At 39.7% G+C, this 63,140-nt stretch overlaps 5 protein-coding genes across 14 annotated transcripts; 3 read left to right on the top strand and 2 right to left on the bottom strand.

The window, feature by feature from the left end:
• Positions 1-3,548: 3,548 nt before the first annotated feature.
• On the top strand, positions 3,549-3,851 carry RB195_017265 (uncharacterized protein; the record flags this gene model as incomplete). Its single annotated transcript, XM_064184194.1, has 1 exon — positions 3,549-3,851. One exon carries the CDS (start codon positions 3,549-3,551, stop codon positions 3,849-3,851), a length of 303 nt encoding a protein of 100 aa, XP_064040075.1.
• Positions 3,852-4,616: 765 nt separating this feature from the next.
• Positions 4,617-15,807, top strand: RB195_017264 (uncharacterized protein; the record flags this gene model as incomplete). 3 transcript variants are annotated; one of them, XM_064184191.1, is made up of 6 exons in its annotated part: positions 4,617-4,663; positions 4,746-4,950; positions 5,010-5,186; positions 11,983-12,159; positions 13,936-14,028; positions 14,455-14,541. In XM_064184191.1, the coding sequence occupies 6 exons, from the start codon at positions 4,617-4,619 to the stop codon at positions 14,539-14,541; spliced, it is 786 nt and encodes a 261-aa protein (XP_064040073.1). The 3 variants fall into 3 exon arrangements, with proteins under 3 accessions (XP_064040073.1, XP_064040072.1, XP_064040074.1); XM_064184193.1 differs by lacking the exons at positions 4,617-4,663; positions 4,746-4,950; positions 5,010-5,186; positions 14,455-14,541 and adding an exon at positions 15,799-15,807 and having other exon boundaries at positions 12,049-12,159; XM_064184192.1 differs by lacking the exons at positions 4,617-4,663; positions 4,746-4,950; positions 5,010-5,186 and having other exon boundaries at positions 12,049-12,159.
• Positions 15,808-16,968: 1,161 nt separating this feature from the next.
• Positions 16,969-17,347, bottom strand: RB195_017263 (uncharacterized protein; the record flags this gene model as incomplete). The annotated part of the gene is made up of 2 exons (XM_064184190.1): positions 16,969-17,192; positions 17,293-17,347. 2 exons carry the CDS (start codon positions 17,345-17,347, stop codon positions 16,969-16,971), a joined length of 279 nt encoding a protein of 92 aa, XP_064040071.1.
• A 703-nt stretch (positions 17,348-18,050) lies between these two features.
• RB195_017262 (uncharacterized protein) lies at positions 18,051-29,183 on the top strand (the record flags this gene model as incomplete). 2 transcript variants are annotated; one of them, XM_064184188.1, is made up of 6 exons in its annotated part: positions 24,746-24,829; positions 26,163-26,267; positions 27,602-27,658; positions 27,722-27,793; positions 28,327-28,382; positions 29,066-29,183. In XM_064184188.1, the coding sequence occupies 6 exons, from the start codon at positions 24,746-24,748 to the stop codon at positions 29,181-29,183; spliced, it is 492 nt and encodes a 163-aa protein (XP_064040069.1). The 2 variants fall into 2 exon arrangements, with proteins under 2 accessions (XP_064040070.1, XP_064040069.1); XM_064184189.1 differs by lacking the exons at positions 24,746-24,829; positions 29,066-29,183 and adding an exon at positions 18,051-18,077 and having other exon boundaries at positions 28,327-28,386.
• A 1,319-nt stretch (positions 29,184-30,502) lies between these two features.
• RB195_017261 (uncharacterized protein) lies at positions 30,503-62,511 on the bottom strand (the record flags this gene model as incomplete). Of its 7 annotated transcripts, none has more annotated exons than XM_064184183.1 (39): positions 30,503-30,665; positions 30,818-30,958; positions 31,181-31,322; positions 31,553-31,656; positions 31,722-31,900; positions 34,681-34,839; positions 36,341-36,475; positions 36,663-36,719; positions 37,380-37,452; positions 39,867-39,992; positions 40,083-40,181; positions 40,252-40,348; positions 42,561-42,622; positions 44,345-44,425; positions 45,185-45,285; positions 45,349-45,476; positions 45,535-45,680; positions 45,747-45,887; positions 46,020-46,108; positions 46,256-46,393; positions 46,460-46,544; positions 46,610-46,751; positions 46,863-46,959; positions 48,359-48,466; positions 48,540-48,612; positions 48,789-48,865; positions 48,936-49,018; positions 49,237-49,349; positions 49,443-49,515; positions 49,590-49,696; positions 49,757-49,873; positions 50,002-50,160; positions 50,764-50,870; positions 57,214-57,297; positions 57,737-57,825; positions 58,677-58,800; positions 58,875-59,006; positions 61,318-61,422; positions 62,506-62,511. In XM_064184183.1, 39 exons carry the CDS (start codon positions 62,509-62,511, stop codon positions 30,503-30,505), a joined length of 4,242 nt encoding a protein of 1,413 aa, XP_064040062.1. The 7 variants fall into 7 exon arrangements, with proteins under 7 accessions (XP_064040062.1, XP_064040064.1, XP_064040065.1 ...); XM_064184181.1 differs by lacking the exon at positions 62,506-62,511 and adding an exon at positions 62,300-62,368; XM_064184186.1 differs by lacking the exons at positions 57,214-57,297; positions 57,737-57,825; positions 58,677-58,800; ... (1 more) ...; positions 61,318-61,422; positions 62,506-62,511 and adding an exon at positions 51,680-51,685 and having other exon boundaries at positions 46,610-46,757.
• Between the last annotated feature and the right edge of the window lie 629 nt (positions 62,512-63,140).

Here is a 63,140-nt window from a genome sequence, read left to right as displayed (position 1 = left end):
TATTTATCTATTTATTTACTACAAACAATAATGTGCTAAAAAGATCACTACTAATTGTTCTAAAAATGTGAGAGTAATATGGTGAGGGCAGAAATAAACGAATACAGTAATTAGAAAGTAAGCAAGCAATATTTTTTGACAATCATTCTATGCAATTTCTGGTTTCTTCATTTTCAATTTTTTTTTCAATTTTTCATATATCAGATGCAAAAAAGAATATCTCTCTCTGTGTACGTGGACTCGTTGCAACATGGCCGAATTTTCTACGATCTTTCAGTGTCGAACTCGTTCTGTTTCCCTTCAAAGTAGATTCCGATCTCTAAGGGGACGTTTATATTTCGTAGCTATCGCTCTTAAGCAGACTACATGCGACCGCTTTACAGTACTGAATGATGAGGGGCAGCAGAAGCTAAGGTGACATTATGATCGGATTATTTTAAACTGCCTTATTAATAAAGAAAAAAAGGCTTACTTCACTTTATTTGAAGAAATACTGCAACGAGACGTAAGGTACTGTATATGTAGCTATTGAGAATGTTGAAATTGTTGGCCTAAATAGCACCGAGTAAAGAAGACGTTACGCTTATGAAGGAAATTCTATTCACTAGCCATTTTCATGAGGACCAAAAATTATTTGCCTGCATTACACGTATTTAATTACACGTATGACGATTGGAAATGCGTAATCGCAGGATGTCGACTAAATACCCATCCATAGGCAGATAATATTGCATCACTTATCGCAACTTACGGCTCATTTTATATATGGAATCATACATCGACGAGGAATAGGCAGTCCTCTTCTTCTCATATGACAACACGGCTGAATCCCGCTGGACGATTTTATCTATTTGAATTCTTCAATCTTGGATGAATGAGATGAATGTAAACATAATATTATGAAGGATATTTTGTACTGATTTCCGTGGAAATAAGTGAATTTCACATAACTGTTCACTATGAATCGCTTTTTTTCGTGTCATTAAGGCTTTTCAATTCCATTGAATCTCCAACAAGTAAGGAAGCTCCTTCAGTGATTTAAAAATTGATCACCTGTAGAAGAAAGAAAAATGATATGGGACAAAGCGTGATGAAAAGTGTTGTGGCTAGACTCAAATGGACATTACAGAGCTCTCTTTCGAAACATTTTGCCGGTACGGATTGGTAAGCAAGTAAATGGCTAATTGTTAACTCAAATAAGCTCTAAAAAATAAAAGGGAAGAAAATAGAGGAAGAGGAGAGGCGAAAATTTGAGGTGGCAATCAGGCCTTTTGTTCTACATAATTTAAAATCGCCACCTTTATTTTTTCAGCATTTAGATCAACGAATGCGCAATAAAATTGCAAATCCTGGAAATCTTGCAAAGAAATAACTATCTGCCTGCAGAATCTGCTTTCAATCGAAATGATGTAGAACTACCGCTAGGTTACGCCAACATAATAGCCATTCTATTTTTCCGCAATTTTTGCATCTTCAACATTTTAAAGGCATCACCTCACGAATCTAAGGTGGTACGGATTTCAGGTAAAGTATTCGTAACTCCCACTCCATAACCTACTATCACGTATACGAATACTCCACTTGAAATCCGTACCACCTCAGATTTGTGGGGTGATGCCTTCAACTCAACGATTTCTCCATGCTTCATTTTGACGAAACTGGGCAAACAAACAACAGACATAACGATATAGCTTGATGTTTGCTGTAAAAAGTGATTTACCTTTAATTAGTGTTCGATTTTTCCGAGTGCATTGGCATGACAGTACCTTCCTTGTTAACCTAATATTGTTTGTTTATGTCGTTTTGTCACGATTTATATTATCCATGGTGTGTGATCTGAATCAAGTGCGGTTAACAATGAAGCATCCCAGATACGTTGACGTGGAACCTTTTTCGCAACATCAATCCTGCATTCAGACGATGGTCGACGCCTTTTTTGTGATAGTTGAAATTGTATACAGTATATCTCTTATCGTCAATCTGCTTCTTTTTTTCGCATATTCCCGTATGCGTCTCAGAATCAACACAACGAAGTATTTCATTCCATTTACTGTTATTCAGAACATTATCTATGGTTTGTGTGGCATGCTAGTTGTCCCTGTAAGTTTGTTTGTGTAATTTCAGTTAATAATGGCTGTCGTGGCCTGGATCTGCTTCCGAGGGAGCACAAAGCATAGAAGGTCGTACTCCTGTCACCATTGCGTAGAACCAGAGGACCTTGCGCTGCGTTCAGGAACCAATGACTGCTCAGCCTCTCTGGACCATATTAGCGCCAATGCAGAGGTCAGGAGTCTCTTGCGAGCCTCGTTTTTGAAACTAAAAGAAACCTCGTCTTCTTTTATCGCTGCAGAGTGCAGTGGATTCCGTACAATATGCCGCCGACGATGTGGATTTATAGAGATAATCCTCACTACAACAGGGCAACTTCAAATCTATACAACAATACCACTGGTAATACAAATGTATCACTACTACCAACTAAATACTGCACGACAATAGTACACACATTTGTAAGATTTTGTTGCTACATATACAATGTATGTTTAAGAACAATACACTAGCAGAACATTACCTTAATGAACAGACAAGGTTTAAAAGGTGCCGTCTCGGGAAAGGTTTATGATCAGCATGGTTTTACGTGGTGGCAGCTTGCATGGCTTAAAGGCGTCACCCCACAAATCTGAGGTGGTACGGATTTCAGGTGGAGTATTCGTATACGGGATCGTAGATTAGGGAGAGGAGAAGGGTTTCTCCGCTCATTTCTTGCCAACTGGCACAAAAAAACGGCCCGGAAGATGCGGCGTGTGCACACGGCTGGCGCGCTCCAATAGGACTCGTTGTAGAAAATAGCGCGCCGTAACGCTCGAACCCGTATCTTTCGTGCCGTTTTTTACGGCAATTAGAAAGAAATGCGTGGAATCACCCCCCTCTCCTTAATCTACGATCCCGTATAGGAATACTCCACCTGAAATCCGTACCATCTCAGACTCGTGGGGTGATGCCTTTGAAGCCAGCGAAAACGGTCTAGTGCTCGGCACAGTAGCGTAGGCTGACCGCTCTTGAAGCAGTGCTGTGAGCTAGCGGCTGGAATCTAATTTAGACCATCGCAATCTTCATTCGGACTCCAGCGCTGAGTGATACTGGGAAGGATCCCTTTCGATGCCTACAACAATGCTCTACTGCGGCGTTTTGAGAGCAGTTACTCACTTATGTAACTGCATATAGCTTCAAATCGTTCTGATCCAACTGTATTTAGGCTATTTCAAAGCCTGATATATCTGCAGAACCCAAAAAACGAGCAAGATAAAAGTAGAGCCAGTCTAGAAAGCTAAGCGAAGAGAACGAGAATCGTCATTCGGAACATGTTTAGTGCGGCCGTAAGGATGACATCTGATGTCCAGGAGCGGATCGACGCGGTAACCTAGCGCAGCGGATCGCAACTTCTAATGGTTACTTTGTTGATTTGTCTCGGAGGCCAAGTCTTCTTACGCAGTGAGATTATACCACAGTAGATGACTTAAAAAAAGATCAATTTCTGCTTACCTTTTATGGCCGACGACCTGAGCAAGGCGAAAAGGCCCAGTCTGGTTAGGTGTGGTCTCTATGATCAGGTAAGAGTTTTGAAAGTGCCTCCCACAAATCTCAAGGAGCAGTTTGTTCGAAAAAGAATGTACGATCGTATTTGCCCGCCTCCAATCCGTATAATATGCCCAACATGGGGCGAACAATACGTTGGCGAAACACTGCGACTTCTTTGTAATCGTATCAAAAAATATCTAGATGGGATAGAATATTCAACCCCTCCTCGAGCTCATCCAGCAAATATCATGAAAGTGCTCCTTTCTGCATAGCCACATCCCATTGTACCAGCCCGAAATTGTGGCTCATAGAACTTTGGAGGGATTTTGGATAAACGTTAAAAATCCAAAAATGAATAGAAAGGAAGAGTGCCTAGCCGTGACCAAAGAGTTGGCTCTGTATCGAGAACTTCGCGTTTTTTTATCTACGTGGTCCTATGCGGGTCGCATCCTAATTAGTATTAGCGAAGCGATATTATCACGCGGAGGTCCGCAAATATCACGGCAACGCGCTTTCCAGGCTCTGACGGAGGCGAAGACGCCGAAACGTTAGCCGTAATAAAGTTTGTTAACAATGAGCAGGCTAATCCCAGGAAAACGAATTCATCGAGAAAAGGACGGTTCTGGAATCAATGGTGTTTCAAAATGGAGCTTTTTTAAACTTTAACATAAAAACCTCCTCACATCTCCTAGTATGTGCCCTAAACCCATCAAGTACCCTAAACCTAGTACCTAAATCTAGTACCCTAAACCCATCAACTTGCTTTGTCTAACGCGATCCGCATATGTACACCTTTAAAACCCCACTTTTTTACAGTTCCAAAGAAAAAAGATGTAGAACTGCCTCGAAAAGCCATCAAATATTTTTATCAATGCGTTTGTGTTCAAATAATAAATTGCGATTGTGCTGCTCCTTAATTTCAGAGGTCTTATGCACTGAACTTTTGCTGGGTGATGACCACTTCCGGCCCGGTAATATCGAAACCGTATACTATGGCTTCATTGATCATACTTTTCATTATTTTCATTACCTCTTCAATGACAATTTCAAATATTTTCCTACACAAGTACTTGCAGATATGTAGGTGAGCACATCCCCAGATTCTTTCTAGCAATCTCCTCTTTTCATAATTCATTTATACATTATTGGCTTATATTACATTTCAGGCCCCAATATTATCGAGTATATTCGACGTCACGAGGAATGTTGATCGTCCTCACGCTGAATGGTTTCATTTTCGCGAACTGGGCAGCCTATATCTACTTCGGGATCTGGCCCAATACTCAGCTTGTGGAGCATTTTTGGTCACCAATGCTGAAGACATTTAACATCGATTTGAGAACCATTGGTATATTAGGGATCTGTTTGAAAGTACGTGCTTTGCTGGGACATCTATACTCTTTTAAGGTTATTAAATAAGGTTATTTTAGCCCAATTTAAATTGGTCAGCACTACTTTTCACTACCGAATCGATGCTGATTATGTTAACGTTGGCAGCAGCTGGAATATTCTGGGCGGTGCAAATAAACAAAAAGTTGAAGTCATCTTCACTGAGCAATCAGACGAGAATTAAGCAACGTCGTTTGAACAATTTACTAGCGTTACAGGTCGGCAGCCTTCACATATACGAACAGCCTATGAAAGTTTTCCACCGAATACCCTAATACCATAGATACAACTACTTTTTTTTAAAGAATTTCTGATGGCTATCAGAAAACTGGAAAATTCTCTTCTATTTGAACAATTTCAGCAGGAGCTGACAAACATTGGATAGGCCTATGAGTCTGCGTGACTCCCTCATTTCATCGTTCTATGAAAACACAGAAAGGCAGAGATAGAATGTCAATCACACAAATAAGTTCGCGATAATGCAACCAGACGAAGGAACCATATTAAGCATTACGTGGTTTTTATAATTGTAACACTATGATCAGGATCCCATGTCCGAGTTTCTAAAGGTTTGCAGAGAACTGATAAAAGTAGATTTCGAACAGAAAAGAGCAGCAACACCGGCAGAATTGGAAGAGACACAATGAGCGCTAATCGAGTCTGAAAATAGACCCCCAGACTCCAGATAGAAAATCTACAACATCAAGAAAGCGGATAGGGAAAGTCATTCAAGACTTTTACTTCTCTTCTACAGTCATGTCCACTTGCTTCATCTCAAGGAAAATGGGCAGGTCACAACGTCGTTTTGGAACGGAAGACATGATGACACGGTGACAGGTCACCATGTCATCATGTCTTCCGTTCCAAAATTTGGCATGCCACTTTTTCGGTGAAAAATCTTATTTAAGCTTTTGGATAGTCTTTTATAGAACCTTATTTCACGCTGCCCAAACATGATCAAATCTGAACACCTAAACGCATCCGCCAGTCTTTGTCGGCGCACTGGCCATGCTCCTCGCTCGTTGGCTGTCGGAGTGCATGGTTCCTAAACAATGAAAGGCCAGAGAGATAGCGTTACTGCATAAGAGGAGGACCCACACCATGTTGACAACTATCGCCAAATCCTATCATCTGTCATCTCTTCACAAAAGCTTCTAAAGAGAATTCAAAGTACATTAGACGAAAGACAACAATGCGAGCAAACAGTGCCTCGAAAAGGGTTCGACACAACCGGCCATATATACATCTTTTCAAAACTTATACAAATATTGCGTATATCAAGTGTGAAAGTATGTGTCTCACTTCCGTCGCGGCGGAGAATGCGTTCGGTTCAGTTGAGCGAGAACTTTGGACAACTAAAACGTCCCTACTCCCTATTTAAAGGAAGTTTGTAACTTATTGAACAACTTCACTATCGAAACTTCCTCATTCGGCAATAGCATCACAATCGACGTGGAGACGGGTTCAACAGCGAAAAGTAGAATGGGATGGCATGGAATTGAAAGTTTATGGCTGGCAATTTCACCATAGTCGTCTAGCTAATGACGTAGTTCTGACAACGTCAAGCATCAGTCAAGCGGTGTCAACAAGATACAGATGTGAAATCAATCTTGCATTCTCTCCAAATTTAGCACTGAAAAGTTCTTAGGAAGTAAACTATCTTCATTCCATGAATGATATATATATGCAATGAGAAACCCGTAGTTAGGAAATATACAAATTAAATTCTACGAGCAAAGTCACTACCTTTAGTTTCTATCAATCGGCAAAGGCAGGGTTAGCGAGGACTACAAGAAGTCAGATGTACGTCGTCAGATGCAGGACGTTCAGACCAGTATTACTATATTTTATTGACGTTGGGAATGGCCTAACCTCTGAGAGTTACACGGGAGGTAGCGAGCAGCTTGGGAAGCATATAAGAGCATGGAGGATTTCATGGGGAAGACCATGAACATTCGACTCCGTGCACACCACCAACATCCATCATCACCGTTCCTTCTGCTTTGACCCACATTTTAGAAGACTGGCCATTCTGGTGGAAAAAAAAACAACAAGAAGAAGTGATGAGCCTAATAGAGTGCTCGACTGAAAAAGTGATGCTACAGCATCACGTTTTACGCTGACTGAAAGAGAACTGAAATGGTGATGTGAAGTGCAGTCTTATCTATATTCTAGATTATTTTTCTAATATTCAGCTATATACTAATCTATTTTTCTATTATTTTACTGCATTAGACTACTATTATGTCAACGATTGGAGATTAGAGACGCCGCCGCATATGCCAAGGAAGGTGAACTAGGAGTGCTCCGTTTGTGATCCGTTCCAACTACAATAGTTAGACCAGAGCTGTCAACAATATAACACCACATGATATCAAGCGTACTGCAAGAGGAACTTCGACCGAATGGTAAGACCTCTCTACAAAGTGCCTTGTTGAGAAAAGGAGAAAAGGAGAAAAGAAGAAATCAATTTGCTACATTTGCTGGGAATTGAGAGAAATGGAAGTATTAACGGCGCCAGCTCGAGCAAATAGACAAATATGACAAATATAACATCTTATATAAACGTATACAATGTGGCCAAAATTATCAGAGTAAAAAGCAAATTTTCATATATTAAATTAGATTTTCTGATTAAGTACTACTCTCCAAGTCGCAATACCTTATCATATTTAAAAAAATGAGAATCTTTCGATAAAATTTTCAAAGAACCATATCTTTTTCAGACAGCCTGCCCTGTCCTATTCCTACATCTGCCCGCTCTAACGCAGTATGTTATGATGTATTCAGGGAGCAGTAGTGGTTCTGTTTTATTATATGTGAGCCTGTTGTGGCTATTCTTCCCAGTCTCAAGCCCACTAATCGTATTTATTTTCCTTAAAGAATACCGCAACTTTTTTCTCAACAAAATCAGTTTCACAAAATTCTACGGACGCACGCGCATTTCATCGCTTACCAATAATACGGTCGTCTTCATTCGTACAATGGATAACGATCGCAGTTTTCTCAGAAACTGAATGCAAAGAAGACTTGTCAGGTTTACAGAGGAGTCAACACCTTCCAGAAAAAACGTGTGTGTGTGTGCAAAGCTTTTGTTTTTTATCATGTTTATTTGTTGATTGTTCATTTTTGAGTGAAATTTGAATGAATAAACAAATTTACGAATGAATCTTCTTATCCACACTTGGATACATATAAAGCTCATATGAAACATCAGCAAAACAGAAAAAATCATGCTCTACACAGTAAGAATAACTGCAAAATTTTGCACTTATGGCTGACTTTAAGATGTTGAATTTCGAGCAGAATTCCTATATTTTCAAAAAGATAGACACCCCAAATGTCGTCTCGAACATTTACGTCTCCGCTTTTTCGATTTGTACCATATACATGCGCACTTCTATTCCGTTGACATCGCTAATAGAGAAGTCCGTTGAAAGAAGCAACGTATCGCGGAACGTCCGCGAGTTTTTTATCGCAGAGCCCGCAACCCAATGATATCCAAAGACCTCCGGACACTACGCCCTTTAACTTTTCTCCTCAAGAACCACTCTTATTTAGATTCTCAGAAGAAAAACGAAGATAAGCCCACCAGCTTTCTTAAGCCTTTTGTATTCCTTTTTATGTTGTTCCTTTTTCCTTACTTAGTATTTCTTCACTCTGTTCATTCTTTTGTTTATCATTACTTTTGGTTTAATTACCCAAGTTTGAAGTGTTGCACATAAAACGTTTTATCAACTGGTGTCGTATGTAACCCGAAGGAACACAGAGAATTGTCGCAGTACACTGAACCAACAGCGACAGCCTTTCCGCACACGACGTTCTCGCACGTAATTAACTGTTTTTATAATATCATCCACATTAACATTAGCTTTTCCAGCTAATTACATATAGATAGTAGATGCAACACAATAAACAAATACACATAAATGATTAAGGCACAGGTGATGCAACATAGTACTCATAACATTTGGTACAAAAAAAATCAAAAACTATCGGATACTGTTTAATTGAATGGAGACTGAAACATAATTAGAGACTTGCTGACTTCATAGCTGCCAATTAGCACCATCACATGTCACGCAGCTCGTTTAATCTGCATAATTTCGTAGATGGAGGAAAACTCGTCTAGCACTTCTTTTTCTTTTCGTCTGTTCCCAGGAAATTGCTTGTAAATCTAGATAAAGGCAACTGTTAGGACTTCTGGAGGAATGGTCTCCCAGTATCACCACTATTGGCTACTTAGCCAGAGATCTGTCAAGTTGTCGCTAATGTTCATGCATTCTATTTATTTTGCGACAAAAGAAATGTTTTCATTTCAGCGCTTCACTCGGCATCGTCAGGAAGAGCTACTTTTAGAACCTCTGCGAGCAAAGATAACGAGCGGTTCAAATTCTCAATAGCACTATAGCACCTGGCCAACATAATTCATTTCTAATTCAGATTTAGAGAGGCAGCTGCCAAGATAACCATTTGGCCGTCCGGCCGTTCTAGTTATCATCACTGTAAGGACGGAACATGTCAAATTTAAGGAAGGAAAAGATCAGACGGTAAGTTGTCTGACTGTTTACATATTCTTGCATAAAATGGATCTATTTAGATCATAATGGAACCGCTGTTCGTGATAGTTGAAGTCGTATACAGTTTCGCTTTGCTTTTTAATATGCTTCTTTTGTTCGTATAATGCCACGTGTCTCTTAAAACCAACAGCTCAAACTACTTCATTCCACTCTCAGCTTTCCAGAACATCATCTACGCTTTGTGTGGTATGCTCATCCAACCAGTAAGTCCACATAGCATTTGCAGCACAATTACAACAATAGTAGGCCTGTATTGTTCCGGTGAACAGATAATCATCACACTTACATAGACTCTACAAACACTAACAACATATCGATTATCCATGTGAAGCAAGAGCCAGGGTTGTTAGAACTCTCTGAAACGGCTAACGTTTCAGCGTCGTCGTCTTTGTCGGAGCCTGAAAAGTCAGAACATTTGTAACATATCATCTCAAATACCCCATCCAAAGCAGCTCGTTATCATCTAAGATATTACAGCCGGAACCAAGAACTAAAAGAGCCCAAATCGTTGTGCCTACCTCAGTCATGATAGAATCGCTGTCTGCGTTTTAGAATCGCTTTGCTAATGCTTACTAGAATGCGACCCCCATATAAAACCGTAGATAGAAAACAGCAAACTCCCTCGTTGGTCACAGCTATGCACTCTTTCTTTCTATTCATTTTTAGACATTTGACTTTTGACTTTTGTTCAAAACAAAACACCTGCAAAGTTCTACGAGCCACAATTTTGGGTCTGCACGATAGAAATGTGGCAGCTATGTAGAAAGGAGCATTTCTATGACATTGCCTACATTGAGCTCCAAGATAAGCCGCTGCGTTTGAGTGTTCCATCCCATTCAGATGTTCGTTAATACGAACAAAAAGTTGTCGGCCTGTTTCACAGGTGTAAATTTTACGCTTCTACAACATAATAAACAAGTATTTGAAGCCAATCCGTCATCGTCTGAAACAGTTTGATCCGGAATCTCTAACAGTGCAATGTATTGGATAATAAATAGAACGATGGCACTCAGTAACTGCTATGGGGCAGATGGAGCCGCTCCTACTCCTCATTTGTTCCGTGCGTTTTATCACATAAAAAGGAAAAGTTACAAAGAGCTTTTTCAAACGATGTTTCCCGAATACGAAAAGGGAATTGAGCGTGGCAACGCTGGAACTCATGTACTACATCTCTGTGACTATCTATACGTGGAAATATCTTAACGTAGCCAAATTCCTGATAGGCTGCCTCTGGTGTGAAGTATTCTTGTAAATGTGTTTTCGAATTACTTGAATTCTGGTGAAATGCTATGCGTTCCACAGCCATAAAATGGCTCTAGACGCTCCGTCACTTTGCGACGAACTAATTTTTATTACCGCACGTTTCAAGTGCACAAGGAACCCAGCTGATCCCAATTTTCTACGCCAATTATTGAATGCGGGGCCCGTCCCACTCAATTTCCTGGTTTCTGGCGCCGGTGCACTAATTTCACGCCGTGAGATTCCTCTCACACTTTATTGCTACTCTTCGACGCCGCGGGACCCAATTCACTCCATCTTTCTGCCTTCTGGTGTCGGCGAACCAATTCAATACTATAAAACTTGTTCCATATCATGTTACTGCTTTCTGGCACCGGCGTACAAATCCGATGCCGTGAGATCCGCCTCTACGCAAAAAGCGGGGTGGAAATCTCCTCGCTGAATGAAGTATTTTCGTGGCACACCGAAAAAGAAACAAACGAAAGCACATATTAAAGGATAAAATTATTTTAAAACATACGCACATTTACACATATGCTATTACCTAGGATGATTTTGGAGTTCAAACCTGTAATCAACAAAGATCATCATGTAATTTTCAAATCTCTAAAAACAGGTGTTGCAGAATCCGTAATCGAATTTGCATCGACCCTTAATTTCAGAGAGTCTACATTTGGAACTTTTGTTGGCTGATGATCACTTCTGGGCCGTTGCCCTCAAAAGCTTGGACTATGGTTATTCTGACCACATTGCTTCTTATTTACATCACTTCTGTAATGACAATTACAAATAGTTTTTTACATAAATATTTTCAGATATGTAGGTGAGTAACTTTTCCTAAGGGTCAGGGAATTCCCACGATTCAGACCTTGCCTTTATCCTTGAGGTATCGACATTCCCATGTATATTCGTCGAAATGCGGGATAATAATGCTTTTCGTAGTGAATAGCGCAATTTTCATTAATTGGGCAGCCTACATCTATTTTGGAGCTTGGCCCAACACCCGTCTGGTGGAATATTTGCGCGTATCGATGTTTACAGCGCTAGGGATCGATATGGGAACCGTCGCTTTCTTTGGGATCTGCTTAAATGTACGTTATTCGTTAGAATTACAGAGTTCATATCGATACATTATCACATCCGTGGTATCAAGTATAAAACTGTTCGCTGACAGGTAGAACAAAAATTTGTTTAGGGGGATTTAGATTGGCGTGCATTAATTTTCACAGCTGAATCAATGGCGGTCGTGTCAGCGCTAGGTATGGCTGAGATGTATTGGGCGATCCAAATCAACAAAATGCTGAAGGCACCGTCAATGAGCCGCCAGACGAGAGTTATCCAGCGTCGAGTGAATATCGTGCTAGTGTTACAGGTGTGTTTGTATAAAAAAAAAACACTTCTTCCATCTGATAAGAAACGACCTCGAAAATTGCGCCATTGAAAAAGAACACTAAAGAATATGGATTTCATAGAATAGAAATATGCACTTCAGGCGGTGACGTCTCTCCGAGTCTCAGTGAATTGGATTTTCGCCTGGTGCTAGTAATGAATCCTATTTATTTAGAGGCATCACCCCACGAATCTGAGGTGGTGCGGAGTACAGGTGGAATATTCGTATACGGGATCGTAGATTATGGAGAGAAGGGTGATTCCGTCCATTTCTTCCTAATTGCCGTAAAAAACGGCACAGAAGATGCGGCGTGTGCACAAGGCTGGCGCGCTCCAGTCGAACTCCTTGTAGAAAACAGGGCGCCAGAACGCCCAAAGCCGTATCTTGCGAGGCGTTTTTACCGCATTTAGGAAGAAGTGGACAAAATCACCCTCTCTCCATAATCTACTATCCCGTATACGAATACTCCACCTGAAATCCGTACCACCTCAGATTCGCGGAGTGATGCCTTTAATAGGAGAAAATCAACCGGTAACTCGATAATGGAAATAGATCTGAACTACACTCTAACACTTAATTCCTATTTTTTTTATCTGTCTTCTCTTCTAGATAACTTCAAGCAACTTCCAGTAAAAAAGGGTTAAAATCTCTGTGTTTTCAAATGATTTCAGCGAGAATAAATTAGTAAATTAGTGGAATGAACGGATTGTGGATCTGCAGTCGTCGTCGGATAAATTGTCAGGTGACAAGTGGACCCGACGCGCCACGTCCTGGACTGTCATTGGTACAACCTCATGCGTCGATATTAAAGGCATCACCCAACGAATCTGGGATGGTGCGAGTTTCAGGTGGGTTATGAATAGACGGAATCGTAGATGGATGGAGAGAAAGGTGATTCCGTCTATTTCTTCCTAATTACTGTAGAAAGGCGGTCTGGAAGATACTGCTTCGAGTGTTCCGGGGCGCTATTTTCTGCAACGAGTTCGATTGGAGCGCTCCAGCCTTGTGCACGCGCCGCCTCTTTCGGGCTGTTTCTACGGCATTTAGGAAGAAATGGACGGGATCGCCCTCCTCTCCATAATCTGCGACCCCGTATAGAAACTCTCCACCTGAAATCCGCACCACGCCAGATTCGTGAGGTGATGCCTTTAAGGATAAAGTGGACAAAGTGCACGGCGTTGATCAAGCTCTGCGTGATTGTAGCTATGCGTACGACTTCAACTTCGACTCAGATTTCGCTTGAGCTTTGTGAACAGCTTTGTGAGCTTTGTGAACCTTACAATGACTTTTTGACCATAATTGGCACTACGGCAGATTCGAACCTCCAATCGATCGTGCAGAAACATCGGGACCTCTCATCGACTTCATTACGCTACTCCATATGTTAGATATATTTTGAAAAAAAAAAAAGGATTCGACAGTGACTACCACCATGAAGTTATCCTAGTCATGTATTATTATAAGAAGAAGGATGAGAAATGTCAAGAAAGAGAGAAACAGCTGCGATAAGTTAGTAAGCTGATGAGCTAACGTCTTATCGATTATCGTCCCATCGATCAGCGAGATCAATGTCCGCCGTTGATAGAGATGTCAAGCTGGCACAACGCATTCAGCAAAAACTGTACATCTGTCAACCACAGAGAAGAACTGTCATCAGAAAATTCATGTTAATAACCACTTAGAGCAAAGAAAAAGCTATTGCAATCTTATTATGTGAAATTATTCCACCAACGCATAAGAAAATTTATTTTTTTTCAGACAGCCTGTTCAGCCCTATTCCTACAACTGCCTCCGTTAGCGCAGTATATCATGATGTTTACCGGAATCGACAGTGGAAACGTTATGGCAAACGTTAGCGCAGTGTGCACATTATTTCCTTTGTCAAGCCCACTTATCATCCTAATATTCTTTAATGAATATAGGAATTTTCTCCTTAAAAGAATTATTTCTATTAAAATTTACAAAGGTACACGCATGTCCTCTCTAATCAGTCAAAAAGTTACCTTCATCAATATTGGATAACGATTCCGGCTCCCCCAAAAGTCGATAGTGAAAAATAATTAACTTTTTTTGACAAAATTTCTGGAGCATCCGCATTTTTTTTTTTTTTTTTTTTTTAAAAAACCCCCCCCCCCCTTTAATTAAAATTAAATTTTTTTTTTTTTTTCTTATTCTTCTAGGGGTACCCGTAAGTAACCGTAAGTAATCAATAATTTCAGGATTTACTTGCACTTGATTTTGTTTTTAATCGATTATGTAATGTCCGTCGTTATTCAGCACCTTTTGCTATCTTGCTGGTGGAGTTTTAATACCCTGTACTCACGAATACCCACGAAATTTCCTTTCCTTCAAAGAAAAATATGATTCTAGGTGAGAGCCCGCATGTCATCAATATTTTTGGAATATTTGTCCATTAGAGAACTTTCCACCGATCGGAATGAACGAAAATCAGATGGTGCTATGTCTAGAGAACATAGGGAATGTAGCAAAACCATCCCACTTCAGCTGCCTTATTTTTTCCTGAGTTAATCTTGCTGTATGCCGCTTGGCATTACCATGCTGGAATTTTCTCCCTTTTCTGTTCACCAGAACATGCCGTTTTACCAATTTCTTGAAGATGTCTTCGGAGTGTTGGACAAGCAGCCTGAAAAGTGTCTGCCATTTCCTGAATCCTCAGTTTGGGATCTGTCTCAACCATTGATTTTAAAGCGTCATTATCGAACTCAACAGGGAGTCCATTTCGATCGCCATCAGACAAACCAAAATCACAACCGGAAAATTTTGTAAAACAGCGTTAGCACTTATTGACCTTCAATACGTCTCCATACGCATAATAAATTTTCTTACTTGCAACTGTCGCATTAATCGAAAATGAAATTGCATGCGATGATGTAAACGTCCCTCAGTTGGTTGATTTTCCGCAATTTTACAAAGGTGTAATAAAAATTTTGAATTTTTAATAATTGTCACAAAAGTCAAGTCGACGTGTTGTATAGCCGGGACAAAACGATATAAAGCAGTATGAAGCGTACAGTTACGTAACTGGCTGCGCTCGAAGCAGAGCGGTGGAGCGCAGCGGTAAGGATCGAATGGGTAATTTCTGCTTTTAACTGATTTCCTTGAGCTGTAGCCAAGATTGGTATCGATCTTTATTAAACAGCCGCTGTTTAATAAAGATCGATACCAATCTTGGCTACAGCTCAAGGAAATCAGTTAAAACTACGTTTCAAAATGCCGAGATTTAAAGACAGTCGAACATGGGCAATTTCTGCTTTCACCGTTCATTGATGCAGTTTGCGATGGTCCCACCTCGATTCCAACCGCAATCTCCACCACGCCGCTTCGAACGCAACGGCTTACGCACGTGCACCGTGCTTTATGTCGTTTTGACTCTACTATAGTATTGGCATATAAAACACGTTTTTATACATTCACGCCCTGAACTAGACTGAAGCAAATATTCCACACTAATAGTAATTGATTACCTACGAGAATCCATGATAAGATATACTTTTTCGAGTCAGAATTATGCTACTGCAGGTATGATTTTTTTTGAGATGTGAGCTCTTGAAACTTAGTCTTTCTTCAACTTATAATTTTTTTCTAATCGAAGCGCTTCAGACATATTGAAGATTGAAGAGACTGAAGACAAAAAATGTCACAATGGGTCTAAATTCAACTCCTAATCTACTACCTATGTTATTAGTTCAGAAAAAAAAACCCCAGCTCACGGCATCTTTTTCATTTTATTTTAAAGTTTGTATCGAACTCTATTGCGTTTCCTATTTGTTGTTATTTTTACGACTTTGTTGTTCGTTTGTTCACATAAGCTAACTCATGTAATGATTTCGCATGTAAAAATTCAGATTCAATTCCAATTAGACTAATCTTCAGTCTCTTCGAGCATTTAGGACCGTTCCTACAGCTGGACAAATTTTCTTAACTGCCAAGCATCATTTGGGCCGAGCAGTCTCAGAAAAAAATGCAATTTCTTCGCCTTTTCTGGGAACTGAACATAGTTGAAATAAGATCAAGACTGGAGCCCTTAAAAACTCCCATCTCTATTAATATGACTGCGCTGAATTATTCGACGGTTGTGTCGTTCTTCTTTTATTTTTCTTGTGATGACAGTTGAATGAATAAATCGATGTATCCTTCCTCAAAAGATCGCGTTGTTCCGCTGCCGCTGATAATGACGATCGACATGATGATGTTTATGTATATTTGCATGATTTTAGATTCAGTATTGACTGTAGTTGAAGACATCACCGCACGAATCTGAGGTGGTACGGATTTCAGCTGGAGTATCCGTGTACGAGGTCGTAGGTAATGGAGACCGGGGCGGTTCCGCTCATCTCCCCTGAATCACTGCAAGCACCGGGCCCCTGAATGATGTTTGGTACGATCCCTTCTACTGCAGCGCGCCACCCTTGCACGCGTAGCGTCCCTTACTGCCTATCGGGGCACTCCGAATTGATTTTCGACGAATCGCAGGGCGGAGGCGGCGCAAGGGGTGGGACGTTGCAATAGATGGCGTCGTACAAAACAGCAATCTGGAGGTGGCTGTCTTCGGTGATGCAGGGAGAGATGAGCGGAACTACCCCCGTCTCCATAATCTACGACCCCGTGTACGAATACTCCACCTGAACACACCATCCCAGATTCGTGGTATGCTGCGTTTAAGCGAGACTAATGAGTAGGCTGCTGAGAGGACCGTGACCTGCAGAAAGGGACGTAATCTACCGTACCTCGTCGGAACAAACGCCATTCCTATGCCGTTTTTTACGATGATTAGGGGAGTTGAACGGAGCCACGGTGAGTTCCGTAATCTACAACCCGAACTCTACGGGTTCCCTGAGGTTTTCGTACAACGTCAATTTCGTGATACGTGATGTCTTCAAGTGAAAACTGGCCTTCTGATATGAAAAGCAGAGAAGCATTCGAGGCTCGACAGGTCTTTACTGGAAGGCTCGACAGGTCTTTACTGGAAGAGGATAGCTGAGTCAGTCCCGGGCCTAAAACCTAAGCTAAGCATTATTCCTCAAGGATCCATAACGTATAGGCTAAAGCTACTAAGAAAAAAGGAAGACAAAGCTGGAACTTTGTATGCTTTACCTTTGTCAAACTCTCCAAATAGGTTCACTAGAAGTGAATAGCTGAAGCATATCATGTACTACTTTCCACGAAACCGAGAATGGCACGAGAAATGGCTCCTAAGCAATCGGCGTTTGACAGTCAAGAATGATTGTTGTGCCCTATGGACGTTTTTTTTCCCGAAGTCAAAGTACAAGTAGAAGTGAGCGCCGCGGTTGAGCGCCCTCCAAACTACATCAGCAGGGGATTTTTAGGTGTACAGTAAGAAATGCAATCTTGACGGTCTATCCGCTCTTCACACAGACAACCCTGTTTCACATCCTGAACATTAGTTCAGGTTAAAGGCATCACTCCACGAATCTGAGGTGGTACGGATTTCAGGTGGAGTATTCGTATACGGGATGGGAGACTATGGAGAGGGGGGTGATCCCGCCCATTTCTTCCTAATTGCCGTAAAAAACGGCCCGAAAGATACGGCTTCAGGCGTTCTGGCGCACTATTTTACTCATTTTTATTTCACTCATTGTGCACTGAACAGATATTTTCACTGTTGTTGATTTACAAGGCGTTTTTATACCAAAATCCCCACTGATAATTGTTTCTGGTGCATATGTATAGAAGCGTGGAGCAGAGCACTATAAAAGCCCCAACAGTAACTACACAACACTCAACGTAATTCTCCGTAATGGGACTTTTGCTACCTAACAATCTACAGATTACCTAATCACGAGTAACACGCCCACAAGTATAACCAGCCTACTCTTAGTTCCTCCGTTGCCATGACTATACGCGAGCCATCTGATGTGGTAAGAAAATTTTTGAAATATTTGATTTCTTGTTTTTTTTTTCTTTCTCAAATGAACACCCAAGCTGTGTCATAGTTCACTGATAAAAAAACGTCCCTCCGAGAGGTTACTTCCTTCAATTCTAGGACTCACGGCTCCTTACCCTCTCTCTCACGGTGCTTTACTAGTTGATGAAAATTTTATAGGAGAATCCCAATATGTTGAAACGTTTTCACCTCCGCATCCTAAGAAAAGTCAAATCTATTCGGTTCAAATAACCTAAAGTTCAAGAATCCCCTCATTTCTCGAACTCCATGAATATCGATGAAATACTTTGGTTTCAATCGCAAAAATAATCCTTTTTTCCAATCAGAAGTACTAGTTTCCGAGATATTTTCCATTAAATGTCGAAAGTACCGAAGAAAGAAGTTTGCGGTGAATTTCTGTCGATCGTCGATCACCATTAAATACATTGCTACGATTGAAGCGAGACCTCCTCATTTCATAAGGTTATGAGATAGAAATGGCAGCAAAGTTCACTATTGAGTATAGTAGGGTCAAAACGACATCAAGCACGTACGCAATCACGTACACGGCTTCTCTCGAGCCGCTTTGGTGGAGCGCAACCACTAGGAGCGCAGCGAAACCCTTTCTGGCACCACCCGTCGCTGCACTTTGCGCCGGTCCCATCTCGGTCCCAACTGTTGCCTCCACCGCGCAGTTTCGAGCGCGTACGCAAATGCTCCGCAATTACACTCGTGATTCACGTCGTGTTGACTCGACTATAGACTCACTTCTACACGAATACTACTAATAATAATATATAATACAATAGTGTATAATATGATAATAATACAATAAAATGATAAAATAATAACTAGTACATAAAGAAGCTATTAATGATTTTTTCTCTGATATATGAAACTTGTTAAACTTCAAGCAAAGAAACATACAATACAAGATGTTAATTTATGGAAAACATAAGAACACTCTTACTCAGTGACCCAATAACAACATTTGTTCCCGAAAATAGTGAAAAAAGAAAGCAGAACGATTTCTTTTCCTATTAATTAAAAAAAAAAACGGATGTAGCACAGGTTCACTTTTCATCAACGTAACTTAGCGCAGCGACATCATCCTCAGGAGGAGAGTCGCGGCTGGGCGAGGGGAGGATTCCTGTTAGCAAACCCATTCATTTAACAATCAAAAGAGATGACGATTCGAGAAATTTGGGTGAAAATAATTATAATTTATTCTTTCAATAGCAAATGATAGCAAGTGGGTAAGTTGCCATCAAATACATACAAATTCAACTTCATTTCACCTTTTTTTTCTCCTTTTTCATATTAATTCTTGACTGTAAAGTCATAACATCAAGAAATGTTACTTAATATTATCACTTATTAATTATCATGAATTTTTGGTGCTCAGATTGAGCAGTTAAAAAACATTAAGGAATTGGTACTCATGTTTGCCAAAAAAAAACGTTGGTCACACATTTTAAGCTCCTGACCAAACTTCCAAAAAAAAAAAGAGTAGCAGTAACATGATTAGTAAGAGTAGATAATAAGTGAAAAAAATCGCTAATTAGCAAATTCTTGATAAGGTCTTTTTCTGTCTTGATAAGGTCTTTTTCAAAGTTCGTCTTTGTGTTTGTTTCTTATTCCCTACTAAAGGTGGGAAAATTCAAGGATAACAAAGTTTCTGAGGCCTTCTGCTTGAGGTCCACTACGCATTCGCCCGGGACTCCAGACGGACTCTGCTTGGATTCCGTTCGGGGTTAAGTTGGTCACTCAAACCCTGGTACCTTTCGCTCCTGTGTAGGGTTCAGGATTCTGTGTAGGTAAAGGATCTCGCGCGAGGATTTCTTAACCTTAAGAGCAGAAGAATGACCTGTCAACTAACCACCCAGTGATCTAAAAAGGTTAATCGTTGATGTGTAAAACTTAAGCAAAATTCTAGTCAGCTCTGTTATTTCTTGTTTCCGTTTTATGGCACACCTGAGAATGTTTTTAAATTAACAAAAAAAATTCACGTAGTAGAATAAAAGAAGAAAAATCACCAAAGTTAGGCTTTATGAAGTTTGTATCATATAGTTATTAGAACAAAAAGAAACAAAAAACAAAAAAAAAAAACAACACAAAAGAAAACTACTTCGAATATAATCGGGTCAAAACTAAGCAAAGCTCCAACCATTCTGTAAGCGGTTGCGCTCGAAGCGGAGCGATTAGCCCGCTCGTGCAGCCGTAAACTCTGCGGTCAGCCACAGGCGATTCGAGAGGAGAGCCTTGTTAGCTCCAGTCATCGCTCGTCATCAGTCCGAGTCGCTTACAACCGCGCTGCCTCGAACGCAGCCGCTTACGCAACAGCATGTAACATTACGTCGTTTTGACTGGAATGTACCTCCGTAGAAATTCCAAGCAGAGAAGAAAAATATTGATGACACCGACAACATCTAGCATTCAACATAACAGATATTGTAGTCAATAATTTAAGAGGGAAAAAAGCGGGACGTTTGGGTTAAGAGGAAAAAAACATTGTGAAGTAAACGGTTTTTACCGTCTCTTTATAGAGTTCTGATTGGTTCCCAGCTATGAGTAATTTACAAGATCACAATCCACATTTGCAGTATTTTTACCTCATCAGAAAGTCATTGTATCTACTATTTCATAGTAAAGAGAATTGTAAAGATTTTATGCGCAATTGAGAACTTTGGAATTTTTTCCCACAAAACGCAGAAAACGTAGTTCTACGCGAGAAAATACCTAACTTTTCCCACGCTTGCTATTCCACAGAGTCAGCACGGGGTAAAGCGTCGTTGGGGGTGGCGGCGCTCAGTCTCACTCTTATTTTTCGAAGTAAATAATCAAATCAATTGGGGCCCTAAAGCCTAAGCATTCGTCCTAGAGGATCTGTTACATGTAAACTTAAATTACTAAGAGAAAAAAAAAGTAAGTTAGAGCTTTGGAAAATGAGAGCGCCACTGAGTGCCCTTCCACGACACCTTACCCGTCGGCACGTACGCAATTGCGTACCTGCTTCACGTCGTTTGACCCTACTATATACCATGCACACAAATTGTCATTATATTATCGTCGCAATAAAAACTCTTCACTGACCAGATTTGGTCGGTGTTAATTTACAAAACAAGTTGTATTTCTCCATTTTCAAGACAGGTTCTTACAATTTCCCCAACCGCCACCTTTAGAATCTGTTCCTACAATTATCGAGAGCGCTGCTAGCCGGTACATAAACGTAAGCAAACCATGAAACACTTGTTCAAAAAAAAAGAAAGAAAAGAGAGAGGAAGTGGAATCTAAGAAGACCGATGAAGATTGGTGAAGAGTGTAGTAAGAAAGTTATACGAGAGAATTTGAGTAACGCTAGTTTCTTCATTTCTCAATACCATTCCTACTTCAGAACTAAAACTGGGCTGTATCATAGACCCACTCCACACGAACACAAAAAACAGATCAAGAAAAGTTGAGAGTGAGCTGGCAGTTTATTCAACCCTTATTAAGTCTAAGCTTAGGCTTATTTAGCTTGAGCTGAGCCCGTCACTCTAGAGATTGCGTTTTTCTGCCTGGTTTGGGTCCCCAGAAAACTTTCAAATCCCAAACCCACAGCGCACTCAATCAGAATTTAAAAACATAGGAGAAACAACATGTATTGTGCGTTCAAATATTTAAGCATCTTGATCTATTGTTTGTGTCGAAGTAGGTCGATATCGACTAGAAATGCTCACAACCTCAAACGTGACTACACCTGACTACACCGCTGAACTCACCAGTGCATAGTAGAGTCTAAACGGCATGAGCCCGCAATTGCGTACGCGAGTTCTCTCGAGGCGCTTCGATGGACCGTAGCAGCTAGGAGCATGGTGAAACCCTTGCTGGCACCACCCATCGCTGCATTTTGCCACGGTCCCACCTCCGTTCCAACTTCTATCTCCACCGCTCCGTGTCGAGCACGTACGCAAATGCACCGCAACTACACTCGTGATTCATGTCTTGACCCGACTATATGGTAGGGTCAAAACGACATGGAGCACTGTTGCGCGGTTGCGTATGTGGCTACGCTCGAAGCGGTGCGTTGGAGATAGTGATGGGAATCTAGGTGGGGCCATCGCGAACTACAGTGGAGAATGGTGTCAACAAGAGCCCTCTTAGATTCTAACCGCTGCGCCCCGCCGCACCGCTTGTGCTATTGCATCGTGCTTCGTTTTTGACCCTACTATGCATCCTGTTCTTTCGACGAGACTATTTCTATATTGCTTACGTACATGATGTGTATGCGTATATGTGTATGCACCACAGTTACGCATATATGCATATCTATGCTTTTAGTAACTGTTAAATGTGTTTAGTCGTAACGCATGATCGATTAGTGCACTGCAGAGAAAAGAGAGAGAGAGTGTGTGCTGAGCAGAGTGAGGTAGTGCGTTGCGGTAGCGTCATGCGCCAGCCCTGTTGAACACATTCGACAGCAACTGCATGTTAATTAGAATATTTCGATATTTGCTAAGAACGACCGCGTTTTACATCTCATTAAATCAGCGCCTCATTTCTAGATATCAGGATTTTTCGACGATTCCCAAGATGGCTGTACACAAAAAGTCCTAGTATCTTTCAAAAACTTATAAACGTAAACTTTTCATTTATTTAAATTGACTTTTCAGATTGTTATTTGCACCTGTTTCTGGTTTTACTTTGTTAGTGACAGTTTGCATGCATAATGCTCAATTGGTCTACAGCGAACAGCCTTTTAAATGCAGCTGATTCAATTTACCTGTTGTCATGACTACGGGAAATATAGCTTTGCTAACACATTCGTTGGAGCTTACGTCCTAGTAAGCGGTAATCGAAAAAAGGAGGGATTGAGAATGACTAGTATCCTTCTACATTCTACAACGAAGGATTTATTCCCTTCTTTCATCCTCAGAAATTCTGAGATTGATAGAGAGCTGCACTCGGGGAGAGTTCCTAGATATAATTCTGAAATTGTACTGCCATTGACAAATTAAATACGGTCGTGTCAATGTCACGGCATGAAGCTCGGTTCAGTTGCAAAACCGGCTGCGCTTAAGACGGGACGGTGGAACCAGTGGTTGGGATCGAGGTGAGAACCACATTGAAGACTGATGCTAGGAAGGGTTCCCCTCGATAATAACCGCTACACTCCACTGCGCCGCTTCGGTTACGAAGCTGGTTACGCACCTCCACCGGACCACATCTCGTTTTGACCCGGCTACACAACAGGATCGAACAGTAGGGGGATTCGGTCCCCGTACAATACAATGGGGCATCGTGAAAAGCTCGCTTGAAAGTATCGTTTCCAGAATTTTCGATGCTTTTCTCTCCCCGCTAATAGGAGATGACGTTCGTGACGTTGTTTTTCAAAAAATTGTTCGAAGGTCTCAGGTCACTCGACAGAACTTTTTACACCTTTAAAAGTGATGAAATCGTGCGGGTGTGAAACGTTGTTCTGGGGAATATCCTGACTTGTCTTTAAAAATGGTTTCTGAGCAGTGTTGATCCATTTACTGATTCATATTAACTAAGACTTCCGGCTAAGAATAAAATGCCGTTATGAATGTGAGCACCTCCTGGCTTTCCATATATATGCGCAGAAGTGAATACACCGCTAATCACGCGCTGTGTGCAAATATGAACGAAAATATTGACTCCTTCGTAGATGTATTGCAGACGGACCTGTCGCTTTTAGATTTCAATATGCTGCTTTTAAAGATCAATTAAAGATAAAAAACAAACTGAGGAAGTCAAGTCAGAACTAAACTCAATGTGAGAGGAACAGAACAACAAGCGCAACTCTCGAGTATTGTCACCAGCCAAAAAGACGCCGGGCTGCTGCGAGCTGGAGGTGATCGGTGTTCTCAAGATTGCCCGACAGTGTGGAGCACACGTTCTCCTGTTCGGGCTCTGCCCATACGTCCTAAGATTTATACTTGAACAACCCGTAGTGAAAGGCTAAGCGGAGATGAAGACTGAGTTACTATGTGTGCAGTCAAGCACATAGGTATCACAAGGGAATGGCCAGATCCATACATCTACGCCACACAGCTGTGGGGGGCGGCGACCTTTGGGCGACGTCGACGTCGAGCAAGTAGCGGAGTTCACTGCAGATGAGAAGAAACGAAAAGTACGGCCTAGCACAACGGTGGTTCACGGCCTTTAGGTATAGTGATCCCGCTATTCGGAGCGTTAACCATTGCTGCACACGCAAGTCTAGATGCCTACAGTCTCCTTGTGCGGAAATCGTTCTGTTCCCGCACACACTCATGCGTACCATTAGGGTAATTGGTTTCCAGTGCAAGTTCCTAGGATCCACACTTTAAAGGCATCACCCAACGAATCTGAGGTGGTGTGGATTTCAGGTGAAGTATTCGTATACGGGACCGAAGATTATGAAGAGAGGGGTGATCCCGTACATTTCTTCCTAACTGCCGTAAAAAACGGCACGGAAAATACGACTTCGACCGTTCCGGCGTGCTATTTTCTACGAGGAGGTCGATTGGAGCGCGCCAGCCTTGTGCATGCGCCGCATGTTCCTGGCAGTTTTTTTTGCGGCAATTAGGAAGAAATGGACGGAATCATCCTCCTCTCCATCATTTACTATCCCGTATAAGAATACTCCACTTGAAATCCGTACCACCTCAAATTCGTAGGGTGATGCCTTTAATGCGTATCGGAACAGGACCTAGATGTAAACCATCCAGGGAAGCGACATCACAGATGCAGGAGAAAGAGAAAAAGGTTCAATTCTTGTATACTGAAATCTTTGTAAGTGATGCACTGGAATCAGGAGAAACTTTACCACCAGCCGAAAGAGATTTTATAGCATCGTTGCTACGAAGGATGCCGGCAACTGCAACTGCGACGATCAGGACTATCAAAGAATAGAAATCGATTCTCTACAAATCAACATGTTAGAGAGCCTCAGAGAGCAAAACAAAACTAATATCAAATGTTTTGCACGTCACTCTACCCACTTATACAATAAAAAATGAAAAACCAAAAGAATAGAAGGGAGAGGAGGTCCAGAAAATTTTCTGCCAAGTGTAGAGAGAGAGAGCTCGCCTACTCCGAAGACAAGTGGCGTTAAAGCGATACATCTCCGCAACCGCGTGTTCACAATCATTTTTTTCTCGAAACATTGCACAACGTTACTCTAATTGTAGTATAATTTGCGCTTCATTTCTGCATTATTTCATACACCAGCCCCTATAATGCCCTCGAAACGCAGCAGAAATGAGGGCCTCTTGGTGTTTACCTAGATAACAGTAGCACCGCTGTTGCCCCGTATGCAGAGAGGGTGCCACTTTCCCTGTTAGTATAGGAAAAATATGTTGACTTCGTATATTCTTCAAAAGAGAGAAGTAAATAAATTACCTTTTAAGTAGAAATTTCTATCGTTTTCAAACTAAGCGAAGAAATCGAACGCGGGACTTATTATCTACAGATGCATATGAAATCATTTTTTTTGTTTTTTTTCTATTGCAAAAATTTCCTTGAAATTCCTGAACTTAAAAAGCTATGACAACTAGAATTTGCTAAAGATGCTCACTGTTTGCTAACTTTGGTAATAATATTCTTTTCAGGATCATTCATTATTCTTTCGTAAAATAGTGTATATAGTGTGGATTACATAGATCTGGAGAGTCTTTTTCCACTAGTATTGACTTTGTGTTTGATTTCAGTGTACCAATTTTTTACACGATTTTCATCTTCGCGGTTGTAGTAGGTGAAAAAACACTTTTTCGCCGGTACAGAAATTTGATTCAAGGGTATCTCTTCAAAAATTTCAGCAAGCAGAAGTAGATTTTTTTTGCGCTTCACACTTCTGGGATGTTTAGTGTATAATTGGTCTCCTTCTGGAACGGATTTTGGGATTTTATTATTAGTACAAAGTGAGATCTTTGAGGCGTCCTGAGACAAAGGCGCCGGCACATCATTTGGATGGCATGGAAACCGTCTTACGGATTTCAGGAATTTCATTACACATACATAATTGATAGAAAAAACCTGTCATTATACAGAATGATTCTTCAACGTTTTACGATTTTTTACGGAGTTCGTTGTGTTACAGGATGAATTTGATGCGATTCTCAAAGAAAATCCAGATTCACTTGTGATAATCGACTTCTATGCAACATGGTGCGGTCCATGCAAAATTATGGGACCGAAGTTTGCGGTGAGTGATTGATTTTGATTGGGTAATACTTTAAAAGTCTACGTTTTGTAAGTTAATCACCAAATCTATAAAATGTACGTTTGGCAACTTACTTTTGTGGTCATGACTGATAGTCCTAGGCTATTGTAGAAGAGAAAAAAAGATTTTTCAAATATTCTTAATTTTTAACCCATTGGAACGAGTATGTGTGGCTTCCATTCAACATATAAATCAAACAGGTGAACCGATTTCGAAAAAAAAAGGTCGAGATCCGCCGCAACTGCTGCACGAGGCTAACCTAACCTTTCCTGAATGGGAAGGCTGCGAGGAGTAAGATCACGGAATACAAACATATCGAAGAGCCTAAATCTTAACGCAGCCTCAGGAAAAGAGAACAGAATTTAATTTATTAATATTAATTAATATTTGCTAATTTTATTGTTAATTTAATTTATTTTTACCACCCAACGATCCTCTTTAAGGTAATAAAAACGGGCTTTTCGATCCGTCCCTCCGGGACAAATTGGTACCGAACTTGTCTGGGAGGATAAAACACTGACTTGATCGTCGGCTGGCCCCCGCAAGTCATTTTATAGCCCAACACGCGTTCCAAAACCTCAACGATTACGAATTCCAGTAAAACACGTCGGCGCATCTCAAGTGGATTGATACGCCAGTGACTTTATTATTTTATCCTTTTATAGTCGGGTCAAAAACTCATGCAGTAGCGTAAGCGGCTACGTTCAAAGAGTCACGGTTTAAAGAACGATTGAGTTCGAGACGGGTCATCGCTAGCTCCATTCGAACTCCGGTTTCGAGGACAAGTGCTTCCAGCGAAGGTCCAAATATGTCCTGCCTACTGCCCTCCTCCCACCACCTGAGCACATGAAACTAACGAGAAAAGCTGTTTTTCCTTGCAACGTCAACCACTTGTATCAGGATTGTTTAAGGCATCACCCCACGAATCTGAGGTGGTACGGACCTCAGATAGAGTATTCGTACACGGGACCGTAGATTATGGAGAGAGGGGTGATTCCGTGCATTTCTTACTAATTGCCGTAAAAAACGGCCCAGAAGGTACGGCTTCGAGCGTTCCGGCGCTGATTTTCTACAACGAGCTCGATTGCAGCGCGCCAGCCGTGTGCACGCGCCGCATCTTACGGGCCGTTTTTTACGGAAATTAGGAAGAAATGGACGGAATCACCCACCTTTCCATAAACTGTCCCGTGTACGAATACTCCATCTGAAATACGTACCACTTCAGATTCGTGGGGTGATGCCCTTAAATACATACAGCCCAGTGATCCAATGTCAGTTTTGTGTCCTTCGCAGTACCAAGCTATCCTTGTTTTCAGAAACTTTCCAACGAATATACGTCGGTGGTATTTGTTAAAGTTGACGTCGATGAAAGCGTAAGCGGTTCCTGCTTTTCTAAGCTAAATTCTACTTTTTGCGACAACAATTACTACTTACAGGAGGACATAGTGTCTCGTTTCGACATCAAAGTCATGCCAACATTTGTCTTCATGCGCAAAGGTGCTCAAATTGTAAGTTTCTAGATTTTTTTCTTTTCTTTTTTTAGCTGAGATCCAAGTAACAAAAAGCGGAACTCTGATCGTTTCTATTCTTTTTCGACACTTTTCATAGGTAATGTCAAAGACATCGATTTTATATTTTTCAATCTTCAAATACTACATTTTTGTCGTACTAGTGTTACTGTAGAACTTTAGATAACTTTCCAACCTCAAAAATTAGTTTACTTCTGCGCGTGAAGTTATTTTAGCGGATGAATGCACAGGTAACGGTGAAATTTGAAGTCTGGAACGGATTTTTGTGACACCACGTAGCGGTGATTTTAGAAGAATCTCATCTATTCGACAATTTCAGCGAAATAATTGAAACCCCGTATAGAATTTAAAAAAAGTCTTTACCTAAAACCAAACACTTTTTACCACTACAGACACTACTTTTCGAACGGTTTAAAATTTTTTTATAAGCATCATCGCCTCAAAAAAAAAACACTGCAATAAAACGACAATTGCCATCATCGCTTCATCAAATCGATACCTATAATTTCTAGGACCTAGTCGAAGGCAGTGTAGAGGACGATCTACGCAAAAAAATCGAACAACATAAGTAGCTGGAGACGGACGCATCGTAGAACTATCACTGTTGAACCAATTAATATTTCAAACAATGGTCAAAATTGTCATGTTGTGAAAAAATATTCTTTACATAAACATTTTGCATCTTGTATACTTCTCGATGAGTATTTTGAGGAACAACTGAGACTACTCCTGGAATTACCACTCAGAAGAACCAATTTTAAGGTGGTCCACATGAAGTGTGATGAGCTATGGAAAATCCATAGATTCGGTGATCCCCTGAGCGGAAGAAAACGTTAAGAGCATTGACTGGACCTTCCTGCAAAATTGGACGTTAGCCCACGACGCAAAGAAGACACTGGGTGGTGTGAGACCTATCTCCCGGATTTCTGGGTGAAGATGATTGACCGACAAACTCGTCCGATCTCAATCTTTTGGATTTTGCTGTCTGGTTGATTCTAGAGCAAAATGTCTGCTCTTTCAAGCATAGGTCACTGGATTAACTGAAAGGAGCCCTGAATGGAAGATGTGGCATAAGAAATGATCTCATGCATCCTTGAAAATTTCCGGAAGAGATTGGGTATTTGTATTAAAGCTTAAGGGGTCATTCTGTCTGTGATGTGTTAGAACTCTTACCTTAGGTCTGAGGTCTCTTACCACTGAATTTAAAGAAAAATTATTTATTTGGGTTAACTACTGAAAAGTTGTGTGTAGTTTTTTGCGTCACACTTCATGTGGACTACCCCGTATAGGTTTATTTTCAAACATACATTTAAAAGAAAGAATCAATGAAAATTTTATTAACACAAAATTTGCACTGTTGTCGTTGTAGCCGGACGTAAACAAAAATCGTCATATAGATATACAAGGAGAGAAAAAAGAACGTAATTAAAATCTATCTATTTTTGCATGGTAGAATTCTTTTTAGAATAAATGTTGTACATACACAATAAACAATAAACAAGGGGATATATATCATAGATATCATGTATAATATGTACAGAATCTACGTGGAAGAAGAAAGCCGTAATTGAAATGCGTTTCACTGCCGTGCCGACTAGTTCATCGAAACGCGAGTATCACAGGAAAAAAACGAAACGAAACGAGTTGCTGCTGGTGGCAAAAAAAAATTCAAAGACGACAAAAAGAGAACGCTAGCTGATAGCTAAACAGAGTGCGCATGGATACGGTACGGTGAGACCGACCGTACCGCGCGGCACAACACTACACATACACACACGAACAAAAATTCACAAAACGATGACATTGTCGTTTGTTGTCGCCGAGCCGCCGAATAGCGAGTAAAAACGTCATGTCCAGGCGATGTTTACTCGCTGCTTGTCGCTCGCGCTCGAGCGTACTTCAAGCGACAGTTGTCGCTCGCTTCACTAACATCGTACACGTAAGACCACACAAACAAAGATTAAAAGATTACACCAGTGTTATAACCATGTGTGTTGACATCAAGTATAAATAGTGGAGGTGGTAGTTACACAAGCAATAATTAGTTGTTTTTTTTTCTTCTCACAAAAAAAGGCCCAGAGGAGAAAATTAAAGACGCTAAAATACTAGTGATTCTACTACTACTGTTACTACACAAAAACATACTAGAACGACAAAGAGACTAGTAAAACATAGTATTTACAAATATGCGAAAAAAAACGAATACAATTGTAAAACATCGCTTTGTTTCGATGATCTCGTCCGATTTCGCTCCGAAAAGTCGCTTGTGCTCGCGCGACATTGAGCGATTGACAGCGATTTTGTTGATGACCCGACGGACATCAACGACGACATTTAGCCGCATACAGCATTCAGAAATTTGTTAACGACAAATTAGTGTCGAATTAGAAAACAGATCGTACGAATATAAATTAAACAAGAATATAATTGAGTGGAACCGTAGTGGAATAATTAGAATCAATTATGGGACAATCACTACCACTGCTTGATTTTCGCGTGAGAACTCGTCCGCTCACACATCACCAGATTACCTGCTAACACTGGGAATCTCGTTGACTACAAATCGCTAACGAGCAACAAATTAGTAATCTCTTTGTATCTTATGGCACGTACACGTAAACGGGGTCAACAGGGAACTCGTACATTTGATGTTAACTATAACAATATAAATTAGTATGCTTCTATCGATTAGGTTAATTCAGCAACTGTGTACATCTCGTCCGCTATGGACGAATGATAGTCGTCCAACGAATCGTCGCGGCTTCGCATCGGCGATAAAAACACGGGTGCACGACGTGCCCGTTCACGTGCTTCGCTCACAACACGCCAGATTCGACAACTCGCTCCGCCTCTGAACGAGTTATCATGAGAGATGAGAAGTAGATTCAGTTGCACAATGTGCTGTACCCAAACTGCAGACGAATGGCAATGGCCAAACGAGCTAACAGGAGAGGAAGGACAACTCGTCCTACAGACCGAGAACAACAAAAGCATTATACTTACGCTACGCCCAACGCCAGCAGTTCTTCCCTTGTTACATATTCGAATATGTCCTGTTTTGTATACTGCTCGGCAACGATTAGGCGTATTGATCGATCATCAACTTCTAGCGAACGTAGCCATCCGATCAGCTCTTCAGTTGATCTAAATCAATTGAACTCGGGCATTCAATTCGATTCAACTCGGTGCAACTCATCCAAGGTGGGCGGAGCCAAGGGTTAATGCAACGAGTGGCTCGCAAATTTTTGTGGTGTCATCCAGAACTTAGTAAGAACCAATAATAGATACATATGTGGTGTTCATAATACCCTGTTTTCTCCGGAAATTCTACTTTCTATTCTAATTCGTAAGATCGGCGAGAATTACCTGCTCAGATGTCCGTCCATTGGATGATTCACAGCAATTTTGTGGTTTTTATGTGTGGGTGACGTGCCAGTCCCAGCATTTCGTGACATAAGACCGTTGTTCATTGGCGGGTAGGTTCCGCGCCATGGAGCACCACGCCAGGCTGAAGAAAAATCAACTGATCTACAAAGAGAAAAAAATTAAAATTTATAATAATAATAATAATAATAATAATAATAATAATAAGATAGCATTTAAAGTCTCGTTGAAAAAAGCAGTTATATAATGAGAAAATCGTAGGAACAAAACTTCGGATGAACGCAAAAGAAGTTTCTCAGTGTTTGACAAAATCGCTACTAGCGCAGCATCGTCACTCAAGGACGGACACCTTACCCGACATCAGGCTTGCCGTAGCGGCTGCCATATCACGCATACTTTGCGTTTGTGCAATACTAGAGATAAGATTTTGCTTCAACTCCTCTTGTGCCTCGATTAACCTTAAAAACATCGACATTTCCACAGCTTAATTCGCTACCTACGAGATATACGGAACGGAACTCACTTCTCTCGTAACTTATCATTGGTATCAATGATACTATTCAGATATTCCCTGCGTTCCTCTCGTCGTTCATCTCTGGATGGAGGTCGGCTACTGTCCACCAACTCTATTTCAGATTGACCTGACTCCCTTGAAACGGAGGTTCTTTGACCCATTGAGGCCATTGACGTGACGTCTTGCACCTGAAGGAAGATGAGGGAAATTTGACGTCAGAGAAAATACTCAAATGAATCCTCTTTAAATGAAATTAAAATAAATGAATTCTCTTTAACTGGGAAAGAGAGAGGAACACTGAAACTCTTTAAAACTGATGAACTAACTACACTTATATATAAGGACCAGAACCACCAATTATAGGAGAGATGCGCCTTTAATTCTGGCTCTGAAGGCGTATAATTATCAAGTCAGCTATGAATAAAACGAGAACTACCTCTATGTAAGTAGCACAAATCACAAATCGTAAGAGTTCATGGAATTGGAATTTCATGCGCATCAAATCACTGAATAAAAGTATACGACCAATATCATGCTATATGATAACGCGCTTAGTCCGTGTGTGTGTTTGTGTGTGTGTGTGTGTGGGCGTGTGTGTGTGTGCGCGTGCGTGTGTGTGTGTGCGTGCGTGCGTGCGTGTGTGTGTGCGCACGCTTGTGTGTGTTTGTTTGTGTGTGTTTGTGTGCGCGTTTGTTTGTGTGTGTTTGTGTGCGTGTGTGTGTATGCTTGTGTGTATTTGTGTGTGTGTTTGTGTGTTTGTGTGTGTGTGCGTCACGAAAATACTCTATAATGATGTAGAACTCTTCACCGGTGATGTGCCTAACCATAGCCATGCAACGGATAGGCGAGCTCTCTACCACTGGACGAGTGCCCAAATTTATTCGAGTATGCTGGCTTTGATAAGGCAAGTTAGTTTCTCTCATATTTCAATGAGGGTAAATAAACTTTTATGTGAATGTATATCTCCAAATTTGCAAAGTATCATGCTGGACAATAACGGGCTTATTCTGTCACGTGTATGCGTCTGTGTATGCGTGTGTCTCAGTTAAGAAATTCCAAAAAGAGAGGGAGACGGATACGGCGTCGGTTTGGTGCGATGCAGCCCCAGCGCGGTAAAATTGGGTGATACGGGTACTACGGCGTCGAATTCGTGCCCCAGAGCCAGACGGCTGTAAAATGGGGTGGGACGAGTTTCACGGGGAAGAAATGGTGCGCCGGTGCCAGGGAGCTATAGAGTGAGAAGAAACGGGTTCCACTGCGTCAGATTGGTGCGCGGGTACGCGTGGGTCCCAACGCGGTAAGATGGGCTTCTATGGTTCCTTCTATTAGCCAACAGTTTACGCGATCTGACGTAGAACGTTATTTTTATCACCACGATATTGACACTCACGTCATTTCATGTTGGCACGTCATTCCTTGTTAATAGTTGAAAAAGGAGAAAACTGACGCGTTTAGGGAAAAACCATTAAATCTTTCATCTACGCTTAAATTTTCGTGTAAAAAAATTGAAGAAAGCGTTGATAGAAAAAAACAATTCTAATTTTACAAAAAATGTCAATACTGTTATTTCTTATTGATCGGTGAAGGCAAGCGAAGCGAACACCAAAAACAAAAAGTCGGGCTTTAGCCGTACGTTCATGCTGGTAACAATATAATGCATGCAATGCAGCTAAGCCTCTTTCAGCGACTTGTCCCATTTGTAAACATTCACCGCATTTAACACACTCGATTTAATCTCGAGTATTGGCTACCGAAATCGATGAGAAGCAAGAGAATAAAACTATTAATCGAAAAAATCGGAAAAATCGAAAAACTATTAATCAGAAAAAGCATATCCCTAAATGATCACGTCCTTCTTGAAAATGACCAATAACACCTCTCGTCGAGATCACTTGAAGACAGCGTATCACGAATCTGACGTGATGGAGGAATCCGGAGGAAAATCTCGAGATGAGGTTATAGATTGCGGAATCAGGGATCAGGGCAACGGTTGTAGATCAGTGATGCCTTATCGCTATTCAAACTATAAAAACTATTCAAGTAAAAACAATGAATAAGTAAGCAAGAGAATAAAACTATTAATCGAAAAAATCGGAAAAATCGAAAAACTATTAATCAGAAAAAGCATATCCCTAAATGATCACGTCCTTCTTGAAAATGACCAATAACACCTCTCGTCGAGATCACTTGAAGACAGCGTAGGGTGGTAAGAGGAACGAAACGTGCGCGTAGAGGAGTGTTCTAACGTGCCTCGTAATAAACAAAGTGGTTCTCACGCCGTTTCTTCCAACAATCAGGAAGGGATGAGTGAAACTACCCCTGATCCCGTAATCTACAACACTATCTCGGGCTTTTCCCGCGGATTCCCTCACCACGTCATGGTATGCTGCCTTTAAAGACGATTCGTTTCGTTGGTTACGGTAGGCTATTTCTATGCACTAGTCGTTTTAACATTAAAAAACTCATAAGATCCAGGATCCTCGATGATTTCCAACAAAAGAACTAACGGAATGTAGAATATTTAAAGCATAGTAAAGCGCATTCCTTGGAGAAACCTAAGGATGGACGGAGTTTACTTGATGAGTGCTAGCCAATGATAGCATCGCAAGGCCACGCCCACTTCAGCATAACTTTCATGGATAATGAATTGATATAGAGTATAATTTGTTGGAAACCTGTTCGATAGCCTAGCTGTTCGAGATTTTGTAGTCTCTCAAACCCGAATGTACGAATATAAGCCTACAAATATGCATATGCTCGTTTAAAGATTAATGACTCCGTCAGATAAATAATTATCGATTCGGATGCTGGTCTTTTTACGTCAGTATTCCTACATTTTATCTTCTAATTGTGTTATTTTTTAATCCAGCTAATGTACGATATTGCTGTAAAGAATAGCACTTCATAGCAAGTCGGAAAAGAAAAAAAAAGAAGAAAAAGGAGAAAAAAAGAGCACGTGAGCACGTACATGAAGTTGCGCTGAGACGTCTGGGCTCAGCAATGAGATCGCCGTCTGCACAGCACTTTGAATCAGATTTGATAAGGCGAACATCCAATGAGGTTTGATGTCCAAACGACGTAGTACCGGTTGAATTGAATCCGAGAACGTAAAAATTGCCATGTTCACCTGAAAAGAGAAACAACATTGAATATTCATTAAGATACGGTAGGCGAGCGAGAGATTTTCTCCACCTTCACCCCAGCTGTTTATTTATACGATCAACAGTGGATTCAAACAAATATTTAGCAATTTGATGAGGATTATACGAGGATTTCAATACATACTTGAGTTGTTCCAATGTATTATGGAAAATGAGGGGCCCGACATGGAAGTATCGAAAATGAGGTCGGCTCAATCCAGGAAAAAAGGAGGAAGAAATACAATAAAATCTAGTATTTTGGAAGATTTGTCAAAGTGAAGCGGTAAACTCGTCCAAGCAGTTCTGGACAAGGAAATCCGCCCCTAATTTAACAATCACTTTGAAATTATAACACTGCAACCGATTTATGTAACGGTACTTTTCCAAGTACGAAACAGCTACCTAAATCTAAGAGAAGTTATTAGAATGTATATGAATAAATATGAAAAAATGTTGAAATGTAGATAAATAAAAAATGTATAAGTGAAAAAATTTAAAAAAAAAAATCATGATGGTAAAATATACAATGATATATTATAAGTGAAACGGATCTTTTAAGAATTGTGGAAATGTGGTGAATTACTTGATTTTCGATAGTGTTGCAAGATACAAAAACTCCTCTAAATGTGAATTTTTGCATATAGAAAAGTGGGTTTATTACCCTAACTGTGCATTTTTGTTCTTTTAGAAGAAAAAAAAAGAGAAAAAAGACCAAGAAAAAAGGGAAAAAGGAAAGAAAAGGCCATAGAAGAGAAAACAAATGCTTAGTTCTCGAAAAAAAAAAACAATCCTTTCATTCAATCAATTATTTCTATCCCACATCAAATTACTTTCTATAGAAATATATACTTGATGAAACTGTGGTCATGGAAAATCGCGAAGTAGATAAACTGTCACCATCCCGACATCGAGTCATAGTTTTTCACCGACATCACATCGAGTCATAGTTTTTCTAAGATGTTCGAAAAATCCGTATTTGGTAAGACTCATGAATTAAGTAATTATTAGAAAAATATCACTGATATGAAATTCAATATAACTAATTAGTAGATAAAATAGTAGAAAAATTATTAATAAGTAGGTTGGAAAATTAGTACGTTAATTAATCAAGTAGTTATACGCTGAATTCGTATATAATTCACTGTGATTCAGAACAATAAAAAAACGGGGGAAAAAACGGAAAAATTCCGACATGTGGTAATGGCAAAAGGCTCAAAGCAAAGAATAAACAGCTGCGGCCCATATTTTGAAAAAAAATGTTTGAAGAATCAGGTTCTAGAAAGAAGACGACGCTCACGACTTGGAATTGCTATCGTCGCTCCTTTTATACTAATTGACATTCACCTAAGCCATAATTTTTTTTCTTGAAAAATGTGCCACCGTTCCCTATTGATACCGGCTTTTTACACGCGGCGATTCGCATAGCAAAAAAAGGTAAGACATGAATTATCGATTGAATCCGATGTACATGTGTGATCAATCACTCACTTGTGAGATTTTCGCCGTATCGTAGTCAAGAAGACAGCGGATCTCGTCCAACGCATCTTGTATGTGCTTTGTTTCTTTTTTCAACAGGAATTCACGCATACCATCGAGTAAAGTCTCAAGCATATGCATGGTTACCTGAAAGAATCGATAATCGATTGGCGGTCAAAAAGACACGGTACTACACTGACATCCACTACGAATAAACAACGAACAAGTACAAAAACCCTTCAATTAAAAAAAATAACACCTGATATTTATAGCTCAGAGTAATTAATATCTTACGGTACATAGGTCCCACAACGATCATAATAAGAAAACTTACCACCACCTCTGCACTATCCATAGACGCAATGATGCCACGCATCCATGTGTCGATAATCTAAATCAATACGCATCAATACAACGAACCTCTCGACTTCTAACGGTTAATCAGTGGCATTCGTCACAGTTATAGATTTTTATGTCGTGAAAGCAAAGTGAGAGATGAGCATTCTACTTTTCACAATTCTGAGCGTACTTAAATTATATTTTGGGACCTTCTCTGCGTCTCTAACAGGATGGCAAAACTGTGGAGCAAAGACGGCTGGACAATACGGGTTGCAAGGTTGTTTTTCATTTTGTAATAGAGTAGGCGCTTATTACGACCACGATGTGTCGCTAGTCAAATAATCATGCCATAATTTCGAATGAATTTTCGAACATTCGAAATTCCAGTGAATCTGTAGTCTACTCGGAAAACTGTACGTCAATGGGGAGTTTCTTTGTCCAAAAATTTTCATTATTCAACAAATCGAGTATTTCAACAATTCGAAAAATCGAGAAGCTCGACTCTTTCTATATCAAAATGACCCAAAAAAATTGACTTTCCAACTATTCAAATATTCGAACGATTTGAATGTGAACGCATACCAGCCACTATTTCTCTGATCGCATTTTATCGAAGAAAAAAAGAACGTCTGCTGTTGTGACTTGTTTGTATCGCATGAATTTTACTAGATGTTTCATCAGAAATCAATAAGTCGATAAGCTGGTCACCTACCTGTTCAGAGTAGTCAGACATGAATTGTGCCAACGTATGTCGTCGTTCAGAATCTTTTTTCAACATGAAGAATCTGAAAACAGTGGGTTAATATCGATAATATCGATAGACCCGTCCATAATTAATCTATAGATATCGATTAATTATGGACGGGGTGATCAAATTTTTTCAATAACATAAAAGATAAATGGAGGAGTTTCTTTGCCGATTACGATTTATAAAGGAGTTGTAGTAAAGACTATTTGAAAATTCCTTCAATATCTGAAAAGCAGAAATTGGGAAAAAATTACAAAAATTACAAAAATGAACAAATAGTGAAAAATGAGGTGGCGTTGTAGTAAAAAATGTATTAATAAAGCCTGAAGTAGAAACACAAAAATAAAGTAAATAAAAGGATCACGTGATCATCACGGAAACACCAAGTTGGGACGCTAACTGCGTTAAAATTTCTAGTCGGAGCCACAATTTGTGACTGGTAAGAAATCGATAACCCCCGCAATTAAACGCAGTGCGAAAGTGAAATAGATATTGACTTATTTGTTAGAGCTCTAGTATAATTTGTTTACTACAAAGCATAAATCCTGAAGAGAGAAAACGAGAGAAGAGAAAAATCGATCCGGACGCCTTCCATAGGAGACATCTCATACGGAAAAATTACATTCATCGTCTCGTTGCACTAGCAACGGCGTAATCGAGGTAACGTCTATCGAAAAAAGTTAATTTCGCCATTTTAAAGAAATTAAGGGGGATTAATACTTAAAAATAAGCGAAAAGCACGTTTAATCAAAGCGGAATCATTGATCTGCATCGCTTTTGCACCGCAAATGCATATCGAATAAACCACGCCCACAACAGTTTTTTTTTTCTCCAAAAGCTATGCATCGATAACTAACGTTCCACTCAACACTAAGCAATAAATCTTCTCTCTTTAATGACTTCGATTACTTTTGGATTGTTCGAATAAGAAATGGGTCCCATTTTCCCGTCCCTGTTGATCGTCTACTTACATTTCGTGCTATGAATTCATGGCAAGCGTTCCGCATCCGAAATTTTTGAAAATTCTTAGAGTCCCGCTCATTTTTGTCAAATATTCAAAGCTAATATTTTTCTGCAGGGATCGATAGAGAAGAAATTTATTCTATTGAGGCCAGGAGTCTATTTTTTTTCGGAAATGCAAAAGCAACGCCTCCTTTTCTCTTTTTTTTCTGAAAATCGTCTTGTTTGCTGCTCGCGAAAGAGAGGTGGTGATGAAATTTTATATGTGTATATATTATACAAGTTTTAGATTTGTTCTTCTTCCTAGGAGTAATGTAGATGTTCCAGAAATAGCGAGAAATAGTTTCAGGAGCCAAAACGCCAGAAAAACCACATTCTCAACTAAAGGGGAGTGTCGACTTGAATCAGGAGGTTTTATTTGTTTGTTCAGAGAGACAATATCACCGTCAATATTGAATTTTTTGCACATTCGAGCGACGAGAGTTCGCTCACTGAGGAACCACTACGGGAATTAAACAGCCAGCGCTGAGCTGTTAAAACGAGCTGCGGGCAGCGCTGCTCGAATTCGCACAGCTTTGCTCCGGCAAATCGTCTGCAGGGATAATTGCATGGTTCCCCTATAGGATGACGCGAGTTTTTCCCGTATCCAAAAATAAAATTAAGATCACCGCTAATAAAGAGGACGGTACTACTAACCAGGTGAAAAGAAGGACATGTCTGAAAATGTCGAATACGTTCGAATTCGTCAATTAATCAAAAAAAGAAAATCTTCAGGATTAGGATCGGAGCATGTACCAATAGATCGAAAAAGGGCGTGGTGAGAGCTGCAGTTAGTCTGTCAGCGCACCCCGCATACTCATGTTATCCGCATATTTTTCCGGTTTTTATCTGGTATCTGCACAGCATTTTCTGGATTTACCCTGATGACACCGCTTATTCTCTGAAGAAGCGCGTAAAAAGTAAAATTGGCTCAACGTTGATTCCTTCTGAAAGCATCGGTACTCCGTAAGCTTTTTTCTTGAGTTCTCCTAGTCAAATTTCTTTTAGTTTCTAAAAATTATTTGTTTTCATTTGTTTCATTATTTTATTTTATTTTATTTATAATTTATTTTAATTCTTATTGTTGCGCCAATAGCGGCACTTTTTAAGCAGTTTGATGCAGGATCCGTTATTCTACAACCTAGAAAACGCCGAAAAAAAAGAACGACGCCGGAAAACTGATACAGCGACAATTTCGACAAAGTGAAGTGAAGACAATTTCTTTAAAAAATCTCGAAATTCAAGTGACCTTGAATTTCGAGATTTTTTAAAGAACAGGACGAGAAACTCTACCGTATAACTTTACGCTCCGCCCATTTATATTGTGTCGAGCGAGCCTGCTATTTTCCCAGTATATAATACTCATACACCTTCTACATATTTGACTTTTTATTTTTTTATTTTATCTGAAGACCATAACTCCAACTGTAATAAAATCGCTTCTCTGCCCACCTGTTCGAGCTGTTCGAACTTTCATCCGATATTGTCCTATTCAACAACGTTGTATTTCCAGAACGTGGTGTTCCAAGGCATGGCGATGGCACAAGTTGTGGATGTGTGTTGTCATCAACTATAGGGCTAAAAAGGAAGGAAGATAGAAGAAAAGGAAAGAAAAAATCAGATGTGGAGAAGGATGTTGTTTGAACAAAGGTTAAAGGCTCCTCCAACCTGGATGGCTGACTGAGAGGGAATCCCGGATGTGATATGGTAGTGCCAGCGCTTACTGAACCATCCGGCACGGGACTACATGAGATTGTACGTGTTCGACTGGAATTTCTGTACAATTTTAAATTGATTAAACCAGAGAATCATTGTAAATTACCGTAATTTACCGTACCTATTGTCAATCATCAAATGTAGTTTCTTCTCTTCGACAACGGCCGATTGCGGTGAGCTGGGCATCTCGACGGATCCACGATCGGTGACGCCGATGCCTCCAATGTGTGACGTAGAGCGCAGCATTTCTCAACATAAAGCAGCATGGACAGGAGGGAGCGCAGGAGTTAGAAGGGCGTCTCACGACGACGATAACAACAACAACCACTCTAACACACGGTTACTCGGTGGAAATGCAGCACGAACGGGTACGGTAGTCAAGCAGTACAGTACTGACGAGGGATTAGTGGCAGAACGTCCACATGCTAACGCAAGCAACGAAAAAAGTTAATCCACAGATTTTCAAAGCAAAACGGAACGTAAATTTACTATAGGAAGGGGTTCCGTAGTGCGTAGAAAGCGCAAAGGCCAGCCAAAACGAGACTGGCGCAATTTTTGCGCTAAATGACTACGTGGCGAGGCTTTGAGTATAGGTTAAGCGGTAAATTATATGCTTCCAAGAATACTGGGAAATACTTCACGGCAATTCGAAGATCAGTGACATTTCGATTCGTAATTAAGTCGTATTGTCTCGTAACACACTAAAAACTCTACTAAAGACTTTAAATAGGATCGTAGGATTGAATATAGTTTAGTAGTTTTGATCCATGGCATCATTACTCAAAAATTCCTTCTAGAATACCAAATATTACGACAAAAACGCATAATTATTGTAATTCTTTCGATTTAAATATGTACCGTACTCGGATCCAGACTATTTTATTTGAGCACCAGACAAAACAGATCTCATGCACATCAAATATTTTGGGGAACGTAAGAAAAACGTGGACCTCGTACGTTTTTAGTAATTTTGGACGAGTTTTCCTGCTGCATTTCCTCTGACAACACCTTCACATTCACAATTGACTACGAACAGAAGAAAAGCAGAAGCATAGGCAAACTAAAGGATAGAAAACATTTTTCAAAGGTGACAGCTTTTATTCCCTGAATTTCTTAGGATATTGAAATTCCTGTATAAAAATATAGGAAAATATACGAACTAGTTATAAATTATAATTAAACGAACGAATATATAAATTCTCAATTGAAATATTTTCAATCACGTTATAAAATTACTACATATATTATACCGTATGTATAATTTTACCATCACATTTGTAATTCATATTTGTCGGAAATAAATTCGAAAGAAAAATTTCCACTTTTGCCTGCTGGACAGTACGGAGTAGCACTAATGGGGGTTAGTTTGAAAAAATTTGATTCACTGCAAGATCACTCGGAAATTTTGAATAAGTTCAGCAAAATTATTTGGTTAAATTAGTTAAAATTAATTAATATAGTTGTACGAATTCGATGAATTCCCCTTTTAAAATTCATCCGCAAAATATAAGAAGGAAACATGAATTGCGTGCGTGCGCGATCCTGGTAATTACAATGACATAAATCGGAAAACGGAAAAATCAATATCTACAATTCACATTTTATCGCTCAATTAGAATTTGAAACAAAAACGTTCTTGAATTTTGGATGTGGACACAAGGATACTCTGGACGGATCACAGAACTGTAACTGTGGTACTGTACTGTAATGTACTGACAGGCGTCGACCGGTCATGTTAAGCAAATCACTGTTTACAAAAGGAAAGTTTCTTTCGCTAATATGTCAGATCTATTCATACATGTAAACTACAGGCCTCTCGTAGCAATAAAAAAACGAATGGGCGGGGCTTAATTGTGTGCAAACCGGAAAATTCGTCATGTTCGTAGGAAAAAACGCACATACCATAGAACACTTACTTTCTGAATCAAACCTAACAATTTGCATGACCTTTTCTTTTGGATCAGGAAAAAAAAACGTGCACAAAACTGCTTGCAAACAGGAAAATTCGTCATCACTATTTGAAAAAGTGCAACGCTGATCGAATTGGTTGGAGTTCAATGGAGGAGGTGAGAGAAATTGTTCGGGGCAGAACGTCGTTTGATTAGGTTTTTAGGTAACAAACACCTTCAGAAGTACTTTCCCTTGAAAATCAATTATTGATCAATTTTGCTGGCAAAGTTATTTGAATAGTTTCCGTTATAAAAAAATCCAAACTTTGAAAAATCAGAAAAACTGAAAAATATAATAAAAAACTTCAAGGGTTCTAAACTCACGAAGGAAAAAATTCATAATACTTTAGAATTAATTGCACAAATATGTTAATAAATAAAGTAGATGTTGATTCGAACCAAGTACTGTAACTACAGTAATTACACAAAACAAGACAGCGATTAGGACATATAGCATGGCATAATCGGTGTAAACAGCTACCTCGATGTTTGACGTGATCGATTTGTTTTTTGTTCATTGAACCGCTACGCGTCCGTGAAACACTGAAATTAAAATGGCTAAAACGAGATGGAAGCAACCGAAATGACATCAGAAATAAAATGAGAAATTACAATCGACGCCAACTCGTCCATCTTCATTTCAATTCCCAGAGAACTTCGCTGCCAATTTCAATTCCGCGTTCAATTCATTGAACCACGAACAAAAATTAAAGAAAAAAAAACAAAAGACGTCATGATTGGGAGGACGTAAGACAAAAAAAGTAAATACTAAAGAATGAAGGGTGAAGTGTCCGGCGTTAATCAATCCGCTTGGGATGCGCCACCACGATCACTTCAATTCAGAGATCGTTTGAGGTTCACGAACGTGTAACTGGCCTGTACAATGAATTGCGGGCTAGCCGATGTGTCAACTCAGTGTTTTTATCCCTCCAAACAGGTCTGGTACCAATTTATCGACCCCGGAGAGATGAAAGGCTTAGTGAGTGAGCACTAGGGCGGATTCGAACCTCCGATGGATCGTGCAGGAAGCGGAACCTCTAACCGACTGCGCTACACCCGCTACAAAAAAGTAAATATTAGGTGAAGTAAAAACTTCCGAGAGTTTTCGTTGAATGTCTTCAGTGAACGATATCTAACGATGTAAATATGTCATCACGTCATACCATATGCGATTTATATGCGATATCAAGGTGACATCAGAGCAAAAAATTTGGAAAAAATCACGGTCCCATCGCGATGAGCCGGCCCAAACGACCACGAACCCCGGATTTACGGCGAGATTAAAAAGGAATCATCCACTATAAGCTTTTCCCTTTTTGAAAGTAAAGTAAACACTCAATTCCCACCCCTGCTGTCAAAAACTGAGCAGAATGAAGCAGGGAATCGACCAGAAACGGCCAGAATTGGTCAAAAGGAAAGGTGTTGTGCTCCATCAAGGTAACGCCTGGCCGCACACATCTTTAACGACGCGTCAGAAGCTCCGAGAGCATGTATGGGTGGTTCTACCGCCGCCGCCGCCGTATAGTCCAGAGTCCACAACGAGCGACTATCACCTTTTCAAGGATTTGTGGAATTTTCTTCATTGTACAAAACTGGCCTCAACAGAAAAATGAGGCTGTCAAATTTTTTACCAATAAGGACAAGGACATCTTTAATTGGGGGATTTTGGAAATTGCCATCAATATGGCCAAAAGTTGTCGAATAAAACAACATTAGAACTAAATCGGTTATTCCCAACTATTTTACTTGAATCGTCGAAATAAAGCGAAAAAGGGCACGGAACCTTTTACTTCACCTAATGTACATATTAAAAAGTATACAGAAAAATTGGATGGACGAGTTTTCCCACGGCGGGGGGGGGGGGGGGGGGGCGAGTTTTCCTGCAGCCGTAAGCTTTTAGTCAAGAAAGTCTTACTACTCTAACAAATATTAAGCCGTAACGACAAAAAGGATGCTCTCGAAAATCCTTCGATCACTACAAAGACCCCTTATTGTAAGAAGTGGACGAGTTACTCTGGTTGCTGACCAAAATCCCTTAATTTCTATGAGATTTCATTAGAATGCGCACATATGTAGAGTTCTAAGCCAACCGCAAATTGGTAGGTTCGGAATTTAATATAAGTGTTGACAAAAACCCACAATTCACTCAATAAAAAATCGATCAAGCGAATAAACTCGCACTGGTGGGCGGGGCTCAGTTGTGCAAGCACGTCCAGAAACGTTTTTTTCCCCGTTAAGATAAGAAAAAAAGCGAAAAGCACTCACGAATGGTGAAATTGCTGTATGAATGGATCGTTGAGTAGTTTCAGTGCGCTTGGCCGTTGAAGTGGATCGGGCTCGAAACAGCTGGAATTTGCTCGATGAAGTAAAAAAAAAGTCGGACAGCTGTCACATGTAGACAGATACCAGGAAACGGAAGTTCTTAGCGTTATTTTTCTCACATTTCCAGGTATTTTCCTGGATGGACTACCATTGCCAATAAATGAATTAACATGTATCCGAGTGAATGAATGAACAAATGAACGGATGAATGAATGAATGAATGAATGAATGAATGAATGAGTGAATGAATGAATGAATGAGTGAATGAGTGAATGAATGAATGAATGAATGAATGAATGAATGAATGAATGAATGAATGAATGAATGAATGAATGAACGAAGAGATGGGTGGACGGATGAACAAACGAGCGAAGTAAACGATTGAGTGTATGCAAGAGCGAATGAATGAATGGGTTGATGAACAAATGGATGAGTGGGTGGATGCACAAATAATTGAACGAACGAATGACTGGATGAGAGAACGAACGAATGGATTGATTGATTGATGAATGAAAAATGGAAAAATGGATGAATGGATAAATGAATGGTACGAGCAAATGAGTGATGGGAAAAATGAAGGAATACTGAATGAATGAATGACCTATTAGATGACTATCCGAATGAATGAATGGACGAAGAGAAAATACGTGAATGAATAAATAGATGAACGAATGAATAAATAGAAAAATGAATGGAACAGTGAACGAATGAATGAATGGACGAGTGAGTGGCTGAATGAATGAATGAATGAGTGAGTGAGTGAGTGAATGAGTAGTCTTCTACCTTTTAATAAAATGACGACATTTCTCCGAAATATCCTGAGGCAATGGTGGGTGTGTTTTGAACATTCCCACTCGGAACATGGCCGCTTGTGGATTTTGCATCTGAAAGCACCGTCGATGGTTCGACAAGCTAAGCCACGCCCACAAGCAATGACTTTCACAAACCTCTACAAATGGTGGTCGCCCGGTGGCCATTTCTACCATTGTACAACCGAAACTCCATATGTCAGCTGGAGCTCCGTAGCCACGCTGACCATGATCGATGACCTCTGGTGCCATGTATTGTAGAGTTCCTGAACGAGTTACATCTGATAGGCTCCGCCCCAAAAGGAACAGTTTGCGTTCGCTCACCAGTAAAGGTCTCGGTGACTGGGTTTAGACCTGCCAGACGTTTGCAAGTGCCAAAATCACTGATTTTGCATACGCCACTGTACGTGTTCACCAGTACGTTGTCACCTTTGATATCACGGTGCACGATCTTCTGTTCGTGTAGGTATCTGAAGTCGGGCATTGATTACAGAGAGAACGTCAAATGTAGTTAGTATCTTCACTTCCGCACTTACCGTAACCCATCCAAAATCTGTTTCCCGTACAGGACCATTGCCGGCTCATTCAATGGGCCCCATTTGGAACGCAACAGACTGCTAAGACTTCCTCCAGGCACATGTTCCATGAAAATTAAGAACACGTCATTGCCGGTATCTCTGAAAAAGGGAGGATAAGAGGGAAACGGCACAGTGCGTTGGGTCGCGCTATTGATTTATTGATCTCTTGAAAACTGGAGCAATTTTAAGGCGTTAACTGATCACCACTTGCTTTTTTTTAGTTTTACTAACCTGTGAACGACATCACAACCGAGGTACTGTACGATGTTCTGATGGCTTAGAGTCGAGTGTAGGTTTATTTCTTCCATGAGTGGTTGCACCTGAAAGACGGGACCCACCATTCAGCGAACAAATCAATACACGATCGATGATCAACAAGACACTCCACTGGTGCTCTTCAGCCCGCGTCTGGGGCCTCTCTCGAGAATACCACGCAAAAGCGTCAGATCGATATATCGATTACCTACCTCTTCATCATATTTCACTTCTATTTCTTTAACAACAATTTGTCGTTGTGTCGTAACGTCTCTTGCCGAAAATACGACGCCGTAAGTGCCTTTACCAAGCACTACCCGATCCCCATTTGAGGTTAACTCGTACTCGAACTGAAAACAACGGCTGTTGCAGCGAAGCCACGCCCACTCACGATTACTTGAGAACAGTAGACTTACATGCATTTTTTCACCATCTAAGTTGGAAAGAACTTTGCCTTGGTTACCATCCGCTTCAGTCATTTCCATCAATGTATTGATCACCCTAAAGGTGACAGTTGTCCAGAAAATCGCTAATCAACATTTATCCAAAGGACAACTGTCACAAACTTGTTGCAATGAGCGGCCGATGGGAACACGAGATTAAAATCGTCCGAGTTCTCATGCACATAGAGGAACATGGATCGATCGTCACGTTTCGACGCTGATACTGCTTTAATGTTGCCTGCGGTGAAATGCCAACGATGAATACCTAAAACTAAATAAGAAAACCCGCTCGATGCTCATGCGCGTACAGATCAATATATTGATTCGTGTGAATGTGAATTTGATTTGTTGGCCTGTCTTCGTTACTGTACCATACCGGGTGGAGGTTTCTTCTGTTGGCTATTTTCAAGCACATGACTGAGTATCATCGATCGTTCGGTAACATTCAACGTTAAGTACGAAGGGGTGAATTGCTGAAAGGAAAAAATCAATACAGTCAATCAATCGCAATTAGACGCAGAACTATTGAATAACTGTGTTTCCTCAAACCCAAATGACTTTTAAGAGAAAATTCGCATTTTTATTATAATCGAAGATAATAAATTCGAAAAAAAAAACAAAAAAAAAATTGTGCGTTTCAAAAACTAAGAAATTATGAAAAATAACTGTTGAAAAGTGTACGAGTCACTGCGAACCGCGTTGTCGCCAAGGGATTGAATATTAGTAAATATTGGAATCAAAAACCATTGAAACAAAAAGAAATAATACCTTCCGTTAATGAGGACTCCGTTTCGTAAATAAAAGCTTCAGAGAAAAAAAAATGTCTGCGACAAGGCGAGAGTTTTAGATGCGGGCGAGTTACAAAAAAAAAGTTATAGTTTCAATTTAAGTAAAAAAAAACAAAAAAACATTGGTAGCTCCTTTTTTACTTCACTTTTTTGAAATATTCACCGGAATATTTCAAAATATTTCGAAAAAAGTGAAGTAAAGAAGAAGCTAAAAAAAAAAGAAAAGCGAAAGCGGAAGAAAGGTTAGAGAAAAATAAAAGAAAATAAGAAGTTAAATTTTAAATAAAATTAGTATTTGTGTGGGGGGAGGAGAAAAAATGTGTTCTGGAACAGATATACTGGCGTGGATTAATGAGATCGTAGATTATCGAGGTTAACGAATAGGCTACGAAGCGGATCCGTTTCTTACTTGATAAATTGGGTTTGGGAGCATCTCATCGAGGGTGCTTATAAAAATGGGGTAAATTCGGAGTGCGAACATAGATCTGGAATTTATGGAAGCCAGGAACGTTACAGTTACGGCAAAAAACCGTGACTACTCGCTACAGTATCTGATTTATTGAGTTTTCTTCGAAACTCAAGATGACAAGCGAAAATTTACGAATCATAAGCGTGTTCTCTCTATTGTGATCTCCCCCTTCACAGTAGACACCCTAGAGAATCAGTCCGGCGACAACGAGCGACAACAAGCGACACGCGACATTATCAAGCATTAGCGAGAGAGCTCGGTAGGTTTTGACTTTTCTGCAGCAGCAAAACGGGATAGAATGGAAAATCCATGATTCGATAAAGAATACCTGAAGCGCTGAGCTTCGATGGACGAAAAATGACAAGTACTAAAAAGTGCTAGTGGGAACGAGGTTAAATCGTGAGTAGCAACCAGAAATCCAGAAAAAAATTCCCTCAAGAAAAAATTACTCAGTATTTCTTCACAGGAATTTCGGAATTTCCTAATAGAGAGAACAGACGAGTTTTATCAAGTACAGTGAGAAATAAATTTCTTTTAGCATCAAAAACCTCAGAAAAAAATTTTGAAAACTTTAACTCTACTAGAAAATCTAGCAGCAAATAGATCGATCTTCACCTTGGTAAGTTCCTGGATCAATACCGGAAATCTCGCACATGTCACATCCGTCTCCGAATCGATAGCTTCCATGAAGAATTCAGACCAGAACAAGAACTGCTGCTTCTCCTTAATTCAGCCTTATCAATCGGTAATCGATTATCAGGGGGGTTTAAAAACCGATGGCTCTTCCGTGACCGACCTTCTCGATAGGACTTATAGTCGCAGCGCAACGATTAATTAATTTGATGTTCTCCATGGTTGATTTGAGGAACCTTAACAAATATGATTACGGTCATAACACCTACTTAGGGCCAATCGATTATCGACATTTTACACTGTTTCTCTGAACTCTATACATGTTAAACGCTATTTATACGTTCTTATTTCGAGGTAAAAGCCCCCGCCAATCAATATCCAAACACATATTGATCGTAATTGATTGGCTTACCAGACAGGTGGCTTGAGCATCGCCATCTTTAGTGCGGCTTCGCAAGCTTTCTGATAGTTCTCGGCAAGCACAGAAACCTAAAAAGACCAATATTTGATCAGAACTCAGCAAACTTCAATCGATGGATAGATCGATAAATTCGGTCACCTCGAAGTAGGTGGCTACGTCCCAGTAGTCGGTCAATTGATGCAGTGCGCCTTTTCGTCCCAACAACGAGTTCAGTACTACGGCTGAAAAATTCCACAGTGAAACCAAAACTCAAAGAAATATGGACGTAAATTTTTTCTCTGAACTAATGACCGGTAAGTACAGTAGGAACGAGTAAGTGTATGAACATTAGATCGACTCATAACTGACACTAAGCAAAAATAGACCTCATAAGGAATGAAGTGAACGTTCCAGAAAAATCTTTAAAAATTGAGTTTTATAATTAATGACGTCACTGTACCTATTTGCTGCATTTCTGCATTATTCTCAAAATGTTCACCACTAGCTCGTAACAACGTGGTGAGATTAATACCACTGTGTTCCAACGGGGACATTTCAAACGCCTTACGATACCTGAAAAATCGAAACTGTTGATTAGGTCAGACACGCAGAGGATGTGGCACCCTGATTCACAGGCTAATGGTGCTAAAGAAGTGATTAGCTTACCATGAAACCGCATTGTTCAACGATTCACGGTCCTCATAATTACTGGCGATAAATTTATCCTTGTAAATGCGACCTTAATTAGCGACCAATTAACAAACAACAATTATCTGATAAGCCACGCCCACAACTAAGGACGAGAACACTCACCAGCCAAACAAATCACATCCGGACTCAGCGCTTCTTTGTCTGCTGTCGATTCTATGATATTAAGCACAGTATTTAAGGAACGTTCTCGATCACCTTCCTTATTCCTTCTGCAAGAACTATTGATTGGCATTGATTGATTTCTCCAGGCGCTGATTCGCTGCGCTCACCTGGCCAATGCGAAGGCATACTGATACCGTATCACTTGAGTGTCAATCAGAGTACAGTCTTCTATACGGCTTAGATCCTCTACAAGGCTAATCATCCCGTTGTAGTTTTGATTATCTCTAAAACATGCAAAGCGATTTTATGCGCGAAATCGAGGAAAAATTCCAAGAAAATTTTTAATTTTCCCCCGGAATTTTCATTCTCGTCATCCTATGGACAATGTCAACAAATTCAGAAGAAAATATACCTGTACGATATCATCAACTGATGCACAGTGTCAACGGACAACACGTCCGGGTTGTCGAGACGACAACGCATCTTATCCAGAAAATCGTTCGTCTCGTTCACGTCGGTGATCTCACGAGCTTTTCGGAGATCTGATAGAAACTTCTCACGGGAATGGGCACTGCAATGAGAACTTTTTGGGGGTACTGTAGATTACTGTAACATTAAAAACATTTTCTGAGTGTAGTTTCAGCGAATGAGATCTTAGAATTCCTACTTCACGCTTCATATATACAGGCTTAAGTACTAAATTTATACACTTCCAGAAACCTCAAGAAAAATTTAGAAGGGGTAGTCAGTGGGATGGCACCGACCAGCTAAGGGAGACCTGCTATACTATAATAAAATCAGCATAAACTATTCTATTTTCTTTAATTATCCTCCTACTTCTCTTTAAATAAAGTAAATAAGAAAAAACATCTAAAACGCTCAAAAACAAGACCATATCCCAAACTAACTCTTCTGCCTGTTGAAGGATTTCAAGGAAACTGTCGTTCAAAGATTTTCACCGGTGAAAACGTTAATCTCACCGAAAAACAACATGACCTTTTCAAAAAAAAACGAGTAAATAGATAAAATCGGCGGCTCTTACCCTTAAAAACAAAGAAAAAACCGTTTCAACCGTTTTAAAACGAAGAAAAAACTGTTTTGAGCTGCTCTCGGCAGGTTCGATCAATATTTAACCATAACACATACGAAAGAAAGAAATGAGCACAACAATTACCTCGCTTCGATCTGCACACTCTTCAACGATGCCTTTAAGCGCGATTTGAAAGTGACCTTATTCGGACTTTTAAACTTCGAATCATCGTCCACATCACGTTTATTCGGCTGTAAATGAGATAATTATTGATTTCTAAGGTCCCATCCATCCGATTGCAATCGCACAAATTGATATCACCACGTATTCATGGCATATTCTTCCTAGCCATGAATTCGTTATCATGCTAATAACGTTAAAAAAAACATGTGCGCCTGAAGAACAGATACAAATAAAAAGAAAATATTACGAAGAGATCGATTTTTTCGTTACTCTGTACGATTTTCACGAAAGACTGTTTCTAATACCAATTTGTGCTTATTCTTCAGAAAAAAAAACAATCCCTTTGGACCTAAAAATTTCCGCATAATCAACTTTTCCGATATATTATTTCAGTGAAATGGAAAAATAAGGAAGGAAGAGCTGTCGCGACGTGCGCACGGCATCAGCGCGGCATGCTGTTTGTTAGCTCATGAATCGCAAATCAAACACAGATAAATATAGATAATAATAAGATAATATGACTAGTATAGCGCAAATAAGCAGATGAATAAAAACCCTCTGCCCTTGAAGCTTTGGAAATTTCTGAAAGGTTTCTCAATACAACAGGAATATCTGTAGCGAAATCTCCTTGTAAGAAATTTCAAAAAGCGTAATCAAACCAATCCTGCAGAAAATAAATAAACAAAGAAATAAATTCATAGAAAATATAAGAGGGTATAAATTATATAAAGTAAACAGATATATTAGATTTTATAAAATTGTAACTGAACATTTCAATTTTTCGACCGCAAAAAAATTAAAGTTGATCTACGTAGGGACGTTCATATTTGCGTCGCTGCTGCGCTGGTAGCGGTGCGAGAGAATATAACAGACAAACCTCCATAATCCGTTCTTTCAAGTGAGAATATAAAAATTTATTTTAAAAAAATAGCCAAGTGTCGGTGGTGGTAGAAGTAGAGCCGGAGAGTAGACCGTCACCCAATCAGAGCGCAGCAGGTAAAAGGACGCGAGACCCGGCGTGGGACTGTAGAAATACTATCCGAAGCGGTTCCGATCGCCGCTATTTCACGTCTCACGAAGACGACGATGCGCAATGACGTGCGATGATGGCGACGGCGACCGCCGGCCACGCCCTCACCGCCCCATCCGATGACTTCTTCCGTACATGATAGACACAAATCATATTCAAAGGTTCGGATGTCGTGCAATGTAGCAGGGGAAATTTTTTGCATCACACACGTCACCTCCACAGAATGTTCTCGTACATGCTTCAATCACTGATACGGTAATCGGAACGATTTTTCCGATGAAAGTCAGCGCAGAAAAATTGTCACCCATTAAGAGAACCGGTTCGAAAGTATGTGGGTTTTCAGATGCAATCGCAAACATTTCATACACAATTGAAACGTCAACGCAGGCAATAAATTATACTTTTACTTCTTTCCATTTACAGACGCTGGCAAAAAGGGATCGTTCCGAAATTACAGTAATCGGCAACATTCTATTTCTGCTCAGAAATTAACAAGTCAAATATTTGCTAAGATCAATGAGTAATAAATCATAAAAAATCAATACGATATCTTACTATAACATTTCAAATCATAAAAGCATTTTTCTGCACAATGGAGCATATTTTCCAAAGAATATTGGCGATTGATCGGGGACAAAGAACCTCATTTCTATGAATATATAATTGATGCTTTCACGTCTACAGTAATGAACAGTACTCCCTTGTCCAATCAATACGTATTTCTATTAGAGCAGTAGCTAAGTAACAGCGCCGCAAACGGAACTTGCACCGCCCATTTAGCAATGGGTGCAGTGCTGCTCGAGATAAAAAAAAAATAAGAAATCACTAGTGAAGTGACGTTGAATATGCAAAGAGCACGTGAAAAAGACAGACAGATGAATGAAACGTTTCGAGGTGGATGCAAACAAAAAAAAAAGAAAATGACTTGAAATGAAAAAGACAAGGAAATTTACGTGCGTGACAGTAGTTAGAGACGCAGAGGAAGAATGACAGGGACCGGATAGGCTCGCTTTCTCTGTGCACAGATGAATTTCGTATCTACGATGACATCATGAATTAGTCATTGTGATGTCATTAGTAGTGAATAAAGATTGTTCGACACAGATATTCGCCGACTCTGCTTCTCTAGACTCTTACCGCCCACGTTCATTGTTTTTTCACCCCGTTCTGTCGCGGACAAACTGCTTCTTATCTTTGCACTTTAACGTTCACAAAGTAGATTTATTCCCATGAGGTTATCGTACAGCTGCTAGCTTTCTATTTTCTATGAAATCATATAGCAAAACATAGAGGAGAGGTTGTAAAAATCAGATAAGGCTGTACGGTTCACGTTTTCTGGTCTGTGCACTCGTCTGACATCAATGGCATCCACGGAACCGAACGTTTATAAAAGACCGGAACAGCGATTCTGTTCCCATTTAATAGTCTGTTCATTTTAATGGATACAGGCCGTCGTCTGTCGTCCCAGAATTCACGCATGGGCATTCTGCCCACGTAGTCGGTGAGTTCGATTTTTTTTAATTTTTAATTTTTTTGTGTCAGCATCAGTGGAATAAAGGCTTTCTATTAATATTAATATTTTACCATAATTTTTAATTTTTTGTCACACATGAATAAAGGCTTTCTATTAATATTAATATTTTGTTATGCCAATAGGATGATCGTCACATATCTTGATATGAATGTGTCACGAAATCGACTCAACGTCATTATAAATATATTCTTAGTATCCTAGAAGGTATGGAAGCGGTAAAGAATAACAGCAATAAGGGTTCCGCTATCGATAGCACGACGACGTGGGAACTCGCCCGACAAGAGCGCATAACTGCGTCTCTTTCATCAAACATGCTCCATAGCTCCATAAAGAAACTCACTTTTATGTCATTTATGTCTTTTTTCTATTCCCCGTAGGGATTTTAGTACAACATGGGCAGAATATATTTCTAACAAAAGCAAACAAAAGAGAACATGAGAGAACGATTGTTCGTCACTCCCACTCACCTTTCGCATCATTTTTCCAGCGTCCCCCATTTTCCGCCAAGAGTTCTCGGAACTTTTTGCAACTCATATTTATGCAACTTAACTCTCTTCACGGAAGACCTTAACCCAGATCATCCAAATATTAATAGAAAAATTTGAAAATATACGATAGTAACAATAGAATGAGTACAAGAAAATTTTGTAGATGACAAAATGTTCGAAAAAAAACAATGTCCAGAAAATTACCAAAGTATAAATGGTCTTTCAAAAGTCTTCCAAAAACTCGCTGGATGCAACAGGAAAACAGATCGAAATTCTGAACTTAGTAGGAAAAATTTCATCTGTTAGAAATCTCAGAAAAAATCTTGATAAGAGCAAACGTTGAATACTTAGTAAAAGTGTATTTATTTATGGATTTATTAATTAAAAGTTATTTGGAATTCATTCACTTGGATTTTTTCTTTATTCCCTTCGTTTCAAGAAGAATTTTTTTTTAGAAAATTTGAACTCTATGAATAGGAAGATTTCTGTTCATAATGATAAACTTGAATAAATTAAATTTATAATGGAATAATTAAACTTTTTATGTCATCACACGGTCATGCGAAAACACAACGATTTCGTCGGAAAAAGAAAGCTACACAGGAATCAATGTGGCAGGCTTTAGGTGTTTAGATCCTGGATTGATGGCTTTTTTTCTTTTAGAAAGTCTCGAATATAAAATTGCTAGTTGTTATCGCCGACATGGCAACTACGAACGAATGACGTCAAGTGCAAATGACGTGAGAAAACTATGTGAGTTCCTTTCTCACCAATTTGTGGTAATTTTCCCATATCACAACCAATTCCCCACGGAGTTCAGTAATAGAAATGATAACAGAGGGGAAAAAATTCCGATGACGATGAGATTTTAATGGCAAAAATAAAAGCCGAAGAAAATAGAATAATATAAGCCAAATAAATAAATGATTAAATAATAATAATATAGTAAGAATAAAATAAATAATAGATATAATAATTAAAAATAAATAAATAATACTAAAGAGTACTATATAATGAGTAAAGAACATTATTTGGTCTTTATTTAATGTGATAAGAATAGGACTGCCGCCAAACTCGTACGATATTGTACGAGTTTTCATGGCATTACGGATAGCAGGAACTGTACGCGAGATGCGAAAATGATGTCATCTTTCCTAGTACTGGCATAACTACCTGGAGATGTATCCATAATTACTGCTGTAGATTTATGCGCCTAAAGAGAGCACAGCAGTTTTTTCTGGACGAGTTTTGCATGTTTGGCCAACGCCCCGCCTTCTCGATCACGTGAATGCGACGTGCGTTCCTCTCTCAGCAGCCCATCGGGACCATGCGAGCGAGCGAGTGGCGGACGCGTCGCGGGTTCCAGCGATCAGCAAAAGTACGTGGATCAATTCGCGTGTCAATAACATTTAATGACTTTTATGTGTAATTTTGCATCTCGGTGCAGTCTTAGTACAATCATTGGATGGTCCTACAACGATTGCACTTTACTACAGTATCTCTACTGCCACGACTACATGGTTCTGCAGAGCTTCTTATGCCAATCGATATGAAGCAACGTGTATTGCATACGTAGCGCGTGTTTATACCAGGATATTTGCTGTATAGATATTAAAAGGATAAAGGATAAAGTCACTGGAGTATCAATCCACTCGGGATGCGCCAACGCGTTTTACTGGAATTCGTAATCGTTGAGGTTTCGGAACGCGTGTTGGCCTATACAATGACTTGCGGGGGCCAGCCGATGATCAAGTCAGTGTTTTTATCCTCGCGGACAAGTCTGGTACCAATTTATCGACCCTGCAGGGATGAAGGGCTTGGTAAGCACTAGGGCGGATTCGAACCCTCGACCGTGTGCCTACAACGGACCTCTAACCGACTGCGCCACAACCGCCCACTATCATATGCTTTAAAGGCACCACCCCACGAATCTGGGGTGGTACGGTTTTCAGTTTTCTTTTTTTTTCCCTCAACATTTCCTGTTCTCTCTCGATTTTCTGCACTTTTTAGTTAGCCGTTCTTCTCTAATCTTACAATATTCTAATTTTGTGAGACAAAATGTTCCGAAGAAACACTCTTGGAAATATCCCAAGGTGCAGAAAAGACTGGAAAAGAAAAGATATTTTTTTTTAAATCACTTAAAAACAAGAGAACAGGATCTAAGTCAGATTTCTATCTCATTTCTTGTTTTTGGATTGGACATAAATAAGAAATTTGACAACGATACTTACAATAAGTTGCAGGAATTGTCAAAATGGTAATAAATTTTCAGTTTCAAACTGTAATTTCCCTGAGAACGAAAAATTACTGTTTTATGCTGTATACATAACTAATCCCGGGCGTGTGGATCCAATTTTTCCGTGAAAAGTCCTGAATGCTGGAAAGGCTGTGAAATGTGTAAAGAATAAGCTGTAAGGTGTTAATCAATCCGCTTAAGATGCGTCAAATTTTCATTTCAATTCAGAATCGTTTGGGGTTTACAAACGTGTAACTGTCCTATACAATGACTTGTGGGGGTCAGTGAGCCAAGTTGCTTTCGGGGTTTTGTCCTCCCAAACAGGTAGCAATTTATCGACCCCGAAGAGCTGAAAAGTTTGTCTGGCACTGGAGCGGTTTCGAGCCAACGATCGATCGTTCAGTCACAGAGGAACCTCTTACCGAGTGTGCTACACCCAAAACCCCGAAAGGTCATGAATACCCAAAATATATGGATATGGTTTCAAAATGCTACAGGGGATTTTAGGGTTGAGTGTAGGGGATGTGAGAAATGTTAGTCGGCTATAATATGCTGTGCTGTACGAGCAACATTTTCTGGCATATAGTTTTTTTTGGAGAAAAATTTCTCCTCAAAAAAAGCAGTCATCAATTCTAGGCGTGAATTGGTTACAAGAAGAAAAAGAACCTCGAAAACAAAGATTTGAGTATGAATAAAGACAAAAGTCTCGTAAAAAAATTTAACCTAGAAAGAGGACTCGAAGAAGGAGTTTAAAAAACAGTAGAAGAGCAGGATTCTACAAGAAAATTTCTACAAGTTACCGAGTAAAAACAAACATTTTTCTTTTTCCTCGTCTTTTCCATCGCTAGATATGATTCCTATTTCTGGAAAATGCACACAGGCTGAGTGTGGAGAAATTCGATATGGTTTCTAGCATTTTGTTAAAATGAGCCCGTGGAAGGCATTACCACAGCACGTTATCCCAAAAAAAAGAGAAGAATTTTGATTATCTATTGATTTTAGAGAGTGGAACATGCACATACAAAAGATCGATTCGGTCATCAGAATGCACACGAAAACCAGAAATCGTAGAGTATAGTGAAGAAAATCCTGAAAAAAAGGAAATTAAATGGGATTCACTCACATTCATATTTCGATCATACGACTGCAATGTGTTACTTTCGGGAAATTTCATGTATACGATCATCGGTAGATGAGCATGCGTTTTCTGAAATCAATAGACCAATATGGACGAGTTTTCACAATCGCAAAAAAAAACTTCAGTCATCATTATTCCAGAGAAAAAAAACTCTCGAAACATATAACTGAATACTGTAAAACAGAAGAGTATAGCTAGAATTTAAATCAAATGAAGCATGTGAAGTCATGAAGCGAGTCCAAGCCCGTGAAGAGTGAAGAGACTAAATTCCACCACCAAAGGAGCGGTTTTCCGTGGTCAGAGGTGAAAATATGACTTCTCATGTGAAGAGGAATGACGTTTCGTTGCTCACCCCCTCGCATCAGACTAATGAGAAAAAAAAAAGAAATCGACGTCGCTAGGAATAGTGCAAGAGGAATTTTGAAGAGATCCGACGGACGTGCATATGCAAACCGCGAATTTTGCAGGGGATATTTGCACGAAAATCACCCCTTTAAATAAAACAAACCTTTAGTGCATCGATGATGTGATATTCTGAATCCGGTGCGATATATGTCATTAGTATATTGTAGGATTGATTCATGCTTTCACGTACACCTAAAATACGAAATATGAAAAGTTAGAGAAACGTAAAGGAATGTCAGAAAAGCAGAGACTACCATATTTTAAGGGAATTTTTACATACTCGATTGGATTTTATGTTCAAAAAACAAAAAAAAAAATGAAAAGTAGGGAATGATTACATATACAGGCTGAGACTCTAAGGGAACTTTTAAAATGGTGAAACCAAGTGCAGAAGTAAATATTAATTATTAAATAATAATAATAATATTAGTCACTGATATATTGATTAAAAACTCACTAATTAGTAATTAAAAATTGAATAAAATTGGCCGTTGCAGACTTCGTACACGTGGATTTCCCTTTAATTTTTCGCCGGAGGCAGAGACGTAGAGGAACTACGGAACATCCAGACCACAGAGTAATGCAGCGGAGTCATATTTCACTCATATTTTTCTTTGAATATCAGAAATTTCATTCATGGAGAAAAGTGTACTCATTTCTGTGCACGCTTGCACCAGAGCAAGAGAAAAAAACGCGGGCAGAGACGCAGAGACACGCGAGGCAGAGAAATAGAGCGGGCCCAAATTGAAGCGGGCAGAGACGCAGAGTGATTTCCGCTTCTAAGAAAAAAAGTAATTCAAGTTGCGCTTGCTTTTTATTAAGAAACTACTTAAGCAAATGTGCAGATATGTGCAAAAATGTTACTGTCCCAGCGGCACACTTTTTCAGATCACCACGCAAACGTTGCACAGTTCTGAGAATCTCGATATCAATGGAGCAAAAATACCTCTTTAAATTAAATTTTCACTAAGACATTACTGTGGACAAAAAAAATAGATCATAAAATACTCCCACACATCAAAACTTCCGAGAGCGAAACTCACCAATATGATAACAGAGACTAGGTTGTTGCTGTTGTACGGTAACGTCTACCAACGCTACATCAGCGTTGTAAAATGTATCCAACGCATTCGCTTCGCCGAAATCTAATCGATCGAAATCGATTTGCTGAACAGATCGATAGTCTTTGATCGGGATCGAACCACTATGTACTACTACATCGATGCAAAAATATAACTCACTGTTAAATTCACATTCAACGTATCCGCAACATTTTGCACATCTTTCAACGCCATTTCACGGACTCTGAGATTCTTTTGAACTTTTTGATCGATAACGATCACCACTTGTAGTTTGCGAGTGAAATTTGTGCCCTGAAATCACGTATCGTTCATGTAAATATTTCCCAAAATTAATTAATGATCAATATGAAAGAATATTAATCTATAATTCTCCGATTGAGGTCTTCGTATTCAATTTTGGAGGAAGGAAAAGAGGCTCCTACTGTTCAGGACCCACAACGATTCTGTTCAGGACCAGCGGTGCAAATTGCTGTGGCAAAACATGCTCACGTTAAGCTCAGGAAAATCGCGTAGATCCCATGCTCAAGTCCTATGACGAATTTCGAGCCTCTTTCCTCACTTTCTTCGATTTCTACATTTCTATTCCACTTAAAATGAAAAAAAAACTCTATCTTGAAATTTTGAAATATGTTCAGCAGCAGAAATTTCGTGTGGAAAAATCCGAACAAATAAAAATCAACCGAAATCATCGAGGTAAGCGGATTTTTATCCCATAAGAGATTATTAATCGATGCGGAACTTTTGGGACAGGAAGCGCTTGAATGTTCCTGCGCTAATTTTTTCCAAGGCCCCACAGCATTATTCTATTCTTAGAGAGATTTCTAAGCCTTTCGAAGCCGTAGAAATAAGGTAATGGTACTGCAAACCAGTCAACGCTATGTACATGAATCCGGATACAGGAACCTAAGTCAACAAAAAACTATACTCCTTAAATTTACTCGTTAAATATTATAGTTTGTGGTTACAGTAATTCACAATCAGTACATAGCTCGTATAAGCTTTTTTTTTATGCCGAACACCATAGCATCGTTTGGTGCTAAAATTTCTCTTGCTTCAGAAAAATGTCCTTATGACTGGAAACCAGTGCGAAAACAACTAAATACAGTAATAGCGGAAGGTGGAAAGTGGGGAGTGTGCTCGTGAATCGATCGATAATTACCGGTCACTGACGTTTACAAATTTACGTAGGAGCTTCGGGGCGTATTGTTTTATTTCATTACTTCAACGATTCATTACTCTCAACGAGTTCTGGATTTTTATTCCACTCAAAACGAGAGAAAAAAAACTGATTCTTGAAGTCTTGAAATATGTTCAACAGCGGAAGTTGTGTGTGAAAAAATGTGAACAAGTAAAAACCATTAAATGCAAATCAACATAAGAAAAATTTAGTTGGTTTAGGCTATTTAACAATAATTGAACCTATTTTCCCCTGAGAAATTTTTCTAGAAATTCGTCAATTACTAATTATTATGTGTGTGATATAGCCTAAATAATTCATAGGTCCTCCGCTAACGTAACACCTTGAGAACCTTAATTTCGATCAACGTATTAATAGTAGAAGAAGTAAGGAATTAGCGAGTAGAAATAGTAAAAATTTAACGAGTGAGCAATAATTTCGATATTTTTGATTGGAAGTGATTGAGTAGAGCTGTTCAAAGTTGAAATTAAGGAATCAGAAAAAAAAAGAAAAAGAAAATAAACGTTCCACGAAGCTCTTAATACACGACAAACTACGATAAATTACACAGAAAATCAATTTTCTGTCCACTCAATTTACTTCCATTTATTTATGAATTTTATGAGCAAAAATTGTTAGAAATGACATGGTAAGTCGTTTACCATGAGAATTTCATAATTTTCGTTGAAGCCCGCATCAGAAAGCATTCAACGTCTTTCCACAATAATTCCAAGTTCCGAAAGCAATTAGGAACAGAAGAAATAACTAATTACAAATCAGTAATAGCAGTATGAATGCGGTAAACAGTAATAATTCCTAATATTTCCGATGTGTTTGGATTGGATGTGGTTGTTCAAAATCGGAAGAGTTCTACGAAGTTCTTAATTTCTCAAGCCAATATGTCTATTTTGCATTCACCCGGTTTACTTCTTCTTGTGAATTTCGAACACATTTTATTTAATTTCTATTTTTGACTAATTTTTTTTTGGAACAACGTGGCAAGTCTTATGCAACATTTTTTTTTAGTTTCCCCAAAAGAAGCACCTAAAAATATTTTTGTGGTCAAAAAGTGTCTGATTTTTGAGACAAATTGGTTTGAAACATTTTTAAAGATAGCAATATTTTTAGGGATATCCAAGTAGTAGCAGATATCTGGGACTAGCACTGAAATTCTACTGTGATTTGCAATGCCATAGATTTCGACAGATAGTAAAATTACTAGTACCACACGTAGTTGTGGAAACGGTCCATGCGCGACTTTTGAGATTACTGAACATCCCGTATAGAAATAAACAGCTATACACGAGAACACTATTCTCAGAAATTTCCTGGAAGAAAAAATGAAACAAAATCATGCGCAACTTTCGGGACAGTTCAACAGATCCTGAACACGGTGTGTTGGTCAAGAAATAATCGAACGATTACCATTCTTTCGCTGCCTGTCGTCGTTGACGCTGGGATGCGTTGAAATGAGGTGGACGCCGCCGTTGGCACAACGGATGAACGTGGCGGCAGCGGTATCGGACAAACCTGAATTTTCGCAGCAGATTAATTTCAAACATTAATCAAAGCGGTAATCTGGCCGTGAAAATCAATTAATATAGAATGCACAGAGCACAAGCAGAACGAATAATTACAGGGCATCTACGGACGGAGAGAGTAACAACACGAACGGCTTCTGTTCTCTATGCAAACATTAGAGGACGATTGTTGTCAAGAGGTTATCCGCGTTCAGAAAAGCTAATCAATCAATAACTGTACTGTTACCGCCCTGTTACGTAAGAAAATTTGCACTATAGTCAGGAACAAATCCGAATTTTCTAGCGCTTAGGATTTGATCGTTTGGATTTTCAAATTTGCAGCATTTTTCCCCAACAAAAATCGATTCTGGCAGAATTCGAAAGGTGCACTACCTATGGGTCGTATTTGAGGGACAAGAGAATAAGTGTTTAGAGTTAAAAAATCTGCTCGGATACGCCACCGCGTTCACTTCAATTCAGAATCGTTTGGGATTTATGAACGCTCAATTTTGCTTACATAATGACTTCAGAATCTAAACAATGTATCAGATCAGTGTTTTCGTTCTCACAGACAAGTCTGGCGCCAATTTATCGACCCGGAAGGATACAGGGCTTGGTTAGCTTTTCGGCGCCTTCGAACCATCGACGGTGCACTGTTTCAGCCGAACCTCCTACCAACTACGCTACACCCGCCCGTGGCAATTATGATTTGTTCTCGAGGTATTCGCTGGATAATGGATACTGTGATCTTTTCACCTCTAAAAGTAGTGAAATACTTCAAAGAATGTTTCCAAATTTCTATCAAGCAAAAAAGAGACGTAGCTCCTTGGAAACAAACGTTACTTTCTAAGTTTTTCTCAACAAACATGGACAGTTCACAGACGCACGTGTTCTCCACGCCTTCCAAGATCCAGTTTTGTGGAAGTTTTTCGTAAAATGACAATGTTGATACACATTCCTAATCATCAATGGAGCGCATATTTCAAACAGTGGCGAGAGTTCAAACAGTCAAGAAAAACTGAGTGTCTATCCGGAACAGGAAATCAATCAATACTATCTACCACTGCCTGATCAACTAAAAGCAATCACTAACCTCCATACTCAGATCAGATCGTTTTATCTTCTGTTAGTAGTAACTCGTTCTAACATCACGTTAATTCTGAAACTAAACAAAAGTGATCTACAGTAGATCAAACAGACTATCAATCGATAAATCGATGAACATCCGGGAAATAAACGACAAATAAACTTTTGCACACAAGAAGAAATAAGCGAAAAATCTGAGGAAAACAGCAAAATTTGTAACGTGAATGAATTCCACTATAGCTGAAAAGCCGGCGCTACTAGCGAGAAGTCGAGTGAGTGTCGAAGGAAAAATATGTCAAATAACTATTTTATACTCAGCAGTGAAAGAATACCAAATATCAATTATTGATTAGTATTGTTGATCGAACACCCATGATCTTTTCAGGGATCATAATGTTTAACGCGTACCATAACCGTTAACAGTGTAATACGGTAAAGGCGTTAGTGATTTTCCTCACACATGAGAAACGGTAATCCAAATAAAATGAAGCAGGAGGTAGGCTTTGAAAAATAATTTTAAAATGGTAAGGAGATGAAAAGCAATCAATTAAAATCTTAATTTTATTAAATCAGCAGAAGAAGAAAAAACAAAAAAATGTCCAGCGCTTCAGTCATTGCTTCACTTCTACTCGCACCCGGACC

Source organism: Necator americanus, chromosome II (genome assembly GCF_031761385.1).
Source record: "Necator americanus strain Aroian chromosome II, whole genome shotgun sequence".
Lineage (NCBI taxonomy): Eukaryota > Metazoa > Nematoda > Chromadorea > Rhabditida > Ancylostomatidae > Necator > Necator americanus.
Note: the sequence above shows the minus strand (reverse complement) of the source record. Positions and strands in the feature narration are given on the sequence as shown.